The sequence below is a fragment of the Sitodiplosis mosellana genome, unplaced genomic scaffold (assembly GCF_009176505.1).
Source record: "Sitodiplosis mosellana isolate CC-2019 unplaced genomic scaffold, AAFC_SMos_1.0 Smas_scaffold_6150, whole genome shotgun sequence".
In the NCBI taxonomy this organism is placed as follows: Eukaryota; Metazoa; Arthropoda; class Insecta; order Diptera; family Cecidomyiidae; genus Sitodiplosis; species Sitodiplosis mosellana.
The window spans coordinates 3782003-3854091 of record NW_022601391.1 but is presented as its reverse complement, the minus strand read 5'-3'; the positions used below and the strand labels follow the sequence as shown (position 1 = coordinate 3854091).

Sequence of the window (72089 nt, the reverse complement as noted above, 5' to 3'; positions counted from 1 at the left end):
TACGTGAGTACGATCCATTATAATTAGAAGCACGGGAAAAGACGAATTTTTTTTCTTCTTCTTTTCTTTTCAAGCAAAAACTTGGGGAAAATGAATGCTTTTTTGGTTTGATTAACCCAAATCGTCCCCGTGTTACAGATATGTAATGAACATGTATCGATCGGTAACGAATATTCCAGAATGTTGATAACAGACAAAAACATCAAAACACCCACGATATGTAACAATTTTTGTTCCATTGTATCCAGCTCCTATATGTGACGTATATGTTTCGACCCGGATTCTTTCGACATATTTTTGTTCAAGAGCCCTGACTTACGTTTGGTGGTAGAAAAATAAATGAAAAAAGGTGTGGGGCAAATTGGGTTAAAAACGAATATCTTACGCATACCGGAATCAACTCAATTGGATCCATATTTAATGAGTGTGGATGAGAGCCAAAAAAAATCAAAATTCGGCGAGAATGAGAATGAGAATGGGAACAAACATGAAGTAATAATGAAGAAAAAAAAATAAAAAAGCAATATGTTAAAATTTCAAATCAATCACATGAATCATCGTCGCCTATCGAACCGTAAATTTTCGTGATTCCGAACACTATGAATTATTTAGTATAGATCGGAAAGATGTAGTGAGCCATGTATTGAGCATTTATTATTTCGTGGACAACGGCAGTTGAAATACATCTTTTATTGAGAAAAAAAACCTCTTAATTTCGTTGGATTTTCCCTGAAGTGACAAATTCACATACTCGAAAAATTTCACACACTTGGGATTTGAACGGCCAAACTAATTCTCCCATAAATTTATCCAAAAATTAAAGTTATTTCTCTTTCTGACTGCTGATTACAAAGCATTTACTGTGATATTTATCAATCTGAAAAATAGAGAATGAAAAATTTCAACGATGAGAACAACTGGAGAAAAACATTACAATCGATGATTGCATTATCGCTCGCGGAGAAAAAGCAGATAATCCAAAGCATTTACTCCATCTATTACAAAAGTCAATCCTAGAAAAATGCATCAAACCATCCATCAATTGCCGTTGAAATTATATAGTAGATATTGGTTAATTGTGCGATACTCATCGCCGATGGAAATCAAATTGCAAACTAGAATTTGCGATTACACTCAAATGATAGAGATTGATTTGCGTTTGTTCACATTTCGCCGCAGCATTTTTTCTTGCTGCATACTAACTTCATTGTACCGTTGCTATTTTCTTTCCATCGTTTCGGAAAACTTATATTGTTGTGATTTTTTTTCTTCAATCAAGCAAAATGCACAAAAAAATGCAACAAGAGCGAAAATCCAGAGAAAAATTGTAATTGTTCTCATCGATTGTGGGTGAGTGAGTATACGATTTACAATTGACTGGAATCGACTGATTCAGTTCAAACGAAGAATGCTGCTGATGTGGTTTATCTGTTTATTCACCTTTTTGGGGCCATTCCGCAATGTCTCTGAGTTCTGAACGCGACGAATTAATGAAGTTCAGCTCATACACACGAACAAATCATAACAATGATGGAAACAAAGTAACAGCAACGGCAAATAACAAAAAAAAAACAGATATTTAAAAGAATTCCGATCGTGCTTTTGAAGACGAATGGAGAAACAACAACAAAAAAAAAACGTCATGAAGTGAAACAAAAAAGTGTACGAAGCCGAAATTGCCCCAAAGTCAGAAACAGAACAAAGCAAGACAGAAAGGGAGAGAGAGAACAACTCACACTAATAATGATAACAACGGAATAAATCTGATCAGAATTAGCGATTCCACTTCACTAATATTTTAATTCATTCCTTCAATCGCTGATATCGTCACTGACGGCGTGTTTTGTGATGTGATGCGCATTTATAAGAAGTGAGAGCACACCTAATTCGGTTACTTATTGTTATAGACGATATTTTTTCGTGCTTTCATTTTTCATCTCATTCCTTTCACGTTCTCTCTCGCCACTCCACCGATTTCTCTTCAGCTATATTGCATCTCCGGCGCTGCGAACAGCGAACGTGTATGTTTGTGATACGGAGCACGGTGTTATTGCATTTTCGCAGTTATTATATTTTCATTATTACATATTATTATTTTGGATTGGATTTATGTGTGTATCGCTTATATTTTCTCGTTGTTTTTTCTCTTCTGTTGCTTAATGCTATTACGTTATCTGTGAGAATTGGTGCTTTATCCCGCTGTTCTGTACATCACCGCGAGATCACGTTGTTTTTAGTGCGAACAGGCTATTTGGTGCAAACAGAAAAACGCCAACGACGGAAAGGTGAAAGAAAAGGAACTCGAAACACACACACATACACATACAAACTCGGTTTTATCCTCTCTCTTTCCCGTGCGCACCAGCGCTAGCGCTTTGTACAACAATTGATCGCACACAATGCTCGTGGGTTGTGTTCGGTGTCTTGCCATTTCTTAATTTACTCGTGCAAAGAAAAGAGCCGCAGTGATGCGATGCCAGCAAATATTATCATCGAACAACAGTTTTTTTTTCTCCTTCGTTCTGTTTGTTTTTTCCGAATGATAAAATTTCAATTAAAATGCGATGAATTTTTGTCGTTGCACCTCAAAGTTTTTCCTTTTTCCTATGTGCCATATATGACAGCTGATGCACAAATAATTAAAATGCATTCTATAAGAATTTATGCTTGGGAAAAGAGCGGACAGCAAGTCGTCTCGTAAATCGATAGTGGGGAAAAATCACGGCGGAAGATTGAAAAGACTCAAGGCGACTAGAATGAAAAAAAAGAAACAAAAATTTAATTCATCAAATCATAATTGGTTGCCGTAAGCAGCATACATTTTTGTCTATAGATATAACATATATGCATGCTGTAAGATGTTCCCGCCCGTATTTTCTTTTGTTCTAGTCTCTTATGGATTATCATGAAAGACGAGGATATTTATGACGAATTAATTTCACTTTTCGGCATGTACAAGCGTTAAATCATAATAAAAAAAAATCGAAGCATTTTATTTTTGCTTCCAAAACGAAAAAAAAACATGAATGTGGTCGAAAAAAGTTTTTATTTCCTTGTTTCGATGGGAGACCAATTAAAGTGCAATATTTTTAGAAGATTATACAATCTACATCGAAATGTATAACAAATGGTTTACAATACTGAATGTGTAATTATATCGTATCGCTGAGTAAAATCTCACGAGCATGTGCGCGAATCAAGCACAAAATTATAGCAATCGAAACAAATAAATGCCATCGGACGAATGATGAATTAAAAATCATAGTATCATTTTTTTATATGCAGAAATGCTGCCTCGTCTTCTCTCTCGTTTTTCCATTTTTTTTTTTGGTTATATTTTCGATGGTGGATGTCAGCACTGCATTTTAAACAGCTATGTGTCACGAAGCATTACAGAAAAAAAGTGCTTTGTTACGTAGAAATATGATAAAAATATAATTAAAAGGCAGACAAGTGGAAGATGACGCTAGCATACCGAGAAAAGCGTAGAAGGTAGGGCGAGCGAACGAATGCCAGAACCTTGTTCAAATTATACCCGATATATATATATATATATAATTTTATGCTTTGTGAAGTGCTTTTAAGCATTAACTATCCTAATTTCACGTTATGTGCTCTTTCATCTACTGCCATCCATCTGCATATTTAACATATTTAAATGGTGTACTACGGTATATTGGATAGCTATGGATTGTGTCCATCTTTTTAAATTAAAATCATCGATTTTGTGGAAAATCTGTTAGTCTACTAATTTTTCGCTCAATCAAAAATTTCGATGTTGAAATCAATAATCGACCTTAATTTAATTAAAGGCTTCTAAATGTCAGCTTCAGCATTCTCGGCAGAACGTATGAAACCAAAGAAGTATATGTACATATGTATTTTTTTTCTTCAATCCAGCTTGTCTGTGATGGTCGTTTCACATGCATTTTTGGTTGCAAAATTATAATTTACGCTTTCAATTCCGATTCCACCAACGTTCATTGGCCCTTCGATCATAAACGTATTACGCAGCTTTACTGTGTGAGTAAATTTGTTTTGTGTTCTTTTTTGTTCATCATTGGTTGTCGATTTCATTCGGTTGCGCTCAATATTACGAGCTATCCATCTTTTGGGTGAGCAAATTTCCATATATCTCCTCATATTTGCAGCAATTTAATATTGTTCACGGACCAAAGCACTAGATATTTTGCACGATGTATACGATGGCGACTTCGTTGAGCGCGCGCGAACAGCACAAGGATATGACTATAATTTGCGAAGGCGGCTACATTGCCTCAAGTTATTTATTAATGACCAGACAATTTACATACCAATCTTCGAACGCGGCCAACAAAAAAAAATAGCAGCAACTGTGAAAGCACCCCGATGAAAAAAGAAATTAAAAGTTTAAAAGAGAGGAAAAAATGAGAAAAATATCCGCAATCATAGCGATGGATGGCGAAAGAGAGAGGCAAGCACAACATTGGGAGCAGCATTCGTAAGAACTGTAAAAACTTACAAGTCAACCAAACATCACAAAGCCGAACAATCGCGAATTTTCTCTCGTACTCTGCAAGTAGACAGAGCTAAGCTATATAAATTCAGTGAGACACATTCCGATGTGTAAATGGAGACGATAAAATCTAGAGCCATTGTGCGAATAACACACACACACACACACACAGATATACAAAAACACTTCGCGGATAAGCCAATGCCAATATGGAACTGATCGAAGCAAGAGGCGAACTATGGCGAAGAAATTAAAGCGATGATATTAAATCAACGACCAAAGCTGTCAGTGCAGTTGCGAACGTTGAAGCAAAACAAAAATCTTTTCAAATATAGAGAGAGCGCTCACACTGAAATATATATATATGTATATATATGAAGAAAAAGGAAGAAAAAGGCCAGCTAAAAATTTATATTTATATCATATATTCTCGCTTTAATAGCAAGTCGTCTTAATATGATCAGCAGTCTATCGTACGACCCAAATGCACGTTGAATTATCAACGTATAACATTGGAAGAGATGCATTTGCTATGAAGCAAAAAAAGGTTATTGATTAGTGTGTAGAGACGTGACTATCCACCAACTAGTTCGGCTATTTTCGAGTGCTTGTTCAGACTTTATCGAAATTGTTCTTTAAGTCGTGCTTTATAGAGTTCTCCGTTTGTATATGGGCTGGAATTCAATTTCGATTCAATATATGTACATTCTAATTGATATTCAATCACATAGGTGATAAATATCTCATCAAAAATTATTTCATTTCCTTGAACGAATTGATTGGTATTAGATTGACGATTTTCGGACTGGCACATAGTATGTACGTCATTTGTTCAAGTGTTTTCCAAAAAAAAAAAAACGAGCCGAGGTTGGCCGAAAAGAATTTAATAAGTAATAATCAAATCTAAATGTTCGAAGCGATTTTACTAAATTTTTTTATATATTGGACACTACTGACGAAAAAAATATCACATTTTAGTTAAATGACCGAGATCTATTAACCGCATAAAAAGTACTATTCTAATTGACGGTCTTTGTAGTTGGAGACGGTTGTACACACATATTTGCGTTGTGTTTATTTGAGTTACAAAGTCAATAACAATGATTGTGCGACAAACACGAATGACGTTGACAATAAACCGCATCAACCTGAAGATAAACGCTCAAGAATGACGGAAACTAGAGAGAGACGAAATGAATGCGACCACGTTTGAATTATTTTGATTTCAAGGCGTACACTAAATGTGTGATATTTTCGATTTTCTTTTCTTCATATATACTTATTAATATGTGAATTTAAATGTACCGAGCGTAATTAATGTAGGGAATGATATGGCTGAGTGATTTTGTGTGTTTGGTAAATAAATTCACATTCGTACACCGATACGCACACGAACTCGTCATGTTTGTTCTCCTTTTTTTCCATTCATTCGCGGTCTCTGTCATTCTTTAATGAGAGCATGTAAAATACGAATTGAATGGTTGAACTGAAATGACAATTAACTGTGGAATTTTGTTTTTTCGGGTAATAACTATATCGTAAGTGGTTCACAAGCAATTCGTGTCGAGATCGGGGAGTAGAGGAGAGAAAAAAAACCGCTAGCGGTTGAGGAAACAATGACAATGAATAATTTTTGCCGTTAGAAGTCATCATTATACACTCCCATCGGGAGTACGTTATATTATTTCTTTTTCTGCTTCGCCTCGACAAGTACATGAGCTACTTCTTTCATTATACAATTAGTATTAATTATCAAATTAGTGATATGAAATCCAGAGTAAAAGAGAGAATTCGAAATTGACTTGAACTACTTCATTGCCAATGAACAAAAATATTTTAGCATGATATTTTTCATCGCCACAACAATTTCTACTCATTTTGTCAATCATTTGAAAGCACTGAGACATTTTTGGTACTGGTAAATGTTGGCTGTAAATTAGTTATACAAAGAAATAAATCTTTGAACAATGGACCAGCCGATATGTGACTCAGTTCACTCCGACAATACATCTCACGACTAATGGCCACCGACACAAATCGCAGAATCGGTTTTTATAGACGATGTTTTAATGACAAAATGGACTAAAAACTTTCATGTGGCTAAGCAAAATTCGATTTGACAATGTCTTACGATGGATTTTATTTTCAACAAGACTCGCTAGCATCAAACTATTGAATGCGTTCAATATATTCGTAAGGACTCATTACACTGTTTGCACGCAGTTTTCTATCATTCTATAGGTAATTTTTCAAGACACTTTCTGTCACTCCAACAACTCGAAGATAATCGGATCCAATTGATACGATAACGCGAAAAGTCGAAAAGAGCAAAGTACAAAGCATATCGATGAAAAATCAAATTGACTTTTACACAAGAATCTTCCCTTCTTTAGTGCAACGGAAAAAACACACACAAAAATGAAGAAGGAAATTGTTGTGCAGTTCAGAAAATTGGATTGAAGGAGATGGGCACAGCCTGAAAAAACAGGAAGGGGAATTTAATCTCAAGCGAACAAGAACAATATACTAGCAAACGCACAAAAATCACAAATACAGCCGAAGGAGTCACATGAAAGTAAATAATACAAAAGGTCCCGAAAATAGTAACAGACAGAGAGCGTAGAACCAGAGAAAGAGAGAGAGAGAGAGAGAATCAACAACAGAAGCAGCAGCAGTAACATGAATGAATGACACGAGTCGTAAAAAAAGAGGAATCGAAAGAGAAAAACAAAACAACGGAAAAATTTAGCGAAAGGTCCTGAAAAATGCCACACATTAACAACAGCTAGGTGGTTCCGCAGCCATCGACTCATTTTTGGTGTTTTTCTCAGTGTTTCTTTTCAATCAGTTGATGTGCTTGTGCACCCTTCTGTACGATTCGTTGCTATATTTTGCGTTTTGTCGTCGGAGTGTCTTTTCTCGCTTTCACTGCAACGAGAGATCGATTGAGTGTGTGTATCTGCTACGGGTGAATGAGTCGTTTGTGAAGGCGATTGTAGGTAACGTTTTATCCTCAGTGCGTCTCTCTCTCTCTCTCTCTCTCTCTCTATCTATCTATCTTGTTGCCGCTTGTTTTCTTTCTGTTTCGGCATTATTCTTTGCGTTGGCCGTAACGTTGTGTTTGGTCAAAGCCAGAAAAGAATATTCCCATTCGAGGAGACCGTCTCGTGTATCACCCTGCACAATTTGTTCAATGTTTCCTCTCTCTCTCTTCCTTTGCTATTTTGCTTTTTTGTCATTTACCATTTACTTTGTACCTGCGGTTTGTCTTTATCTCCGTCATACGGTTCAGTAAATACAATTACACAGTGGATGACATAAAATTTTCAGAGTGAGTATTTTGTCTCCTCGCAGCGGTTTTTTATTTTTTATTTTTTGAGTTCGTCATTCGTTCGGTTTGGTTACTTGTGCAAGCAACAGCCCTTGGATGCATGTTCTGAGTCCACGTCTATTTTGCGTGTAAGTGTATTGTTTGTATTATTTTAATCGCGGTTTTTTTCCTACGCACTCAAAGTGTCTGAATGAATGAAACGTATTCTACCGATGCGAGATCCACTTATTTTATGGTCAATTATTCAGTTCTGACATTTTGTTTTTTTTATAGATATTTTCTTTTGTACCTACAAAGTCGATTTTTCTGCACAAATCACAGTTTCATTCACTTTTGCCAGACAATATTGGCGATAAATACACCGGGTGATGAGTAAATAAGTAAACAGGCCGATGATCAATGTTTATTGCGATAAAATTGGGATGAATTTCTTTATGAAAGGCATTTTTTCTACTTCTTCCGTTGACACAACGATTTAAATGTTTTTCCCGCTCGACGCTGTTCAAATCTCTGAAAAACAATTGCCGGAAGATCAATTAGTTGAGGCAAGAAATAATAATAACAACGAGAAAGAGAAAAAAAAGGCAATTATAAGCATTGAAATGACAATTTTCGACCATAACCATTTTTTATGAAGATCAAGTAAAACCCTCGTTGAAATCATTATATATAATTAATTCGAAGCGAATGTTAATTCGAAAATGTTGACACAAGCACTAAATGGAAATTGAAAATATAAAACAAAACTATTCACAGTGTGCAGACGTAGAACCGGACCGCAGTTATTCATAATCATTGAATGTGCTCATGGACTCAGTCACATGATCTGATGATGTTTTGTGTATCTGCTTTTGCTGTGCACAAAACATACAGCCCGTTTGTTTAATACCGATTCTCTATCGTTGAATTATTGTTGCCGGTTTCTATTTGGTTAAAATGGTACATACGGTTTGCGAAGCAGAGATCAAAAAACGAAGTATTTCGTGTCATAGGATTAATATTTTGCATTTGTTCTATTCGCTTGAGACTGTTCATTGTCTTTGCCAAGTATAAAGAAACAACAGCACCCAAGTCTCAGCCAACAACAACAACAACAACAAAAAATGAAGCCGAGAATGAAAACATAAGAAAACTGATTGTATGTTTTTACAATAAGCGCGCACTCGCCGAATTTAACGAAATGTGGAATGAAAGAAAAATCAGATTTAGTTTTTTTTCCTGCTTCTTATTGTTTTGAAAATTCTGTTTGTTTTCTTCCATACGTTTTAAATCTCTCTCTTTGTCTCTCTCGCTCATGCATGCAGCATCATACGCTAACTGAGATAGCGAATGGAAGCCCAAAACAAAGAATAAATGAACAAAATATAAATAGAACGAGATGGAACGAATGAGAACTTAAGCCCTGCCACAAATAAATATATGAAGAGAGAAAAAAACGTAAAGCGATAGAAAAAAGAGGAAAAAAATATATATTTGAAATTAGTAATTATTCCGGGTGTATTATTTGTATTGCTTTTCATATTCGATCCGTTCCATTGTTGTTACTTGACAAAAAACGAAACAGAATAAAATTTTGGGATTCAAAGAGAAATCACAGAGAGGTGAAAAGACATGCACAGAGAGGTGAAAAGACAAAAAGCCGACAAAATTTCATAGTCATTTACATACGGACAGAAAAAAAACCGCGAGCCAAACGAGCAGGAGACAACAAAAAGAAAGAAAAATCTGAAATCAGCCCGTGAAACAATGAACGAAATTGTTCATCTAAATTTCGATCAAACAGTCAAAGCGTCTGGATGTTTGTCAAAATTATGCACAATGGCAATCTTTCAGTGGGAACAGGCCAAAACTACGATGATCATGTTATGTATATAGGTGTGTGTGTGTGTGTGTAATTTTGTTGTTCTGATGCACATTGTTTCAGATGTGTGAAAAAAAAATACCGGCGTAAAACCGAAAATCAATGCATTCAGGCTAACTCTTGCATTCACAACACATTAACAGAAACGACAAAGATGATTCGAACAAAAGACACAAACATAACAAATGAAAAATTACCAAAACTGTGAAAGTGAGTGAAATAGAAAAATATGTACAATTCAATCGAAACAAAAAAATTAATAAATGAATTTCAGATGGAATACCTCGAAGCTCGAACAGAAGAGAAACATGACATAAAAAAAAGAATAAAATCAAATAAAAAGAATTGAAGAAGATTTTTTTTTCCTTCAATTTTTTCCTTTTGTTTTGTGTTCAACATAGAAAATTCCGATTCGGCATGCTAAACTTATCGATATTCCACTCTGTTCAATTATTTGGAATGAGTGTGCGTGTGTCTGTGTGTATGTGAGAAACAATTGCCGTAGTATATGGTGGATTTAAATTCAATTTTCACGGTGATGAAGCAAAAGATTTAATCGTTTGGTACTTCCTTATTAAAAAGGCATACTGATTTTCCCATTATGTGCACATACAAATAATTAAATGAGTTTCATTTTATCAATGTGCTAACAGAAAATTCTGTGATTGATTTATAGTTATATGAGAATCGTTCTGTTCTTGCCCACCACTTTAGACTAATGAGAGGGATCGAGAGATAGATAGAGAGAAAAAAAGCTTTCTTCAGTACATCTTATCATTCGTCTCTGGATTACTCTTCACTTATGTGTGTGTGTATGTTCAAATATTCTTGTTTTGTTGTCTCTTCTATTCTCTTCTCATTATTCTCTGCTATAAATCAAATGAATCGATATGAAATAATTTTCTGTATTGAATGAAAACAACATTGAACCATTTCTTCTTAAATGAGTGGCCGAAACATAAAACAAAGTTCGATTCGAACCAGACGATGTTCGACTATTTGTGCTGCTTCACAAGCATTGTGTACCATTTTCATTCAGCCATTTCTAGTCAAACTGCACCATATATTCAATTGCAAAACAAGAAAAATTCGATCGAAGAAAGAAGACTGTAAACTACATCGAAAATTCAATAGAAATTATATTTCAATGTTCCTTTTTTCCTGCCTCTTCGAAATGCAAGTTCTGATGAAGTTGCGGACGCGAAAGATTCCCTTCAATGCGAATTCATTATTTGAACCTGAAAGTACTGTTGTTTTCTTTGGCTATTGGTATTAATTTTGTCTTGATACGTTCTTTGCCGTAACAATGACGTGAAATATTTTCACTAACCAACATTCGGAGCATGAATGTTATGCATCAAAAAGGGGAGTCAAATCAAAAGAAATGAACTAAACCAATCAAAATACTCACTCACTACCAATGATATCAAATACGAAATAAATAAGTAGAAATAATTGTTCAAGCTATGTCTAATTATTCAACATATGAATTTTGCATTTAAAAAATATGAAAAAAAAATCTTCCTCTACCACCCCCCTCTCTCTCTCCCTCTCTCTCTCTCTCTCTCTCTCTCTCTCTCTCTCTCTGTCTGTCTCTCTATGAGTCAGTTCATGGAATCAATGTAGACTTTGTGTTGTAAATGAATTAATACGACCGAATGAGATGGTGCTAGTGCCCATTACTGACATTATGAATATGGTTATTATTATCATTGTTATTATTATAACATATTTATGTCATTATTTCATTATTTTTGTTTGGATTTAGTTGGGCTTTATTGAGAATATCCGGTATATTTCGTAATTAATACCATTCATACCGAATGGTTTCATATCGCTGTCTTTCTATCTGTCTCACAGTGTGTCACACACTGTCTTTGAATGAATTGTTCGCTCTCTCTCTCTCCCTCCCTCTCCCTTTTTCATGTGTATTAAAGTACAAAAATAATGAGCTCAATATGAGTATTCTTTGGTTGGCTCTTTTGCCAATTGTCACAGCGTTTTGGTTGTTCGTGCTGATACTGATGCTGGTGCTATTGCTATGAACGCTTATATACCTATATGATCGTATAAATTTCAATGCAGCCTGCCTATTCCCCCCTCCATAGGTCGACTGCTCACTCAATTGCTCACATTTGTAGTTCATAGTCGGGTTTCATTTTGCATTCAACGTATTTAGTATCTCATCATTAAAATAAATGGTGTGGTGCTGTCCAAAATTGTGTTATTTTTGTTGTTGCCACTGCGTTTCGATTCGTGACCACGCGTATGAATCCACACGATTTGATTTCGACACATATCGTCTCAAAACATCGAAAATCCAATTACATTTTACTTTAAGATAATATCCACCGTTCAATAGCTCCTAGTATCTGTTGGTAATTTGTGTGACAACATGATCATGCTCATGCCTGATGACGAGGTAGAAAGTCACACAAACAAAACATTCATTTAAATACGCAGTAATCCATTTGTTGACGCGCGGTTAATTCTTCTCAATTAACTAGATTGTTTGTGGCTGTGTGACGACGTTGTCGACGACGACGACAATGATGATGACTCTTTAGAAATCTCACTTTCCTCTTTACATGCATATAGCTGTGTGCTCCGATTCGTCTTTATTTTCTCGTTAATTTCTATTCAAAGTGAACCCATCGCACAAAATCAACCAATGCCAATGCGCATAGCCATACTTTATGCCAAGTGCCGGCCTGTTTAATGCTTGTTTATTTGTGTTTAAAGGTCCACTCACAATCTACTCCATATCTAATTAAATGCAGAGTGATTCTGTAGCTCGGCTACTGATTTCAATATTGAAAAGAAGTAGAGATAAGAACAAGCCACGCTCTTTTCTTGCTACGCCAAACCACTATATCCGATTACCATTTTCGGTTCGTCGTCCATATCTAAATAAATCAATGCCTAATTCAATTATTTTAATTTAATTGTAATTTAAATTGACCCACAAGATGCTTGCCTTTGTGCACACACCAAAATCACCTAAATGATTTTATTGAATGCGAAACAAACTGTGCTCGGTCGACGGTCGTGGCATGCACGAAAGCGAACACACACACACACACAGAGAGAGAGAGATAAAGAGAGAGAGAGAGAGAGAGAGAGAGAGAGAGAGAGAGAGAGAGAGAGAGCAAAAAACTAGCCGTACTGATTGAAATGAATTCAAACTGTTTTAAATGGAATTTGGTAAAGTTGAAAATGATGCAGGAAAAGTTTCAAATTAAGGTGCCGTCAAGTCATTTTTCAAGTACCGTCGAAATGTGACTCGACGGCTGAACGTGTGTCAGCAAACATTTTTCAATTCAATTTCATTTTAGATGAAATTGTGAACAAAAATAATGCGAAATAAAGAAATAAGAGCCGGAGAGTTGTTCGAAATCTCCGATGAATTTACGCCAGACGCCCAATATGAGCCATCGTCGAGCTAGATCCATGTTGAAAACTTGCAATATGTGATGGCAAAGAACGATATATAAATAAATGGTTATAATGATACATGTAATAAATTAATGTACTGCTCGTAATTGGAACTATTGGTTCGCGAGCAATTCCAAGCGGCAACGGCAACGTCATCCCAACTGAACTAAGTCGCACGAAAGAGACAGAAACTGTTAAGGTTCTCAACGACATGTTATCACATTATGAGATGATTCCAGTTTTCTTCCCATATTTACCCACGTATTTGTGGCTGTATATGTGTGAATATATATCAGAAGAGATTTTATTTAATTATGATTTGTTCATTATTTTGCTGCCTGGCTGTGTCAGGCTTGTGCTCGTGTTATTTACTGTTCGAAAATCGCACATACACGCATACACACGATCGAAACGAATACCGAATATTTACTCTGTAGCGGACGAGTCTAATTAAGCACAATAAATGTCATACAAAAGATTACTAAATTAGTTGAATCGTCTGTGGATTTTTGTAGATTTTCATTGATATATTTATTGTAATAGTTTGTGACATTCTGTCTGTGCCGACGAATCTGTGGTATGCATGCACACACAATGGGTGGAGCCTATTTGTGTACGTTCTCTCTCTCACTCTATCTCTGTCTCTCTAACTCTCTCACTCTCTCTTGAGCCAAGCTGCAGCAGCAGCAGCAGTATTTCGCAGCAGCGAAAGAGTGGCGAAACAAACAGCACATGGAACGATTAACCATTTATATTGAGCGAGTGAGCGAGTAAGTGAGCGTGTGTGTGTATATGTGTATGTGTGTTGGAACGGGACAGAACGTATGCTGGAGTATAGACAGACAGAGCGGGTGAAATAGACAAGTATACATCGCATAAATGAAAATGGGATAGAATGACAATCAACAAAAATAAGCATGGATGTGTACATGGATATACTAGTGTACTGTATGTATGTCACTCTATAATAGGTGCACATACACGTTTCGTTTCGTTTTGTGCAAGCACACATTTAAATGGTGTTAGTAAACACACAAATGAATGCGACGCGGTATCCCTAAAAAATATCAACTCTCACTGTCCAAGGACTCATACATTGCATTTCAATCAGTGTGCAAACACGAACGATATGTTCGCTCTTTCGTTCGTTCGATCATTTTTCAACACTATCGTTCATTGCGCGCGCGATAATTCCATTCACAGAACAATTACATGGCATAGATAATAAACTGAAAAATATATATTCACACATAGGCTGCTTTTCAACAAAATTTTTTTTTCTTCTCTCTTCTATTTGACAAAATCACTGGGCGAAACGTTATAATCATCTGTAAAATTGAGAGTGCACACCCAAGACTTCATTTATACATTTCATATGAATAATAATAGGGACCGAGTAAATGATCAAGTACATGAGAATCTGACAAACGAAATAGTAGTAGATAGATACACATGCATGCCAATTACTTATCATTTGTTTCGTTGTAGAAATTACAACGCATTTATCAGGTGGAAATTGCTATTGTCGTTACAATCATATTTTTTTCTGGTTGTGAAATTATAATTAAACGAAATATTCGTTATTCTTTTATTTAGTTTTCATTAAAAAAATTTCATTCTCTTTCAGATTGTGGATCCGGCGAAGCAAATACCCGTCAAATGTTCTTGGCATCAGCAAAGGGATCGGTGACTGGTGCAATGTCAACGAACATTTACAAATGCAATCACTGCGATTATCTCACCGAAAATAAATTCGATATTGCACAACATCTGTCGTCGATGCACCCACAGAGCAACGATACCGATTTTCAGACCATTTCGCCGAATACCAATTTGCGCTGGGGTTCGGATGAAGTGAATTTGCTGTCGAGTGTTGGCAGAACCGCTGACATTTCAACACCAACACTAACGGAGAAAGAAGATGACATCAAATCGGAACGCATGGATGCGGAGAACTCCGAAGAAGACTTCAATATGGGTGCGAATGACTTGGAAGCCGCCGAAAATGTGGATGGTACAAGCGATTTCACCGTTTTATGTCCATTGTGTCAAGATCCATTCGTCGATAAAAAATCACTGGAGAAACATGTGATGACCATTCACAGTGTGAATAGCGACGGTTTGGCAAGACTGCTTAATTTAGTCGATACTAGTCATTGGTTGAACAGTAATAACGGCAGCAGTGGCTCGTCGATCAGTGGAAATGCATCGATGATGTCAGCCACCAATAAAATTGGCAAGAGTCCTGGCAGCAGTGCAAGCAGTTGCGCAGACAGCTCGGATATCGAGTGTGTCACCTGTGGCACATCGTTGAAATCGATGTCTGAGCTCTATATGCATTCAAACGAATCGCAACACTTCCAATTGACGGGCAGTAACAATGAATGCATGTGCATACTGCGTGTGTGCCAGCAACAGTTTGCTTCAATTAGCGGAATGTTGAACCATTTCAAAGATTGTCATATGAATGCGGTGATCTCGGAGCGTCATGTTTACAAATACCGCTGCAAATTGTGTTCGTTAGCATTCAAAACGCAGGAAAAGCTCAACGTTCATTCTCTATATCACACGATGCGTGAGGCGACCAAGTGTCACCTGTGTTCACGTAACTTCCGGAGTTTGGCTTCGTTGCAAAAGCACATGGATCAATTCCATCAAGGCAACAATGCCGGTATTATATCGACTAACAGCCCAATCACATCGCCCAATTTAGACAAATGCAATGAGTATGATGACTACCCGATTGCAGGAAGTCCTGCATCGAGCACCAAGCAAGACGACAATGAAATGATGGAAATGCAACGCAGTAGCAGCGTTGCGGCCGATGATCAATCATCGATTTCCACGGAAGTCATCAGTGAAACGACTGATCTCGACGAATATTTGAATTCGCAAACAATGGCTGAGGAAGGCTACAACGATCCAATGCGTAAATTCAAATGCACCAAATGCAAAATGGGATTCACGCATCAAACATACTTGCAGCAGCACTACAAATCCAATTTGCATCGTCGCAATGCCGACAAGACATCAAACTATCCACTCGAAAAGTATTTAGATCCGAATCGTCCATTCAAATGTGAAACATGCCGCGAAAGTTTCACACAGAAGAACATTTTGCTCGTGCACTACAACAGCGTTTCACATTTGCATAAGAAGAAGCAGAGCGAAAGCATCACACCATCGACCAGTCCCACGATCGCCGCCACAAATGCGTCGTCGTCTGGCGTTGAGTTTGATCGCCGAAGTATTGAATTCGACCGGAAATCGGTTGATTTCGATCGAAAATCAGTGGAATTTAATGAGCTCGAAAGCGAACTGCAGAAGAGAAAATGCAGCCCCGACAATGATTATGACAGTCCGAAAAAGCGGTTCAAGTGTGACATTTGTAAAGTAGCCTACGTGCAGGGTAGTACACTGGATATTCATATGCGCAGTGTGTTGCATCAAACGCGAGCTTGCCGTTTACAAGAACAACAACAATTGCAACAACAACTGCAGCAACAGCAACAAATTTCGCCAAACAATTCACAGTTCAGCAGCGTGAGTCCAACACCGTCGAATTTGAGCGGTACTGGAAATATTGACCTCAATGAATCGACCGTCAACGCACTGAAAGCAACTAACTCGCCCAAATTCAACAATCCAATTTACAAAATGCTATTGGAGAACTACGGCTCAGACTTGGTCAAGCAATTTAATGAAGTGAATAAGAACCCAAGCGGAGAAGCTGCCCAACGACTGGCCGCAAATCCAGCTCTTGCCAACTTTCTGCTAAACGAAGCCGCAATGAGTACAAACGCTAATTTAGCCCAATCGCTCACTGCTGGTTTGACTACACCCAACTCAGGAAACGCAGAGAAGTACTTCTGTCGCCACTGCAAGAAAACATTCTCGAGTGTGTTCGTGCTAAAATCGCATTGCGAAGAAGTACACAATGAAAAAGTTCCATTGGAATTTTTGGAGAAGTTTGCAGAGAAATTCAAAGATTATTACATGGAGGGCGGAAACACGGCAATGCCGAATGTTGATGGGCCGGATAATGAAATTCTTGATTTCTCAGCAAAGAAACCGCCATCAGACGTACCGAAAGTTAAGGCTGAAAGTAATTTGACACAGCCATTGGCTGCTGCATCACCTGTATTGGGAAAGCTATCTGAGCAGTCGCAGCAAGCATTACAGCTGGAGCATTTGTCGCAACAACTGAACATCGATCCAGCAACACTCGCACAAAAGATTATGGAACAAAACTTGGCCGCTGCTGCTAATTTTCCTCAAGCATTTGGCATACCTGGAGGCTTACAAGGCCTTCAAGGCCTTCAAAATTTGCAAAATTTACAGGGATTACCAGGTATATGACAAAAATAAATCAGTATACACCTCGTTGATTGCTCAAATTAACAAATTTCCCTTTATCTTTGACGCAGCATTAGGACTTCAAGGATTGCAGAATTTGCAAAATTTGCAAAACCTACCAAATTTGACCGGGAATCCGCAGCTTAACACACTTGATATGTTGAATCTCATGCAATTCCAACATTTGATCTCGTTGAACTTTATGAATTTGGCCCCACCATTGATTTTTAGTGCAGCAGCAGCAGCACAACAAGCCAACACAAACAATGATGCCAGTCTCAATATTCCGCCAAATCTTGGCCGTTCAACGGCTAGCATGAGTTCCGTATCGAGTAATGCTTCCGATATTGCAGTAAATGCGAATCCATTGGCAGCCGCTCAGAAGGTTCAATTGCTACAGCAACAAGCTGCAGCAGCGCAGCAGGTATGTCCCCCCTCGAATTGTTCCGTTTTCTTTTATGACAGTCTACGTTTGTGTGTACACGGTTTTTATGAATTTTTTTAATTTTGATTACTTTCCATTTTCAATGGAAACATTTTTAGCAAGCGACAAGTAATCAAAAACGTGCACGCACACGAATCACCGATGAACAGTTGAAAATTTTACGTGCCCATTTCGACATCAACAATTCCCCTAGTGAAGAGAGCATTATGGAAATGTCGAAGAAAGCCAATCTCCCGATGAAAGTAAGTGGTATTTCCCTTTATTTCGAAAACAGAGACAAAAAATTTAACTGCGTGAATAAATGTCTATCGGCCCATTTCGTGCTTTATCGAAAGAAAAAACGATAAAAGTAATAAATCGACCATTAAAAATTAACAGCCCATAAATGACGGCTAATCACAGTTTCAGATCGAGCGTTTATGTTAGGCTGTGTCTGCTTTAAGCACAAAACGCTTTCGACCGTACTCGAGTTCGAATTACCGTGAACGGCATTTATAATTCCAGATTTTTTTTTCTTTCTTATTAAAAATGTGGTGTCTTTGTTCTGTAGGTGGTCAAACATTGGTTCCGAAATACATTGTTTAAGGAGCGACAGCGCAACAAAGATTCACCTTACAATTTCAACAATCCACCATCAACAACGCTCAATCTGGAAGAGTATGAGCGAACGGGCCAAACAAAAGTGACTGCTTTGGGCAATGAATTGAATAATTCGTTGCAACAGCAGCAAGTTGGAAAAGGATTTCAACAGAATCACAACGCGCAGTCCAGCCAAAATGACAGTCGTCCACACTCTCAACCATCAAGTATCGCTTCGACTGATCGATCAGACTATGCGCAAGCGATAAAAACCGAGCCAAACGACCTTGATGGTAAGCTCAAAAACCAGATTTTTTGTTTTGGATTTTCAACATTGTTCGAATCATTTCATGTCAAACCGAAAATTTCATTTGTATGAATCCGTACAGAATCACCATTTCACCATCATAACTTAGCATTGGCAGCAGCAGCTGCTGTTGCCGCTCAACAGCGTCACCTCCAACAGCAGCAGCAACAACAACAACAACAGCAACAACAACAACAGCAACAACAACAACAACAGCAACAACAGAAACAGTCACATCAAAAAAACTCCGTTGACCACCACCACCAAAATCTAATGGATCAGGATGGCAATAATATGCACATGTATTTTGAAACGAAATCGGAAAGCGGCTCAGAAATATTGTCGCGGCCACCAACACCAAACAGCACTTCCTATAGCATCAATGACATGATTAACCAGCAAATCGAGAGTATTCCAATTAACAACATTGCGAATATCGGTGGTGGTGGTGGTTCACAAAACGAGAGTAGTAACAGAGGTAAATGAAAAATTGACAAACCATACATTGAAGAGCAAACATTGAAAAGCAATGTTTTATTTGTGTGTACTTTAGAAATGGGTCCCCCGAAAAAATTCCAGCTCAACAAAATGTTTGAAAAGAGCTTCGATGCCAATTCAAATTCGTCAAATTCGTCTACATCGAGTGGCAAACGTGCCAATCGCACTCGATTCACTGACTACCAAATCAAAGTCTTGCAAGAATTTTTCGAAAACAATTCATATCCAAAAGACAGTGATTTGGAATATTTGAGCAAATTACTTTTGCTTTCACCACGTGTAATTGTCGTTTGGTTCCAGGTATGTTCACATCTTGCAGTCATTCCACATATATATATTTCACACATCACTTTTCCAATCCGTTTAGAATGCGCGTCAAAAGCAGCGTAAAATTTATGAGAATCAACCAAACAATTCATACTATGAATCAGAAGAGAAAAAGTCCAATATCAATTACACATGCAAAAAGTGTAATTTAGTATTTCAACGATACTACGAATTGATACGCCATCAGAAGAACCATTGTTTCAAGGAGGAAAATAATAAGAAATCGGCCAAAGCGCAGATTGCTGCTGCCCAAATATCATTGGAACAACAGCAACAGTTACAACAGCAAGTAAGGAACAAACTATTGATTGACATACCATTGTGCAATTGAGCGAATGATAGATTTCAATGGTTTTTCAATTGTTATCCGCAGAATATGAGCAGTGAAGATTCAAGCTCAAGCATGGATGTAAATAACAGTGTCAGCAGCAGCAATGTTCAGCAACATTCCGATCAACAGAATACACTTGGAGGTACGTTATTTGGTGGTGTTGGTGGTGGTTTTGGTAATTCACAGGTAAATATTCCTCAAACAAAAAACACGAGCTCAGAGTATTCGTGGGAAAGTGTGTTTTCATCAGTGCGCATTATGCAAAGTGAATGGAAATACAAATACATATAAAATGCACAAAAATCCACGTTTGCATACTGCGTGCTCATGGAAATCTTCTCATCGAGCTATTCGCACTGTACTTATTGTCTTGCTCTCGAGCTCACCGTTGTGGCGGTGGCCGACGAGCTAATCTGTATCCTATCACAACTGATGCACCAATTTTCCCGATTCATTTGCAGCAACACAATGATAACCCTAGCAATGCAACAAGTCCCAATTTAAGTTTGTACAAAAGCACCTTATCACCACAATCGTCATCGGCACAACAGCAACAATCATTTCTACCGCAAAGCGGTGGATCAACTACTCCGTCGTCCAATGCACGACACGATCAGCACCAACTAATCAATTTAATCAATCCAAATTTGTTATTCAATCAGCAATTGCTCGGCCAGGGATTCAGTGAAACGGCTCCATTCAATTTGCTGCAGAATATGGCGGCCGTTGGAGGTGGAGGCGCACTACTTGATACTCACAATTCGGTGGATTTGTCGCAGAAAAAGCGCAAACTCTCCGAATCTAGCGACAATGAGCTCAGCGATTTCAAATCAATGAACAAAAAATACAAAGGCGATCAATTCGAATTCTTGTACAACTATTTCATGCAAAACGAACAGAACGAGGAGCTTAAGAAGCAAGATAAAAACAGCATGGACTTCGATGTTCTGTTCCAGTACTATCAAATGAGCGAATTGAAGAAAAAAGGTGGCAACTTTGACTATTTGTACCAATACTATGTGCAAAATGAGAAGAATCAGAAACAGTTGGGATCGCCAACATTGCACAACTCCAAATCCCCCGGATTGGATGCGTTCGGTGGTGAAAAGCCAACTTTCGATTATCTATTGCAGTATTATCAAGTCAACGAATCAAAGAAGTTTTTGCAAGATAGTGTCAGCCAAATTCAAGAGCCAAAGGCCAACATAAACCAGACCACCGCCATTATGAAGCAAATGTTGAGCTTAATTCAAAAGCAACAACGTTCGGCTGCTGCTTTGCAAACCAATCCACATTTTAAGCAACAAGCAAACGAGCAACAACCACGTCCGACATCTGGCTCATTGGCCTCCACCGCTTCCATGGAGTCGCTGAATGAACAAAACACTGAGGTCTTCAATACAAGTGCAGCAGGTATATCGAGCAGTCGTAGTCCAGACCGCAGTGCAACAGGTACAGCAGCTTCCACCGAAAAACAGAGCAACAAACGCCTGCGAACTACGATCTTGCCCGAACAATTGAATTTCCTGTACGAATGTTACCAGAATGAGTCGAATCCAAGCCGCAAAATGCTGGAAGAAATTTCCAAGAAGGTCAATTTGAAAAAACGCGTCGTTCAGGTAGGATAATCGGCTAAATTCTGATTATTTTGGAGACAAACAGTTTGATTTGGGTGGCTAACTATATTCCATTTCTTTCATTCATTTGATCGAACAGGTTTGGTTCCAAAATGCACGTGCCAAAGACAAAAAGAGTCGCAACAGTCGATGCTATACCGATGACGACAGTTTGCATCAGTCATCGTCGGTTGCATCGCCTGACCTCCAATTGGATGACTGTAAAATTTGCGGAATTCAAAAAGTGAATCTACAAGAGCACGTTTATTCGCGGGAGCACTTGGCACAAGTGAAAACTCTACTTGAAAATGGCGGCATTAACTGTCTCACCGATCAGATGTCAGCTTCATTTGATAAATCACCGCCGGTCACGCCGACACCGCAACAACAACAACAGGTACAGATACAGAATGCAAGATAAAACACTCACAAGAACACAAAAGCCATATGAAATGTAATTTGTTTTTATATGCAACCTAGATGAATTATTCGCATTCATCCACCGAACCCGATTTTTAACCATTCTCTCGTTCTCTTCAGCTTCAGCAAGCCAATCCATCGTTTATAACCGGCCTCTACAATCAATACATTCTACAGCAAAACAATTCACAACAACAATTGAACAACGCTGCGAACACATCGAACGGCGGTTCGGCTTTGTTTTCGGACAAAACTGACGAAAGTGTTGATCAAAAATCGGATGATCTGCATACCAATCAGCCGTCTTCATTGCCAATGGAAAACAATTTAATGCTTCAAATCAATGCCGACAAACAATCATCAACACCAACCACAACAAACAATGAAATCCTACAACAACTTTATAGCTATAGCCAAATGAGTGGTGAGTTAATCAAATAGAATCGTCGATCAAATCAATAATTGATAAATGAATTAATTTTCGATGGCAAGAAATATTTCGATCCGGAGGATGAAAAATGCTATTCCTGACGTCGTCATAAATACATTCTCCAAATAACTGTTTAGAAATGAGGAGAAAAATTGCTCAATTGTAATTTAAAAAAAAAGGAAAAGAAAACAAAAACTGTCATTTTCGATTTATATTTTAGTTATTATTTTGTCATTAATAATATTATTACTATTATCATTATTATTATTATTATTATTTTATTCATAGCATTTGTTATTGCCAACACTTGGGATACTTTTTTTTGTCTAAAAGATCCACACAATTTTATGTATAACAAGTCAAAACCGTTTCGCGTAAAAACTGAACGAATTTTTTACAAATAAAAAAAAATATCCCAAGAATTATTTTATTTATAAACAAGTATTTATGTTTCATAAGATATATTTGTGTAAATGTGAAATTCTTGGAGCAAAAAATTAGAAACAATTGAAGATACAAAAAAAAACGGACGAATGGTTCTAATTAAATGGCAGGAAATAAATGATTTGAAAATTAAAGACGATTCAAACGTTTGAGAAAAAAAATCAAAAACAGTAAATCTCATCCTCTCAATCGGCTGAATTTAAAAAAAAATTGAGAGTATAACAAAATGAAAGAAAAAAAAAACAGAATAATGTCACTATCGATGCAAAATAATACAACAAAATGTATATATAGCTCTGTTGTGGATAGATTCAGAAGAATGAAAAAAAAAACTGCCGTTAAATCAATACAAATCGATTAGCTAAAAATACAGAAGCATACATCAGTTTGCTTCTGAAATTGAAAAAAATCGAAACGTTTGACGCAACACAAAAATCCAATAATCAACATCACATTCCAAATATCGAATAGACTAGACTAGAACATACTATATTTTAAAATAAAAAGAAAAACAAAAATTCAAATACTTTTTTGACATGCAAACCAATTTTAATCGATTCATATTTGATTAAATGATATTTAGTGATAAGGTGATTTTACGCGAATTCGAAGTGATGAGCAGCTGCAGCAAGCGCATGCCCTCGATCGATTATTTCATGTGAGAAAAATAAATGAAATACCCCGAAATGATGATCAATGAGCTCGAAATACAGAGAATACTCAGTTTGTTCACGAATGTAAACCGAATATTTGTACCATTTTTTGAGTCGTATCAATTGGATTGAAATTCATTGTTAATGACATATATTAAACTATAAATGATATGGTATCACGCATAAAATCATCAAAAACCATACATATATATATTCCAATTACCATGTAAATGGCATTTAAATGAATTGGATGGAAATATGAACGTAGACTGTCACTTGTTCCCAAAATGATAATGATAATTTTAATTCTATTAGATTTAAATAATATTGCCAAAAAAGCACAATGATTGCACATTTTAAAAGACTAGATGAACAGAAGAAAAAATATTTCTCTTTTGCTGAAGACGTTTGCTCTCGATCGATTTGATTCGAAATTTGTGTGTGTGTGTGTGTATTTCATTCGAAATGGCACACACACACACACACACGCATTACAATGGGCACTGAAAACTGATCGAATTTGAAAACAGATATTGCATATTCTGTGAAATTTTATCGATTTAGACACAATTAATTATGCGCTAATGTCCGAGTGGACAATTTGTGAGAGAATGAGAAAATGATTGAGCACCTTGAACCCCATCTTGAATGAAAGAAATGAAACAACACACGATATGATTGATATGAAAGTAAATGACACATGAAACGAGATAAATGCAAGCATTGAGTTGCTTTGCACTGCATTACATTTTTTTATGCAAACATTCCAAACGAAATAAACGGAACAGGAATTCCATTCCATCTATATTTTATGTGAGAAGATTGAACCAGATATTAGATTGTGTATGCTGATATTTAAAAACGAAAAAAAGTAACTGATATTTAAAACTTTAGTCGGAAGAGTGCGTTCATATTTAAATATAATAAATTTAAAACTATATCAGCGAAAACAGAAAAAAAACAGAGGGAAGAATCAGTAACCAACTGGTGAAGAAAACACTATTATATAGAAGTGAAGAGATACAATGATTATAGAAATTATATAACTGGAGGAAATGCACTAGTAATAAAATTAACGAAAATATAATTTGATGATGAGAATTACAACTATTTGAATGGAAAATGTCATTCATCACTGAATTAACATGAATTTCCCATGTTCTGTCTCACGCTGGAGCTAAAGAGACATAAAGCAATATACGAAACAAAACAAACAAAAAAACATCAAAGTAAAATAATGAAGAAAAAAAAATACGTCAAATTCAGTACACACTTTACTGATTTGATAAGAGATTGAGAGAAAAAGAAGAAGAAAAAAACAAAAAATATGTACGATATTGGTATTGTTCCTATATAAACTAATTAATTAAAGAAAAAAAAACAGTAGGTTATACATGAAATAAATACACGGGCAAAAAAAGGTACACACGAAAATTGGTGGTGCGGAACGAGAGGAACGGGATGTGCGATGTGTGAGCAGAGAATTTTTAGTCAAATCAATTTGAATGAAGAGAAATGCGCATTCACTAACATTGAATTTTCCGTTGGAAATGGCGAAAATCAGTTTCGCACACAGACACACACATACATACATACAAATCAAAATGCATGCGTTAAAACATATTTTAAAAGCCAATTTCAAATGGGATACTAAATGGATATGATTTTTAGTAATTTTTACAAAATTATTCATTAAGAATGTGTTTTAATCCGTTTATCTGACCGACTGACCGACCGACCGACCGACCAACCAAACCACCAACCGGCCTTTCTACTTTGGATGGTTTAATTTGATTGTCTCAAAATCGCCTGAACGAGGGATACAAATTAATTGAAAAAAAAAATTAAAAACAAATGAGAGAAGATCGATACACCAGAAGAACTCCATGAACAAGAATAATAAGTTGATTTAAATTTTACGAACAGTAGCCGATAGCGTCAATATAGTTATGTTTTATCATTTTCATTATTATTTCACATTTTTGAATAGATTGATATGATTAGCTATGTTATTTGGGAGTAAATACATAAATTGAAACATGCAACCGCATGGACATGTATACAAAGAAATGTGCGTACTGTTTTATGTTGCCATTGAATTGCCAACACCTCGAAATATTTATTGCAAGAGAAAGAAAAAAAAAGAACTTTGCACCTGTTATTGTAATTTTTGTTCAAATTTAATCGAAAGAACTCTGGCTTGTAAATGAAATCACACTGAAGTACGGCCACACTCACGCTCCGGCAACGTGTTCAAAACAGTTTTAAAACTAAATCGAAGCATTGATTTTGCAGAAGCTGAAATGATTTTTTTTCGCCATTTTTGCTTTTCTTCACGTTGGTGCTCATTCCTCTATCCAATACACACATGCAGTGCGCACATTTCACACGGTTTTTTATGAAAAAAAACATCTGTAGTTGTCTCGGTATTATTTCAAAGTGAAGCTAAACCCTATGGTGAAATTAAACTATACAACTTGATGGCCAAGATTTGCGATTTTTCAGCCCCATTTGAATCCTATTGTTGCAAATTACATTTCATTTTAGAATACAAAGAAAAAAACCTATATGTTTGGCATTTCATTGGAATGGGGTTGTAAGATATGTTTGGTCGAAGCCAAAAGCCGTTGTCTCTATTTGTAAACAAATAAATTGCAAAACTTTGACAAAATATTTTTTTTCGTTTGTTTTATTTTATCATTTCCCATTTCTGTTTGATTTGTTATACTTGTGTTTTTACTTATCTGCGTTGGTTTTTGTTATTTTATTTTATTTCAGTTCTGCATTCATCTTTTGATTTTGGAGATGTAAAGTTGTTGGGTTATTTGGTTTGCTTTTTGATTTTCTTCTTGGTTTTTCATTTGAATAACAAAAAAATGGTTATAAAAACGTGGATTTAATTATGATGACGCGATTGAGATTTAAAGAAAAAACTTTTCAAACATTACATAGTTCCTGTAAACAATTTAAGAGATGAAAAAAAATAAGCGACAAAAATGATAGTTGATAAATGTAATTATTAAAAAAGTAAATCACGAATTAATGTCGGCATTGAGTGTTCTCTTCTTTTGGATTATCAATCAAAAATTTACAAACAAATGTTCAACATTTGCAAAATATCGAATCTTTTGCTTCTGTTCGTTTCCAACTCCGATCCCTCGTCAGCCCTGTTTTTTTTTGTCTCTTCTTCGGTTGTTTGTCCAACTTTTGGCCACTGGCTTTTTCGTAATGATTTAATGAATTTCGCATGCGTGCAATTTTTTTCATGGAAATAAACACTGAGTCGTTTTACTTCCGATTGAACATTGATTTTGGACATTTATTTGGATTAGCTCTTAGTTATTGAGATACATATTACATTTAACGTATAAGGAAATTGTGTAGGGAAAAATATGCATGGACATTGAATGCTTGTAAGAGAGAAATTCAGGCTAATAGATGATACCGTACGAAAAGAAATGAATGTGAAAAGTAAAGGAAACCGTATCCATACAGTTTCAGTGTATGCACTTTTTAAGTTGCATTGCAATTTGTAATGCGTAATTATTTTAGCTAAAATTTAATGGATGCGCCGATAAGACTTCAAATCTAGCTGAAACGATGAAATAAATCATGGAAAAAGAATTCCCACGTATACGTGCACACATTTGATTAAAGGAATCAGATTTAAAATCAGTCAAGAAAACTAAGCGAAATTCTTTCGTAGTATACACCGAGATCCTGGAATGGGCAAGCAGAATTTGGATCAAATGCCAACTGTGCAAAGGTGATGATGAGTTGTATGAAGAGATGAGAAAAATAGAAATTAGGTGGGGTTTTTAACCGATTTCGAGGGCACTTTAAACGAAATTGGTTCATCCTCCTAGTTTTAATTTTCAAGCTCACTACACACAACAAAGTAATTCCGAAAATACTATGTGATTGCGATAATATATAGATTTCATAAAACTTTTACCGCAATCACATAGGAACTTCGGCATTACTTTTGTGTATGTGTGTGGATTGCTCCTTTAGAAACAAATAGAGACTGGATAATTGTGCATGGAAAGTAAACAAAAAAAAGAAGAAGAGAAAATACGATCGAAAAGACGCAAAACGTCCACGATCATACTCTTTGAAGTGTCTTTTTCACTTCATTGTGAACTAGAACATCAGATGCATCGGATAAATGTGATCCGAATGCGTCAATTTCTGTAACTTGATTATCTCGATGAATATACAAGAAATGGTGAGAAACTAAGTTAAAACACGACAACAATTATTTCGAAGGTAATGAACAGAGAACATATTCCTCGCATTTGAGAATTAAAAAAAAAGTATCAAAATCAAAAGCAACCAAAAAGACACGACATAAGCAAAACATAAAAGAAACCAGTTCCAATATATATACATCAATCTATATATATATATAAAGCAAATGCAAATGCAAATCTGAGCAAAATAAAAAAAAAGATATTAGAGAAAACATAGCAAATTAGATTATCTAATCGAAGAAAAAATGGCAAGAGGATCATAAATAATAATAAACGGCCAAAATCACGTAACGATCACACTTAATCTAGATCAATCAACATTGAATACAAATACACGAAAATGAAGACACGTGCTAATTTGGTCAAATCCAACTGTTCGACTGACTAAATGCCACAATGCAAGAAAACAGCAAAAAACAATGACAGAATAACAACAATCACAAAAATGAATGATCCAAAAGTGAAGCAAAAAAAGCAAAAGATGATGATGATGCAGCAGCAGCAGCAGCAGAAGAAAACGAAGGAGAACACTAAAAGTAAATATATATTTAGTTCTAATGAAAATGTTCCTACTATGTATTAATTGAAACAACAGAAAAAAAAATTGAAAAAAGAAAAAAGTATTTAGTTTGTAAGTAGCTTACTTATTGGCCGTATGTGTCGGAGCCGACGGACACGTTACAAAGATTCAATGTTCCAGTGCACAGAATCGAATAAAGAATGCGAAAACGACAGATACATCGTTTGCAAGGCCATCGCTCATGATGGCATCGGTCGGACCGGATGTTGAAACGTTTTCGCAGTTCTGTTACATACCGACAAACTGATAAGTGCGCGCAGTAAAAAATTTACCATTAAAAAAAAAATCTATAAATATTATATTTGTGTAGCTATGTAGGCGTATACATAGAAAATATATATGCATTCTCTCTCCTCGATGCCGATCACTTTGCACGGCCATCCTGGGCACAGACACACACACACTCTCACACACACAAACTGGAAACACTCATTGATTTCTTTTAATGAACTTTTCCATATTTTCTTCTTCTTTCATTTCGTTATTTTTAACATTTTCTTTGATCGGGTGTAAATTATTCAATTGAAATTATCATAATCTTCATACAAATACTGCCAATATTTGCCCAAAAAAAGATACGTAGATATCCACAGACATCATAGTTCATCTTACAACGAAAATAATGAACATTTCTATCTCCTCTGTGGCCAAAAAAAACCGTTTTACAGTGCAATCCTAACCAGCCGAGAAATGAGTGTTTCATTAGCCTCATTGAACACTTTACATACATGTATTTCCGTTTGATGCACCACTATTCTTTTTGTCATTTCGCAATTTTTACGTTTTGTTCAAGTGTGAGAAATTCATACCGAACTGCATTCAATCAATTTTGTTTACAATTCATTTTGCGTGGAAATTCTCATTTTAAAACTGCTATGTTAGTTGAATTTTATTTGTTTGCTTACGTACGCAAGCGTTTCATTTCTAAGTGATTAAACATTATGCATATATAACAAAATAAACTAAAAAAAACTAATACATACGTATTGTCAATATTGCCAAATAATGTAGTGAACTAAAAATGAATGACAACAAAAATGAAAATCGGAACCACGGAAAATTGACTAAGGCGGCGATTAAACATAAAATAAAATAAAATAACATAACAAACACACTCACACAAATACATCCAATGGAGAAATATGAATGACATACATGCATCAAATACACACGAAAAAACACATTTTCGAAACTATGTGCAATCATTAAAAGAATAAATACATTTTTCGTTTTTTTTGTGCGACTATGTTACCTACATTGTAATCTGTAATTTTAAAATGCGAGCTTTTCAAACACAATCGACTGGCTCTCGGAAAAAAATGAAAATAACAAAAAAAAACTCATAAAACTGATCATTTAATATTCTTTTCTTTTACGAGTGATAACCATATACAGAGAACAAATAAAAGAGAGAAACAATGGGAGAGCAAACAGAGAGATTAAGTTTTTTTTTAATCGAAATGCATTCAATTGCTATCAAGATGCAACAAAAATATCCCATCACATCTTATTATTTGGAAAGTGTAAAGAAAAATCCATAATTCAAATCCACAATTTTATTCATCTTCAGAAATACTCAGTATGGATCAATTAAAGTTTTTTTTTCTTTCAAGTAATCGAGAGTTTTCATTTCGATTTACCATGCATTTGTTTTCATTTAATTAAATGGATTTTTAAATAAGCTCTTACCCACACCCAGGCACAGTAGCACAGAAAAGAAAATGAAGAGGAAAAAAATAAAACAAAATACACAGGAAAAAGAACTTACGGTAACAATTCAATGTTCACTCACAACATGCAAACTATTCCGTAGAATTGTAATTATTTTCAAAGTCACACAAGGAAAAAAAAAGAATACGAAAAGAACTACAACAATATACATATAAATATAAATACGTATGGTAAATGATATTAAAATACTTACCAATTACTAAAATTATTAGGAATAATTTAAAACAAAATGCATACCAATTAATTTAACATACAAAAACAAGTATTTTCCAAGGGTTTCGTGTATTGAAGAAGTTCCACGAGTGCATACCAAATTGTTTTCTTCTTTATTTGTTGTTGTTGTTCATTTGTCCATTTGAACGCACATCAATTGCGCTCATTCGTAGGATAGATTTATTATTCATTTTGCGCTTTGAGATGAATTGATAATGATATAACGATTGGTTCGATGTCCAACAGCGACACACAAATATTCGGTATCATTGATTAAAATAAATTCCAAATGGCCAACAATCAATGATACGTATAACATGAATATCGTACACAACCACCATATTACCGCATCGAACAGTATTAATTGTACTATATATGTATTCAACTCATTCACAAGCATAATTTCGATTGTTTTTTTTTTCTTTTTATAAGCCAAAATAATATTCAACGCTCCATTTCATAGTGCATTTCGTCTTTTGTTTTTATAAGATATTCATTTCGCATACCAAAACGAATCCATCAAAACCGAACTCAATCTCATACATCGAACATTCTTGGAAAAGAAATATAGTTCCTATTTCTTATCAAAAAATAACTTGAGAGAAAACAAAAATTTTGAGAAAAAAAAAACCAAACACAAAAATATTATATATTATGAAGTATAATTAAGTTAAAATGAAGAATAAAAAAAAAGACGAGAAAAGAAACCATTGAAATCAAGAAAACATGAAAATGGATGAAAGTACTACTAATACAAAAATATTAAACATTATTGAAAACATTTATATTTTACCGTAATTTTAAAAGGTACTATTACTAATGAACTATGTTTAATAATAATAAAATTAATATATAAAAACAAACTTTGAATGGCATTTTCAATCAAATTTTCTCAATTTTCAGCATAACCACACGTTCTATGTGGGCAAGGTTTTTTTTTTATTTCAGTGAACTAATCCTGCAGCATATTTTGTTCAATTGACACAAGTTCAATTGAGTTCTACTTATGTGTCTTTTATTAAAATTTATGAAAAACCATTTCAATTTTGATGCCATATTTTATTTTTCAATAAAATTTTTCTCCATTCAATTTTCTCCGTTCAATTTTTGTTGTAATTAAATAAGATTTTCCGTTATGATTTCGTCCTGAAATCTAATTTCATGTGTCGTTGTGTACACTACTTTACGTTGCGTCTTTCTCAATAAGAAAATATAGTCGTAAACTCGTAAACTTCAGAATTTGAAAATAGCCCGTCTAGACTATGTCTTGCATATGCCAATACGAACATTTTTTCAGGACCTATCAAAATTTGTGTTACAAAATTGAAGATGCCCAGCGCAAATTTGTGACGAATCAACGTTTTAAGTGTAAATTCGCTCTTCACATAAAATTCTGCAGTACTTTTCGAGTAATGATATTAAAATGAAATGATAAATCGCGATTCCGGTTCATATCATCCGATTTTTCTTTGGTATAGTGAAAAATCGACAGTGGCGCAGCTATTATTCCTATAAGGGCATCTGCGCCTTTTCATCATAATTTTCTCTTAAATGAATCGTCAATAAATTCATCTTTTTTCAGCCCGTGTGTTGTTTAGTATTAATGAAAGCGAACTTAAATAAATGATTCAAGTATTTTTCGCACTCTGATCTCATACCTACATCGCTATCGTTGCACTCACTCTACGCGTATTCGTAGTATTATCTCGTGTTATTCATAGCGCCAGAATGTTCGAAATTATTTTCATTTTCGTTGTGTTTGTATTTAAGAATCCGTTGCATACACACACGAACGCGTGTGACTACATTAGAACAAGGTTTACTAGCGATGACAGTAAAACCTTTTCGATTCTATTTTAAAATTCTTCGTTTTATAAAAACGTGAAATAGTGTAAACTGTGAGGTTCGAAATGTGATCACTGTAATAATAAGCAGACGATTCAAATAAAGTTGATCGGAATACGAGATGTTCGATGCGTAAGAGAAAGTGATTGAGATGGGACGAAAGTAAAAGTGGGATAGCGAGAAGATCTGGTGTGAAAAAAAAATCATATAGATCTCTTTTTTGCGCTCGTTCAATCTCCTCCACTTTCCTCCACACATACACCGCATTGTTTATGGTGCACATGATGTAAAAATAAGACAAATGGCTGAACAAAAATACACACGCCTGTCGCTTATGGCATTTTTTTTTCGTTCGCCTGTGAAAAGTATCTAACTCTGGTGCCGCCACTCGGCCGAATGCCTATTCGTATCAATTAATCGAAAGAAGTAAGGGGCAATACGGACTTGTCTTTCTTGCCGCGAATACACATATAAATTATCGTGGTTCACAATATTAAAACTAATCATAAGTTTTGATACGATTCCTCAATTTTACTTGTGAGTGTTTTTCAATTTTCAAAACCGAATTTCTTTTTCTTGCATTTTTGCCGTTGTTTTGCTCCTTTTTTCCTCTCTCTCTAATCGAGCAAATAAGTGTATTGATGTTGTTTTTCCACCATTCGTGCGGATCTGAGATTCTCAATCATTTTGAGATCGTTTTCGATTCAGTTGTGTAGTGTGCGCACGTTGAACGTTCTATAAATCTGTATAGATTGAGTAGAAGAAATCTGTGCGTTTTATTATTTTCATTCTCTCTCTTGAAACAGTTTTTTTTGGGTGAAGATTTGTGGCACGAAAGAATTATTACATAATTTCCTCTTTTATTTGAACCGAACGAAAATAAAAAGAACCGAAAAACCAATTTATTTAGTGCTACTGATTGGCTTAAGCAAATTCAAGTTTAAAAGAAAAGAAAAACTAGAAAAGCGTTTGGCGTGAAAAAAAGGGAACAACCATTGCAAGCCGTAGAGTAAAAATTAAAGTAGTTCGAGTTGGGCGTAGTGCGTTAGTAGGGAAAGCATAGCAAACCCACCAAATAAACGTCCAGTTCAATCTAATTAAATCGTTATCGATTTTACATATTTCAATAGGAACACGAGAGTTAGCAGTTCGATTTAAAGCAACAAATTGTGACATTTTTTTGAAAACCGAAAAACGAACATTTCTTTGAGATGGAGGTATCTGAAACAGCAACTGGACAAAATGTTCAAAAATCCTCATCGAGCCAATCGGAATCTGTAAACGAGGTTAGTTTGGAATTTTTCTTCTTCCGAATTTGTATTTGAATCGAACACATTTTGATGAGTTTTAAATTTAACCGCAACTGTGACATGGTTTGATGGAAGTTTGAATCAAATGCCGCATTAATAAAAACAGACAAAAAATTAACTCGAGTTTGCTGGAATATAAATGCTTCTTAACTAAACATTCGATACAATTTCGCTAAATGGAATATGAAATAAAGATTGATTTTTGAATGTGATTTTGATGAAATTGCTGCTCTAGTTATTTATGTGCTTTTTTCAATGTAAAAAAGATAACTCTTTGTGCTTCCACAACCGAAATATATTTATTACTTCCATTTCGAGAAATTTTTCGCAAATATTGACATAATTGTAATATATATGCGTGGGCTAAAACTTATTAGGATGCGCTGTGCGCGTACATACTGCATACTATTTTCATGCGATTCAATACTATATGATAATTGCGAAAAGAGCATCGACACATTCGATCCAATTTTCGATCACTGCACTTGCATAACACGCTAGATGCATTTTGCCGATTGCAAAAACCAATCTCATCTCGTCTCGTATCGTCTTAAAGAGTCTGATTGATATTGGAATAGAGGACACCGAAAGATCACACACAAATTCAACACAAAATTCAACACGCTACATATCGTTAATCCAACCTAAATCCGCTCACACACGACTGAACATTGTGTACGATGGTCAACGATGATATCAACAGATTGCGGGGTTTTCACAAACAACCGATAAAATTCTGGTCCTGCTCTACTCTCATCAAACATAAATTATATAATTCTGAATCGACAAACATTTAATGTGCACCGAGTCTTTTTTTGTGTGTGCCATTCTTCTTCTTCTTTGTCGCCGAATAAATCATTCAATGGTGTTAATAATGCCATTTTGACATTCCATTTTACATCAAATGAATAAGAAGCCACATAAACACGCCGCAACCGTCGCAGCAGCCAGCCGCTTTTCCGCCTTAATTGTACAGAAATTTTATGAACATGCTTGCTAATTGCCAATCGCCACATGTACATATGTCTCCAAATCATTGTTTTGAAGTCAGTGCTTGAGTGTTTGTTTTGGTTAGAAATTACCGTGACGAATCAAACATCGCACATTTTTTTCTTTTAAATAAATAAAGGCAATTTTTCTGTCAATTAATTACAAATTCATACCATTCATTTAATTAAAAGATCAGTTGTCGTGGCGAATGATGGCAATACGAATGCTTGCAAGGAGCAAGCGTTCACTTTATCAGAAATTTTTTTCTATTAAAATCGTGAACTAAAGTGCCAAAGTAATTATTTGTGTGTGGTGGCGTATTGCCGTGCTACTATCGCCTGATGCCATGCTTTGTTGATGTTATTTCAATTGATCGATGTGTGTTGTGATCCATTTAGAAAGAAAGAAAGAAAGGAGTTTAATAGTGCTGAAAAAGTGATATCATCTCAGAGTGAGACAAACAAGTAAAAAATCGGCCTCGAGATGATGTCATTCTCTTTTGAAATGCGACTTTCGATTTTCTGAAAACATTTGTTTTGACATTCATTTTTATTAATAACAAAATCCAAAACAGTGGCGTAACTAGCAAAAGTCTTGGGGGGGAGCGTTCTTCCATTTTTATTTTGTCTGAGTATCAAAATTCAAGGAGACCTGTTGAAGATACTCGAAATGATCATATTTGAGTTCTGTAAACAACCAAAAGAAAAGTCTTCAAATTTGATGTTCAGCCGTCTTCGAAGAAAGTGATTACGTCCTCTCCTCCTAGTTACGCCACTGAGCCAAATCATCCATGAATGTACATAAATAAAGCGGTCCTATTGAAACGAGGTTCTTTCTCACCTCGAAGGATGCAGTCAATTGCAATTGCTGTTTAAATGGCTTTATCAATGTAACCAGTTGATTCCGAAATGGATGTTGTTTTTGTTGTGTTGTTGTCGGCATGTTCATTTTCATTATCGTACAACAAACACTTGAACTATGCAATTCAAACTCAACTGAAATTGAAATAGAGAGAAACCGAAGCATTTCTAGAGCGGTGATCTCTTTGACATGTGGACATTAATTTTTCTTGTAAATATGATATAATTTTATTTATTTTTTTCCGGAATGGGTTCAATGTTCTGCATGTTCCATACGCGAGAACTATGTGCTACCGTGCCTATGTACACAATTTTAGATGTTTGCAATGTGTTCCCTTCTCCCCAGGCTGAAAAAAAACTTTTTGTTGTAAATGCATCATCTCCTCATTATGGCGAACGTATATGATTCCTCAGTTTATGGTTGCTTATGTGCAATGCGTATATACACTTGAAGCGCATTAACATCGATCTGTTTCGTATCAAATTTGATTCCTATAGATTTTCAATTGATTTTTTTCTCTCTCCCTTTCCTCCTCTCTCTCTCTCTCTCTCTCTCTTTCTCTCTCTTTTCTTTCTTTCTATCATTTCATGTGTCCCATCATGTCGAATGGGTACAATTTAGCAAAGTTTTGAAAAGTTGGCTCATGGCACGGTTGCAAGTAAATTGCAAATGCAAAAAAGTTCCGCACAAAGCGTTGAACAATCGGCCAATTCATCAAAATTTCAGTCGATGGACGTTGCAAAATCACTGCAAACAACGGAATCGGTATCGACAAATGTGGTAAGCACATCACAACGCACCGTCAAAACGTCATCATCCGTCATGCAGAGCGTGAAAATCGGCGTTTCAAGCACGGAAATTACCGAATTTGAATTTGAATGAACATGTCACAATATTGTGCGCCACACGATAAGCCGCCTAGATCTAATTGGCCGTTCATTTTCGTTGCGCTAGCAAAACGATTTGCGATCACAAATTTACACAAACGATGTTAGTATGTATCGAAATGTTTTTTTTCGTTTTTTTTGGGTCCATAACGCAATTTGAAAACCAAACACAAAATTTGATTTAGGGTTTAGCAAATCATATTGAGGCACGTGTGCGATAACTTTTTCATTTTTCAATAAAGGTCATTTTGATGAGTGAAAGCAAGGCTATTTTTTGTTTGTCTTTTTCTAGCCGCTAATTTATAGGCAAATTCACACAGAATAAAGAACAGTTTCAGCGGTTGCCGGAAGTGGTATGAATTTGAAGAGAAAGAAAGAATAAAGAAAAAGTGTGTACATCTGTAGATCAAATATTCGCGAGTTGGATTCCACAACAACTGAATTGAAAGACTTTATTATGTTTTCACCGACGAGGCGAACTGAGTCTTACGAAATATAGCATTTAGTGAGTTCGAGGAGAAATGATAAAATGTTTTATAAATAAATAGAACTAGAAGCCGTTGACACAAATAATAATTGATCACGAATGTCGGGTGGGCCCGGGCATAAAATAAACAACGGTGCTGAGTGGTCGTTGTTGTCGTCCGCGAGAAAAATGAAAGAATGAAAATCAACACATGAAGCCAAGTATTGTTCTAAGAAGTTTTCATTCGTTTTTGAATACACACTTGGACAAAATGCTGGGTTTTATGTGCTATCACAGTTGAAATTTTATTATTTCGTTATTGATAGTTTGTTTTTGGCGGTCTGGTTGCCAGTTAGAAAATCTGGTGGGGATAAATTATTTGAAGACTGTGTGTGCACATTTTTCGCACCAACGACGCGCCACTAGTACACGCTTTCTATCAACGATATAGTCGCCAAACACATTTTTCGTGTAGGATTTGCAAAACATTTTACTAAGCAAAACCACATAGTAAATCCATATGATTTGTTTGGGTGTATTCTCGTTGAGAGATCGAAATTCATTTACAAAATGGGAAGAAAAAAACAAATCAATAAAGCAATCATCATAATAACAACTTTCGTCGGTATTCAGTGTCTGGTGTGGTTACTAGCAAGCAGAATGTTGAAATTCAACGGAAAACGTCTTCTCCGAACAAAAATGGTCCATTTCCATATTAAACGGAATATGCAGCTGTTCAGCTAAAACGAATGGACTTCATACGGAAGCTGAATGAAGCGGCAAAGGCGTAGAAAATAGTGGCAAAATGATCGTTTACATGTCATTTACACGGTCGGCGATTGTCATTTTCTTCTCACTCACAAATAATAATCCATATTTTATTTTATTTTTTATTAATTACAGAATTATTTATTTCAACCGATATGTTATTCATTTAGTTTGCGTGCTCTTTTCATCAGCTCTCATATTGTTCAATAAGCTCATATGAATTTATTTCGAATTCAATGCTCTGTGACTCATTAAAAAGAATAATTTTAGCATTTGGATGACGCTTAGCACGTTCAAGACAATAAAAATTGAAACACTTAAAATCACCACCGAATGTACATTTTTCAAGCTTGCGATCTTCTTTTTTTTCATGGAGCAATTTTGCTCTCTTTGCTATTTTCTCACTCTCTTTTACGCGCGCGATAAGGACAGCGCTTGCAACTTAACCAAATAATAGTATGACAAAATCAGGACAAGTGTGTAATAAAGAGAGCTATAACGTGGCATCTGTTTGCTGTTGTATCTTTGATAAGCTATAAAAAAAACCAGAGAAGTCTGAATAAAACTGAACCGAAATAATTATGCGACCATTTTTCTCGTTAATTTAATACATCTAGACGGTTGTAAAGACTGAAGAAAAGCCTGTTGCCAATGGTGATAGTGTAGAAACTGTTTCAGTTTCGGCAACTATATCCCTTGCACCAGCCGAAAATGAAACAGACAAAAAAGATGATGAAACAGTCGAGGAAATTGTTGAAGTGATCGAAGTAACGGACGATGAAAGCGGAGAGGAAGTTACCGAAGAAGTGGTGACCACGTCAACCACAACAAAAGTTGTGGCAAAGGCATCATCCGTTGATGCGTCAAATGAAAAGGTTGAAGAGGTAAAAGCTGTTGAGAAGCAAGCTACGATCGAAAAGCAGGCCACGATCGAAAAGCAGGCCACAATTGAAAAGCAAGCTACTATTGAAAAGCAAGCAACCGTTGAGAAGCAGGCCACAGTCGAAGCTGAAGAATCGGCGTCTGAAGAAGAGGTCGAAGAAGAAGAAGAGGAAGAGGAGGAAGTGACTGAAACTAAAACCACCAAGCGTGATAGTGTTGCCTCTGTCACTACTAAACCAGAATCTTCTGCTAAGCCCAAAGACGAAATCAACCAAGAAGAAGTGACCAAGGAAGTTACAGAGTCATTGGGAGAATTGAAAATTACCGAAAGTGCGGCAAAGACGAGTGAAACTGATATTAATGAACCTCAGCCAGCGAGATTTCCATCAGCTGCTGAAATTCAAGCGGTCAGACGTGCTTCAGCTGTTGCAGAGGGCGCTCAACGTCCGATTCAACAAGCTGTGTCAATTCCACAAACAGCTCCTATTCAACAAACCGCTCCAATTCAGCAAACAGCCATGATTCAACAGACCATTTCATCTACCCAATCATCGGCTCCAACGACTTACATCCAACCACAGCCAACGCCAACCGCATATGCTCAACCTGCACCAGCTTCATACCAGCAACAAGCTCCAACCCAAATTCCACAGGAAAATATTCGCAATCAATTGCAAGAAATCGTGTCGGATATCGATCGTGCGGTCGAAGAACACAAATTGTTCAGTCAAGCGCCCCAGCCAACTGTGCGCTCATCAGTCACAACACAGAATTATACTACTGAAACATGGAAGGAAACATCGAGCGGTGGAATTCTACAGAAACCAAGCTACTTTTATCAGGTATGTTGAGTGATCGCTGTGAGCTTTTGATCAACGGTTTTGTTCGCTTGGGGAAGTTTTGAACCAAACTCTATTGAATGCAACTTGACAAAGACAATCAGGGCCAACAAACAATATTCCAACTACACAAAAACGGTAAAGGTAAATCCATCGTGATGTTCGTCTGAACCATCAACAAGTTGTCGTGTTTTTAAAGTTTCACGTAGAACAGTTTAATCAAACATCCCCTGAACCGATGTTTGCCGAAAAGAAAAACAAATCGAATCTTTGAAAATAGTCCGCTTATTTTGTCAGCAACTTGTTTTGCTACATTTTCTCCTCTTTCAATTCATCCGTAGCGTCTATTCGATAGCTATTTATTTATCTACATCTCGCTTTATGTTAACATTTGTTGAAAAGATCGAAAATTCAACGGTGGATGGGTCGTTTTATAATCAGAATATTTATTTATAAATCGCAGCGCCAATGGACATGAGCAAGCAAATTTGAAAGGCAAACGAAAAAAAAGCAAATGAACTGTTTGCAAACTCGATCGAATTCGGAATAAATGAATGATTGATTAGTGGTTTTCCTCAAGTTCATATTCTTCTTTTCATAAAATTGGCAGCAACAGTTGAATGCCAACTACAAACATTAAATTCAAATGCTAGACAAATCATACATATAGCTGCTCAAATGCAAAGACAATCAATAAATAAACCGCTGAATATAATTATCAAATATTTTAAATCCGATTTGAACATTCTACTCAAATGGAACGTCAAAGCCAATACGGCGATCTAGTAATTTGTTTATTCGTTTTGACACAGAGGTTGCAAATAATTAACGAAAAATTTAAGAAATTTTTTCGCAATGAATGTTACTTATTCGACGCACTGAATTTGGCCGCGTTTTTTTTTAAATCGCAGAGTCGACAAGAAAAGGCACACTCATCTATTCTTGAGAAGAAATCCAAATTCATTTTTTTCATAGTTTTCGGTATATATACAATTTTTAGAAAAACCAAGAAACGGCCGACAGCAGCCGAATGAGAAAGAGAGAGAGAGAGATTTTGTGTGAAAAAAGAACTGCATTCGCGCTCATGCCCAAAGAACCTGCGTGTGTGTTTCTCGCTTGTTACTCTCGTTAACGACACGTTCTACTTACAGCCTTTGCATACTTTTCTCGGTTTAATTTTAGAACGGAATGTACGACGCATCAATGTGTTTGTTTCGCTGAACATAAAGCGCGTTGTATTTCAGTATTCCACTGAATAATATATACAAAATATCCAAACACATGTATGGGCTTTGCTCGGCCTGCATATGCATATCGCGCTTCACATTTGCCAAAACTATACAGCGATATTCTTCTCTTTCATTTTTTTCGCCGCAGATTGAAGCGCTCGAGAAATCAACAAAAATAAATAGAAAATGGTCAGCGAACAGGAATAACGAAAGCAAGCCCAGCGAACAAATTAAGAGAAAAAAATCACTTTCGAAAGAGAAAAAAAACACGCACACATTGGATGCCCGTCGAAATGAAAATTAAATGAGCTGAATTTTGATCGAATCCTCATTCAAACGTACAACACATGCCACATGACCAACGTTAAAATGAAGAGAAAAAAATGAGATACAAACCGTATGCTGTGAAAAGCATACGAGACCACGTAAAATTCGAAAATCTGTGAAATATAGTCTAGAATGAAGAAAATATAAACGAGCACAAAATATGCAGAGAAACGAATGAATGCGAAGAAATTCGGCCGAAATAACCATCATAATTTCGCCGTTGTTCTGCGCGGGATTTTCCGTTTTCTTCTTCTTCATTTTGATTCTATAGTTGTTGTTTCTCTCACTTTTCGGTGAATACCTTTAGCACGTATTTTTCTCAAGCATCGTGTTTTGTAGCATGTTAGCCGCCCGTTCGCTCTCAATATTTGTATAGCTATCGCTATTCCACGTCCAAACGGTGTCGAAAAATTAACGTTCGACGAATTGCCATTCGTGTTGATCCCATAAAGTGTTAATGGTTTAGCGAGCACATCGACTGTTGTTGTTATCACTGAAGCTATTTTTCCCGAGGAATTATCGTCTTTGGCATTACACTATTCCCATTGTTTTACTTCGTTTTTCATCCGTTTGATTCGTTTGTGTATACCAAGAAGAAGAGAAAAATTATTATTTGTGTTTCGCCACAATTCGGTTCCATTAGTGTTTTTGTGCGTTTCTCGGGCAAACCAAATAGAAAAAAAAACTCCGCATTGTGTTAGGAGGAACGAAAGAAAAAAACATTCTCACAAATGACAAGACTGCGAAAAAACAAAAGTTATTTGTGCTGTAAAAAAGTGACATCGGAAATCAAATTACAGTTTTTATGGCTGACAATTTGAACAAACGAACGCGACAAGCATTCTTTTAATTACAAATTCCCATTTTGTCGTAGAACAGATAACGAAAATAGCCTCGCATTTGTGCGCACATAAAAAAATATCCGCTGTTTTGTGCAAGCAACAGAGAAGTGAAGGAAGAAAAAAAAATTGAAAAAGCCATTTGCTGTGGCGGAGGGATAAACGATAATTACTCGTCGGAAGATGTAAATTCAATGTGCTGATGTGCCATTTGTCTTGTTTATTTTTAATGCGAAAGCCTCAAGTTTAATTTCTTGTAAAAAGTATAGAAAAAACGAGATTATTTTCACTACGCCATCGTCCTTTGGAAATTATTTTTCCCCATTGTATGCTCACCCCAGCCAAAACATTGTTCTTGGCATCGCAAACAATACTCTAGTTTTTTGTTTCCATTCTCTGTACGCACTAAGCAATTGAGGTAATTATTCAAAATGCAACGTTCGCTCAGTACACCCTCGCACAATCCGAACCGTCTATCCAATCGAAATGTAAACCAAACGCCAGTATTTCAACGTCGTCGCTCGTACAGCACCAGTGGTAACTGTATTATCGAAAAGAAACGTGGCTTCAAGCCATCGGATCGATTTGATCCGGTGAAAAGGGAATTTTTGGTGCAATTGGGACGGAAATTTTGGTGCAGACCGGTAAGAATCTCCACAAATTCCACCTTGAATTTTGCTTCACCATGCTTTCTCAATGCTCTGGCTCTCCGATGGAGTTATGGCATGAGAGAGTGACCTATTTATAGCCACGACATCATAATGCTCGACAACGAAAGAAATCAAAAACAATTCTCATCGACTGATGTTGAATATAATAAGTCTTTGAATATGCAACAAAAGGGAAAACAAATGTTATGTGTGAAAAAATGCAATGAATTTTTTGTGCGGTAATTTACTAAATTGAAAATACGAGCAATGTTACACAAAAAAATGTAAGCATGCCAGTGGGGGCGAGCTTGAATGAAATTTCGCTACATTTATCACTGATTAATGATTGCCAGCTTCACAATAAGTCAAAATTCATTGAAACACGATTTATTTCAATTTTCTTTTTCATCTACTTCGGCGACCTTCTCGAGGATCCTTATTAAAAAGTTGAAAATAAATGTTTCTCCAAATTTCTATCGTTATAAACACACACACACACACACACGTACACTTACACATCCATGCACAATTAAATGGTTGCGTATCAAGGGTATTCTCTTTTCATGCTTCGAAGCGAACGATTCAAGGATAACCAAACTATTGTTTTGAATACGATTAAACTGTTGTCAAGTTGAGCATTTCGCATGGAAAATATTTTTACTTAAATTTTATTCTCTCTAGATTTTCAATCAAAAGCGAATCGGATTCATACTTCCAAGATCAAAGACAAGAAACTTTTGCATTTCAAAAGCAAGCCCAATGTCCAGATCGGATGGAAAGCGATCAAACGATTAATGCCTGTTATACAATGTATTTTGTGGAATACATGTTCTGCTAAATATAAATATCAAATAGAGTCGAATAGAGAACATACGAACACACACGCACAAGCACACTCTTACTCTCGCTACTTAAATAGCTGTCAGAAAAAAGATTAGTTAACGCTGTTTAACGTAAACGCGGTTGAAACAGAAAAAAAGCGCGGTTGAAAACATTCAAAATGAAAATATATTGACATAAGGAAATCCAAAATACGAAAATTTCAAATCGGGAACAGAAAACGAAATGTATATGGGAAATTGGTTCAAACCACAATCAAATCGGAAATTATCTAAAGATAATTGTTGCACAATATTGAAAACAAATCATTTACAATGCGGTTTGCATCAAACGTTTTGTAGGAAGATAATACATCGTCCGCAACATCTTCCTCAAAACCAATCGATTTACAAAAAATCTTTACACCGGCCAGTGATGCAGAAGTCATTTTACCAAATAAAAACCGTAAGTAATTTTGATGTGTTTTGTTTACTTATTCGATCTTCAGTAGTTTGCGTTGCTTTGGTCTTCTTCTGTTTTTTTTTTTTGGTTTGGATTTGATCTATATGGGCACAAGGGCTCATTGCAGAGTGTTCATTTTTTTCGTTGTCATAATTAACCGAATCATTTACTGCCATATTTCGAAATTGAACGTAAGTTCAAGGTTATGCAATAAAAAAAATGCACATTCATCATTAAACTAAATCAATTTAGTTAAACAAATCAACACACAAGGTCGAATTAATTTTCCAGAAATATTTCGCACATGTTTTTCCTCATTTCAATTTTTATTAAATGATTCCCTTAGAAAAATTAGACGTAGAATATATTTTGAAATGATTAATGACGATATGGATATTCCCGATTGATTAATGTGCTCTTCATTCATCAATTTCTTTTGTAGTTTATTTATGTTTATTCTTTAAACTGATTTATGAACACTTCAATTAAACGATTTCTTTGTCGATGTTTGTCTCTCTTCACACCCATGTTGAAAATATGCCAACGAAAAATCGTTTCGGGTGCGATTTTCATGGTGAAACCGATAAACTGTAACCAAAAAAAAAACAACAAAAAAACAAACAATCAAATCAAATTAAACCCAATCACAATCATCGACATGTAGGAAAGTTATATGCATCATCGGCATTCTTTACGCCCGGACTGCATCCAACTGTGGAAGATCAAGTGGAACTGGCACGTCGCATCTCATCATCGCTCAGTGACGCCAACAATAAGCTATCCAAGGGACAAACAATGTACGTCAACAGAAAGAAGCGATCCGTAAAATGGGTACACGAAGGAGAAGGTATTTGTTTCACATTTGCTATGCACATAATCCAACATTTCAATTTGACTTTTTGCCCACTCATTCCGAGTGGGGCGTATGATTTAGCAACTAAAAGGTAAACCAAACGAAATGAACTGTTTATTCTCCTGAAGAAACCGACAAATTTTCTAGAGAATGCAAGGAAGAATCTTGAAAAAAATCCGAGTTTAAATCATTACAAATTAAGACTGTGTTAAAATATGAACTAAACCAGGATTTTGGTTCATGAAAATCAATTTAAGAAACATCCATCAAAATGTGAGAAAAGCGTTATTTCTGCGAAAATTTCATTCACTTCGATTTCTTGTTTTTACTTTCATCATTTCATTGGCTTTAAATGATCAAATACAAAATAACAAGACTTCAACCATTTCAATTGGAGCAAAAAAAAAACGGATTATCTTTTTCTGCGTCTGCTTTTATCCATACACAATTAAAACACAATTCAGTTGGCTCTGGGCCAACAAGATTATTTTCGTTGCTTGCTTTCGAGATGATTACTAAAGTTTAATAGCGAAAAAAAGACAACATCATTTAAGTAACGAATATGAGCAATGCTTGGTCAGTAAACAAAAACATAACAATGAGTTCTCATAAAATTGCTTGAGCAATCGATTTTTCTTTAAAAAAAAAATGGCTTGCGTGACGTGAATCTGCGCTTGGTGTTGAATGAGCCCACGCACAATAAAAACACAACAACGTTCAAGCAATCATTTATATCAATTTCCATTTTATATATTATCATCAATCGACGCAAATCAAACAAAGGCAAAAACGAAAATGTTAACTTGAATGGATTTGGCGACTATCAAAAGCCGTCATCCCAATACAGCGAAGAGAAATCGTATTCGACTCAACGATACGAATCGAAAATACCATTGAAATTGGTAATGGATCCGCGAGGCGTTGTGCAAGATGTTCATAGCCAGGGCATCACATATGACCATAGCGGTGGAATGCTATCCCCCGATAAATGTGCTGAACTGGTTAGTGCTTTGCACACAGATACACCAAAAGGAAAAGGTTTTTATCTGGAATTCAATGGAATTCAGAAGCAGCATTTGGCATAATACAATTCGAATATGATTTGATTTTGTTCCGTAGGTGCTGAACTCTTTGCAAAGAGACGCAAGCGATCCGAAAAATGGATTGTTGACGAAACTACTCGATCGGCAAACAATCCAGCCGCCACTTCGTACTCAGCTGGACCGACACAAATCTACGACACCAATCAATTTGAACAAAGTAGCTACCAGCAATCGGTTGATAATCAGGTAACTGAATTAGATGTGAATAAATAATATTCGGTGGTATTTATTGGAAAAGCCAACGCTTGTGACTTGCAGGCCAATTATCAACAACAACATGCATGGGAAGCGCAACAACGAAAAGATGATTATTATAATGATAACATTTATTCTTCGTCACCGAGCGGCTACAGGCCAACGTACCAACCACCGACTCCAGCAACGGCACCAGCATCGTTGCCAAGTCAATCATACAAATTGCCCCAAGTGAGTACACACAATTCAGCTCAAGCGTATATCCATCAGCATAAATAACCACCATTTTCATTTCATCAAAGCAGCAGCCGTTGCAGCCGATTAAGCGAACTCCAAACAATCTACGCGACTTGGCATACAAGCCAAGCATACCACAAGGATGGAATGCACCACCCACGAAACTACCAAACGGTAATTTTATCCATTCAAAATTGATCAAAAAATGCATTTTGATAAGGCTAGGAAATTGGTAGTTACTTTTTTTAAAAAGATAAAAAAAAACAAAAATTTAAATGCACGTGTGGCTTATTGAAGAAAAATTGCAATTGCAGTAATTTATATAATTTTCTGCTTGCCAACAATATTTGGTTAATTTGATATACTTCTTTGATTTGAACACATTTCCACATGTTTGAAAAAAAACCATAAAAAACTGCAACCATTTCAAACAGTTTTGAGCAATCAAAATGACACAAAGTTAGAAACAGATGAACTAGCATCAGACTTGCTATCCGCCATTAAGGAGTTCGAAGAGACCACTGCGAAAATAACATTAACACACCAAAACCACGAGACCCAGCAAAATACTTTGGACGAAACACAAACATCGTGTAGAACGGAAGAGAAAGGTCCAATTGATTATTTTAATCGCACAAAGGAGTCGTTGCGGCATGTACCACAGATGGAGCAGGATACACATAATCATGACCAAAAGATACAGTCTACAAATGAAGTGGATGAGAGTGAATTGGGTGACGCATATGTGAAAATACCAGTGCAGCAATTGATTAACACATTTGAGCAGCAAATGCGTTCAATCATTAAACAGAAGGTGAATGAAAATATTCAATTGAATATGGACGGTGGTACAACCACAACCAGCAACAAAATATCGACAACATACATGAACAAGGAGCATCGCTACGGTTTTACTGGAAAGGAAAATGAGATGCGAGCAAGTAAACAATATTCAACGAACACAACGAGAATGAGCAATGATGTTGAGGCGATCCAGCAACAGCAAGCGTTCGATAGAGTCGAATGTCAAATATCAAACTCGATAGATGAACAATATCAATGGTTAACACAGTCGCAGAGTACAACCAGCAGCACTGTTCAACAATCGTACGAAGAAAAGAGTATCGAATCGGCGAGCAGTCGATTCAATTCCAATGAAAAGCAATCGGATGAAAATATCGATGGAGGCAAGACCTAGCAAATATAATTTCTTACCCGTTTGCATCTGTTGTTTCTCGTTGATGACTATTTTACATATTTTTAACGACTTACTTTTACTGCTATGACTCAATGGTGTCATAATTAATGAAATCATATTAATAACGTTATTAGCATAAAACGAATACTGCAACAAAAAACAAACAAACAATATTCCCTCCCGAAGAGCCGATCGTCCACACAACAACAACTGAAAAACTCTGTCCATAACACTTTTTCACCCGGTGTTTGATCTAAAAACAAATTGCACTCTGTAGTATGGATGTTCTTCAAATTGGTCCTTGTTCAAAATAATACACCAAATACTCTCGTACATAACCGTGTATCTGTTGATAGGAAAATGTTATTGCATGGAAAAGACTCGTACAAATGAGCATTAGATGTGTTTTTGTACTAATCTGTTAAAATTACATTCAATATTTTGTTCCCCTTTTTTTCCACAACAGAAATGTTTACACCACCAGAAATCCCGTTGAGTGGCTACACTCCACCACGAACAGATGCTTATTTACCAAAAACCGCATCGCCATCATATCCTCATCAATATGAGAATACATTTGCTCCTCCACCGCAAACCGATTTGTACCATTCGCCAAGTGGAGCAGCACCACCAAGCTTCAGGAAAATCGATCCATCGCAAGTGTATGGCACGCAATTCCCTGTGCAAAATTTTACGCCAAAACCGTTCACCCCATCACCGATTGCACTGGAAAAATTGGCCATCTTTGAACAACAGCCGACATTGCGGCAGCCTGTTATTCGTCGTCCATTGACCGTACCGAATCAACGCGTGAAAAATGTATCACCAACTCCATTCGGCGGCAGCAGCACACAATTCAACTCATATCCAAGTGCTCCATGGTAAGTCATGGCATTTTTCACATCGAAATTTTCATATCAAGGCATTCATCACATTTTATATTTTATTTTGTTCAGGTCTGGTGCTTCTGCTAATCCTCCTCCTCCATCAAATCGTTTGTCTGGCTGCTCATTCTCTTCATCGCCGTCGAGTTACAATCCGAGTGCCGGTAGTGTACCGTTTTCATCTCAACACAGCACTCGCATTTCATCGTACGCATCGTCATCGCACCAGGATAACTATAATCGGGCAGCACGTGGATGGGGACAACCGAATGATTTCTATAAACCAATCGCCTTCACTAAACCACAGGCTGTTAATCTTTCTTACACCGATTTCTAAATCAAATGCTTACCGAGGTTTGATGCGAACACACACACACACACCATCAGAGAAAGCAGGCGCTTGTAAAATGTTTTATTTGTTTCTTTAAGTCAAACAAACTTTATTTTTACTTGATTTTCCATTTCTTTGTTTTTATCAAATAAAAAAAATGTATAAATAATATTTTATGTTCGATATATACTCGATACAGTGGTGGTCTGCCTGCAATTATATCTCACATAAGAACATACCATTTTTAACCGCGCTTTGAATAAATCGAGAGACAAAAAACTATGAAAACGAACAAAAAAAAATATTTTCGAGAGTGTAAAATTGGGTTTATAGCTGGCTTTTGCATCTTCTCTGTTCGATTTGACGAAGATGTGTGTATTTATTGTTAATTGTTTCTCGGTTAAATAGATACTTAAAATGATGTTTGAATAAAATTTAATAAAGAGATTACGTTTTTGATGCGATTTCTCTTTCTGATTTGTTCGGTGTTTTCTCTTTTCCCGAAAAAAATTACGGATCTTTTACGAAATAAAATTAATAATAACTTTAATTAAACTTAGGAAATATTACTACTTTTTTACAGGGTTTAGATATTTCAGCAAACACACCGATTCTTTCTTAAATGTTGACATACTTCAAATTCTGTTACTCGTCACAATATATATTGTTTGGCGAGCGCACGTAGAAACTTGATTTGTCGAGTTGTGGCAGCTTCTCTTTTCACCTCATCGTTATTGTTAGCGTTCAGCTCTAATTGTCCTAACGCTGCAATCTGCGGTGGAAAGTACCCAAAATGGAGATTAATGAACAGTTCTTCACAAAAAAGGAAAAAAAAATCCAATATCATACCGCCAACTGTTTCCGTGCATGTTCTCCACGTTTGGCTAGGAAATTGACGATAAACTCCAATAAAGTTGCATCCCAAATACAGTTATAATAAGAGTCCATTGCATCGGAGAAAACAAACGATTTGACTGAAATGCTACTGAATGTTGCCCGATCCGAAAGTGTTTTGAATGCCAAACTGTAGTCAATTTCCTCTAGGAACTGTGGAATAATGCAAATGGATCATCAACCAACCATTATTTATTAATTATTATCAATGATGATTTAGTTAGCTAAAGAAATAACGTTACTTGACAGAGTACATAAGCAGCCATATAGCAACCCAAATTAGAACAACATTTAATCATTCTCCGTATGATATAATCATCAATGTTTTGTTCCAAATTCACCGTATAATACTCAGATCCAGTTAAAATCGCATTCACATACGAAGACATTGCGGCTTCATAATTTTCATTGCCTATTGTAGAAACAGAAACGGAAGCGTTGTTTCATGAAAAAAATATGATTCAAGTGAATAGGTGTGTGACATACGAAATTCAAGATCGCCTTCAATTCGAATCCATGGAACATGCTGTGGATGCCACTGCAGCGCTTGTTTCAATGTTATATTCAGAATCTCAATCACTATGTCTATATTGTAGCTCATCGGACTGAAATAGAGAAATCATTCAAATTTCAATGTGTTTTTTTTTCATTTCAAAATTCTAAAATTCTTTTTTTGTAACATACTTTGTGACAATCGTCGGCCATAGATTCATGTATTCGCCATTGATTTCACGATTTAAATTATCGTCCAAAATATTGTGTAATCTTGCAAACAATGTCATCATTATGGTGATGGCTAAGAAGAAAAGCAAACGATGCGGTTTGAAATGATGCAAATATGTACAGGAATTCATTTTACTTACGCAATGGATCGCGAAGTTTCTGAATGAATGGCAGTAAATTTGTATTCACAATGACCGCAGGAGAATCTCGAATGCCGTAGCCACTATTATCATTGTTAAAATGGTTTCGATTCCGGTTTGAAAATGGATTGATTCGGTCACGTTCATTGTTATGGCTGTCATTACCGCGATCCACATCATCAACATCCATGTTCCTTGAACCATTCCCATTGCTGTTGGTATTATCATCTTGTGTTCCAGCCGCATTCTGATCATCATATTGCATATTAACATCTTGATTTGTTGTATCGTCATTTTCCCTTCGATCCGATCCATCAGCCGCATCATTGGAGTCATCGACTAAAGGAATACACGCAGCCACAATAAATCAATCGGAATATATTAGGTAGCAAATAGCTGTCAAAGTTGTACGTACCTGTATCGATATTATGCTGTGGCGTTGATCGGCCACGTCGATTGATGCCCGACGACGAATGGCCGCCATTTGCAAACATTGGTGCAATCATATCCCAAGCATCGCGGAACACCTTTTTTGACGCAGTCGCCTTGTGCTGTTCAAGCTCGATCATTATTGTTGCAATCGCCGAAAACAATTCGGATGAGGGGAAGCGACGATCGATTCGAACCAGTTCGTTGGCTTCATTCGAATTGATTAGAACTGCTGCACATGAAGGTAAAATTTCGATTCGTGGCGGCACATTTTCGCCATTAGCACTTTTCAGGGCTTGTTTACACTTTGTAATGATTGCATCGTGGTCAACTGGCTTCTTTGGCCACTCCTGCAGATGTTGCGTTGCTTGTGTTAGTAAAACTTCATTGTCGATTAATTTATTGAGCCGAGTTGTGCTCGTATTCGCATCGTGACGTTGAACTTCCAATTTGGCGGCATTCAATAAGTTCAAAGCCACTTTGAACTCCTGCAAAAACGAAATATATATGTTTTTTTTTTGCTTCTGTAAGTCGCATTTTTTCCGAAAGCATCAAACTCACCTGTTTCGATGCGAAATCTTTTGCTTTTGCAATACAGATGTACGAGTAATCCTGTAGGAAGCCTCGTGGCATCGACATTAATACCGACTTTATACTGATTGGCATAATCCAACTCGGATTTATGTGCCATGGTTCCATTGACAGGGACGGATTGCTGGACATTATGAGATTTGTGCATTTAACAAGGAGGACACGTACAGCAGTTGATGTCGTACAATTGATCAGTTGTCGTTTCAATGCTCCCAACTCCAGAGATGTAACTGAATGGAAATGGCGAAACGACGTTAAGAAAAAAATCCGCAGTACATTGAGATTTGAAAATTGGATTTATTGTCTTACCTTTAACATCACTTAGTTTCCAGTCAGTCATTGTGCATATTGGCGAGAAAGAAATGTTTTCGATGGGTGAATTGGTGCAATACAGCTGCTTCAAGCGTTTAATATTGTCCAAATCTTGGTGACTGAGCAATGATGAATTTTCAACGAGCTCAAAATCAGCCGGTTTCACATAGTTGGCATTAGTTGTTAATAATATATTGTAAATGTTTTCTTTCACTTTTTTGTGATGTTCAGTTTGTTCTGATTGTCTAAGGAATGTGGCTGCAGTTTCAAGCAGAATAGTCAATCCATTTTGTTTTTGATATTTTACGAGGAAATCATGGTGTGAGAAGAGATCATTCGTGTCAACCATGGATCGGATAGCGTTCAACGCAGCTATTCGTATGAGAGCATCTCTTGTTATCTTCTGCGGTTCATTTGTGTGTATGCCTTCCATGTCAAGTTCTAGAATATGACGATTAACCAATGGGATTTCCAATCTGATGTTATCCAATTCGAAAATGGTGTTAATGTCTTTGTATTTGTTCATTATCGAACCATTCATTCGATACAGTAAACCGGCGCTTTCACTTTCGAACAGTCCACAGGCCATTAAACGACCGTGCAGTTCTTCATCGGTAAATGTACAAAACAAGAATTGACCACCATCATCTTTATTGCATTCGATATCCTTTTCAGCGTATTCGTTTTTCAAAGCCGTTAAATTGTCACGACATTCAATCGCTTTTTGTTTGGCCAAATCGTATTTCTTGTCATATAAATAAAATTCACATAAATCATACGCAATTTGTGCTCTGAGTTCGGCCTTCGAAATGACAATGGAATTGTCAAAATCCTGTTCCAAACGATCCGACACCGAATTCGGACTGAGCGCAACAAATGAACCATATGTCAAATGTATGAATGGCTCATCATCCAGACAGATTTGATTTAGAAAATCGATACTAGTTTGCGTAAATGGTTCGAGTGAGGATAGAAACATTTCGTCGCGGAAGGAGTTTGCTTGTTCTTGATTTGTCATCAATCTATTTTCAAATGAATATACAAATGTCAGATAATAAAATCGAAGATAAAATCCCGTATTCAACTTACACATGATTGAATCCTTGTCGAAAAACTCTTGGTGGAATTTCTTTGAGTACTTGCGCACGTAAAATCCATCGATGGTATAGAGTCAAGGCAAAATTGAACGCCTTTTTCGATCCTTCCGGTCCCAGTTGACATTCGTGCACCAAGGACAATGGCAAATTTACCATTTTATCCGATGTCACCGAACATAAATCACTCAACAATTGAACTTGTTTCTGCAGCGACAGATTTCGTTCCAACACTTGCAAATTCCACTTAAGATACGATGCAACTTTGAGGCCAAGAATTTTCAGTGCCAATTGTTTACGGCCAATTTTCAAACCTTCGGTGCGATTCATTGCCGACTCTATGTCAGGTGTTGTAGCTGTCGTTGTGTTACTTTGACTTTCCGGTGCCATTGACAGAAACTTTGAAATGAGCTCAATCGGCGTTGGACCTAAAAGAATCAAAATGTTTATCAGAAAGGTCAATAAAATGTTAACTGGATTTGGAAACGAACTACGTACAAGCATTTTCTTTCTGTAGATGCGTCGTCAGTAACGATGGATTTAATAAAAATTCAAACCACAATATGGTTTCGGCTTCCAATGGTACCGAAGTTGGCTTTAAGGGATCATCCATTTTTGAAACGTCCGTTCGATGCAATAACAATTACATTTGTTAACTAATAATAGTCCTTTTCGATTGAGTTCGCTCTATAATAGAATAGGTGTCGGATTAAAACATCTTCTTCTCGATATAGAACCGAGTGTAAATATGCTTGCGTTGACGTTTATGCTACCAAAATGCACTCGAAATGAAGTGTCAAAGTGTCGTTTCAATGCCGGCAGCCATGTGACGTATAGTTCAAATGGCCATTAATGGACGGAAATTTTCAATGGCAAATGGAAGTGTCATGAAATAAATGGGACTTTTGGTGAAACAAAATTTATGATTGTTAAATTAATTTAATGTCTCCACCAGATGAAGTAATTGAATAGTAATTTTGATGAGAAAACATTGATGTGTATTATTTCGAGAGTTTTGTCAAAGATGGCGCTGCATCTAAAGCAGCATTTAATTGGTATCACTTATTTTCGACAAATGATTGTAAAAACTGAATGGATGACAAAGGCATGGTATAATAGAGCTCCCATTCATATTCAAAACATCAGAGATTATCATAGTAATTCATTGACTATACGCATCATGTTTAAAGTCTGATCAAAATTGTATTTGTTAGCCGTCTCTGATCAAATCAACTCAAAACGAATAGTCCATTAGTTCATACAAATTGAATTTCTCTGTTTGAAAGAGGTACGTATATTTAACCAATAATTTGTTTAAATTTGATTCATTTATGCGTTTTGTGTCGATTTGATCGCAGTCGGCATGGAAATCAGTGCGCCTCGCACCGCATTCAATGTGTGCTCAACTGTCAGTCTTATTCACATACAAACACACATTATCACTGTCATTCAAAGTTCAGTGTGTAAAGCATGTCAAAATCGGCTGTCACACGCACGCACACCACCTCAATTGCCTTCCTGACGACCGAACTCAATTTCGATTCAATGTTCACGAAATCATCGAGAGTACATACTCTCCTATAATTGGGACCATTGTATTCATTGGTGTTGTTACCATTAGAGTAGTATGTATGTGTATGTGTGTGCGATCTATCTCGTGGTTTTCATGCTGTAGAAGTTCATTTTTCAGGCAAAGAAATACACATAAATGTATTTCGTCTTTTTTTCCTCTGTTGTTTTTTGATTTGATAAAGAAGAGAACACGGGAGACTGTAGGAATATTTTCGATGTGTGTGAGCAAAAACCTCGTGTTTTAGACATAATATATGTGTATAATTCAAAAAAAAAATTCGTAGAAAGAATAGAAAAACATAAATAAATTCTAACTACAATTTTTTCTGTAGATTTTCCTATAAATTGTTAATTTTGTAAGTTTGCGACGAAATAATTGCGATTTTAACCATCGTTGCACAGGGAATGAAAAAAAAGAATAATTGATTTCATCATTTGAACTGGTACTTACAATCCCACTATCTGTCGGCTTAATTTCAAATTCGTTCGACTGTGTGAACATTGTTCGGTCAAGATAGATCTTTGTGATTTTCATATAGTTTAGTATTTTATTTTATTCGTACCAATAAGAGAAATCAAAATCGAAGCAAAGCGAATACTTTGCGTTTGCGGTCTACACCTAATTTGATAGAGTGCGAAAAGAAAGAGTTTTTCGGGGTGCATTAAATTGGAACACTGTTCCTTCTTTTTCATCTAGATTTGGTACACGCACACACACACACACGATACGAACCGAGGCAAGTGCTTGAGTTGATTGACTGGGAAAACTCATTAAGTTAACCGGAATCGACTGACCGAGTCCTAATCGAACCCTATATATTCCGACGACGAATTAACTGCTAATAAACAAACATAGTCAAATTAATCATGGGATCAGACACACCATCAAATTCGACGGCTACCGAAAATCATGTATCAAGCAATGGAAATGTGGATAAAAATCAAGGTATGTACCGTATTGTGTCAATTGACAATGAAAGTGAATAACCCAGTGTCCAGTTGTGTAGTGTGTAGCCGCATGTTGGTTTCGATAGTACATTGAATCGACTGTGGATCATCTAATTCGAAATTATTTCCATAATTCGATTTTGTTTGATTAAAATGTGATGCGGCGTTTCTTTGCGTATCGATGGCGAACACCGAATAAAAAAGAACACAGGAGTGAGAAAAGGAAAATCGTCGATAGCAAAACTCCAATGGTTCCAGTATGTACATATTCAATATACTGAATGCGATTCATTTTGAAATGCCAACTTTGACCGTCAGGCTATTGAACAGAGGCGATAAGGAATATTGCTACACCGTATGACAATTGAGTCAAATTGAATGTGTCAGTGCGCGGTTTAAGAATGAGAACAATTCCTCCCATGCATCTGTTCGGTTTCAGTGTGCCTCATCCACTTCAAACAAATAAATCAAATCGTGTGCAATTGCACGAATTTTGTGTGCCATCATTTTCACCTCGATTTCGTATTTTCAATTGTATTCCGTCAGAGATCTATCGGTTAGCATTTTGGCTATGGTTGCATTCATATAATCGTATTATGTAACAGTCCAATCTCATATTGAGAATAGTTTTTCAATGTACTGTCGCTACTGCCGTTGCCGCTGCCACTGCTGCTGCTGCTGCTGCTGCTGCTGTTGCTGTTGCTGCTGTTTTCTTCTATATGTCTTTTTCGGTTTTTTACGTATCATACGCGCGTCACAAACATTATTCGCAATATAAGTGTTTAGCGCACCGCTACATATATTTTGCTTGACACACAATGACGATAAGTGAGAAAAGCGACAGGAAAAAAAAACAAATCACACACACAATTTGTTCCGAATAGGAAAATAAAATGATTGAATACGAAAATCGGGAGAAGAGAAGAAATAAACAAAATGAGAGTGTGAGAGAAGAAGAAGAAGAAGAAGAAGAAGAAGAAGAAGAAAAAAACCTTATATGACTAAAATTGCTTCAACGTTACCTAAATTAATTGAGCGTACATAGTAAAATCGACTGATGGTATGCAACAGATCAAATGATTTAGAATCGAATACTGACACTGCTACCATTTTATTGTCTTGCCACATACAATGTCCAAAAGAGCTATGCATAGCTCTGTTTCATGGAATGGTTACATTGAAAGTGACAAATATAAATGAATCGTTTAGAATAAGTGTTGAACTTTAGCAAACTATTTACAATTACCATTTTAAAATGCACCTCATACATAAACATACTGTCGAATATGTGAATATTTTCAATGCACGCACCATCGACGACACTATATATTCGTTTTCACACATTTTTTTTCTGTTCACATCCAATCGAACTGCAACGAGTAAGAATTGCTTTCAAAAATTTCAAAATGTTTCGTTTTGTGGAACACACCCAAATAGCAGCGCTTTTCATGCTTATAGCCTGTCGCAATTTTATCCAACGGACAACAAACATCTCGTATAAATAGACACAGAACTGGCTTTGATCGTTATGTAAATTGCCGGTATCGGTTGATCGATACAGGTTCAAGCTTAATGTGTTTCCTGCAGAGCAAATATGCAATTTATATTTTTAAAAAATGAAGCGATTCAAGAACAAAAGTGGAATATCTGGATTGCTGATTGAGGACGAAAATACGAATTAATTATATTAAATACGTGATATCAATTATATAGTCATAATACAACCAACTTTTAGTACTGTTGTTCATATTACATTTATCCCGTTTTTTCATTGTTCCCAACACAGAAACGCACACCCTTACAAATGGAGAACAGGCTGAAGCCGCAAACGGAGCTGAAGTAGAGAAAACGGAGAATGGCACGGCAGATGATGCCGAATCAGGAATATACGATGACACCAATTTTAATATCAAAGTCGTGTTGCCAGGTATATCGGAGCCGCTGGAAATCCCCGTATCAGCCATGGAAATGGTCCAGGAAATTCATCAAATGCTCATGGATCGCGAAGATTCATGTCATCGCACATGCTTTTCATTGCAATTGGACGGTGTCACTTTGGATAATTTTGCTGAATTGAAGAGCATCGAAAATTTAAAAGATGGATCAATCTTGAAAGTGGTCGAAGAGCCATACACAGTTCGTGAGGCTCGTATACACTTGCGCCATGTTCGTGATTTGCTAAAAAGCTTAGATCCAACCGATGCGTACAATGGCATGGAAAATGCATCTCTATCATTCTTGAATGTGTAAGTAATTTTATGAAATTCGCACAACTAAAACCAAATAAATACAATATTCAAATGGCCACCGACAATTGACATTTTTACTTCACCAGAATCACACAAGATGAAATCAACGATTCGAAAAAGTTGCGTGAAAAGTTCGATTGCACACCTCCCGATTATATATTGCCCGGCGCCAAAGAACGAAATTTGATACCGCTATTGCCTGGCGTGAAGAACGTTAAAGGGCCACAAGCATTGAAAGTGTTGACCACATCGTCGTGGAACCCACCACCTGGTCCACGCAAACTGCATGGTGATTTGATGTATCTGTACGTTATCACGATGGAAGACAAACGATTCCACATAACTGCGTGTCCACGTGGCTTCTATATCAATCAATCCACGGAAGAATCATTTAATCCGAAACCAGATGTGCCTAATCATTTGTGCCATTCGCTGATCGATTTATTGTCATATATTTCACCAATGTTCAAACGAAATTTCGCAATCAATTTAAAGCGTCGCTCATTGCGTCATCCATTCGAACGTTTGGCTACTTCATACCAAGTGTACTCATGGTGTGCACCAGTCTTAGAGCATACCATTGATGCCATTCGGGCTGAAGATACATTTTCAGCAAAATTGGGTTATGAAGAGCATATACCCGGCCAAACGCGTGACTGGAACGAAGAACTACAAACAACAAGGGAATTGCCACGCAAAACACTACAAGAACGTTTGATGCGTGAACGTGCCATATTCAAAGTACACAGTGATTTCGTTGGAGCCGCCACACGTGGTGCGATGGCTGTCATCGATGGTAATGTTATGGCCATTAATCCCGGTGAAGATGCCAAAATGCAGATGTTCATTTGGAACAATATCTTCTTTTCACTTGGATTTGATGTGCGAGAGCATTACAAGCACCTTGGAGGCGATGCAGCCGCATTTGTTGCACCTCGAAATGGTAAACGGCCAACAACGCATCCATATCATTTTACTGAATTGATGTATTGATAATAATAAAACGTTTTGTTTGTTAAACATTCATTAGATTTGCATGGCGTTCGGGTGTACAATGCCGTTGACGTGGAAGGACTTTACACATTGGGCACAGTCGTTGTTGATTATCGTGGTTACCGTGTTACAGCCCAATCGATTATTCCCGGCATTCTGGAGCGTGAACAAGAGCAATCAGTGGTTTACGGATCAATTGATTTCGGTAAAACGGTCCTAACTAATGACAAGTACTTAGAAATGTTGAACAAAGCAGCTACACATTTGAAAATTTTGCCACATCATGTGCTAAATGAAAAGGGCGAAGCGGTTGAATTGTGCTCATCGGTCGAATGCAAAGGAATTATCGGAAATGATAAGCGTTACTATATCCTCGATCTGTTGAGAACATTCCCACCCGATGTGAACTTCTTGAAACACCCAGATATTGAATTGAGCAAACGGGTCCAAGAGATGGGTTTTCCAATCGAACACAAGCACAAATTGAACTGTTTGCGTCAAGAATTGTTGGATTCATTTGTTGAAGATCGTTACATTCGTTTTATTCGAAATGCTGCATACAATTTACAGAAGATATGCACAACTAAAAAGCAAACCGAGACTGAAAACGAATCGAAGGACGAAACCACTGGAACCACCGAAACCACAGCCCAAGCAATTGAAGACAAACCAAGCGAAGACAATAAGGATCGGGCAAATGGTTCAGGCGAGAATAACAATAAACCGATGGTGAATGCTGAACTTGCTAAAAAAGTAATGGAATCATTCACTGACGATATTTCAAGCAATGCAAAACAAGCGGCTGATTCGAAGCGAATTGTGCGCGAAGCATGCGCTAATGTTGGTTCACTGAAGGAGTCTGAGTTTGACATTCGCTTCAATCCAGATGTCTTTTCGCCAGTCCGTCACACGGGAACAATCGATACGGAACCACCGACTGACAAAGAGCAAGCCGCTAAATTGGCTGCCCTAGCAACGCCATTCAATTCATTGAAACAACAAAGAAAATTGGTAATTGAAGCTGCCGAGTTCTTGGTGACCGTTCAAATTCCGAGCTTCGTTAATGAATGTCTTAATCATGCATCGGCACCAATGGAGGGAACTACATTGGCTGAGGCAATGCACAGTCGCGGTATAAACATGCGTTATTTGGGAAAAGTGGCAAATCTTTTCGAAAAGATTCCACAGCTCGAATACTTGCACAGAATATCGGTGCAAGAGCTGATTTTACGATCAACCAAGCACATCTTCCAAGTTTATATGCAAAACACGGACTTGATCAACATGGCATCGTCAATTAGTCATTTTCTCAACTGTCTACTCACATCACCGAGTCATCCATTGAATCCAACACTTGGACAAGATGAATTGTGCAAGCAAAGCAAACGTGGTGGCAAAAATAAACGCACCACGGCCACAAAGTCAGCTAGCAATGGTCGTGTTGGTGTGTTCGGTGGTGATCAAACCTATGAATGGATATCATTGACACAAAAATCTCTGTGGCAACAAATAAAACGTGAATTGAAAGCATACTTCGACTTTGATCTCGGCGTTGAAGCATCCATTGAGGCTGTTATTGAAACGTACAAACTCCACAAATTGACCGTGTTGCGAGCGTTTTGTTTGAAAGTCGGCATTCAAATCTTGTTGCGTGAATACAACTTTGAATCGAAGAATAAGCCAACATTCAATGAAGATGATATTGTGAACATGTTCCCAATTGTTAAGCATATTAATCCACGCGCAACAGATGCATACAATTTCTACACCACCGGCCAATCAAAGATTCAACAGGGTAATTTCAAAGAGGGCTATGAACTGATTAGCGAATCATTGAATTTGCTCAATAACGTTTATGGAGCAATGCATTCGGAGAACTCACAATGTCTGCGCATGTTGGCTCGCTTGTGTTACATAATGGGTGATTTACAGGAAGCCGTCAACATCCAGCAACGCGCCGTCCTGATGAGCGAACGTGTCAATGGCATTGATCATCCATACACAATCTCGGAATATGTATGTCATTTTGTGTGGTTATTTCCATCCAAATTTCTGGATTATTTCTAATTTTTCTTTGGTTCGATTTCTCAGGCACACATGGCCCTCTATAGCTTCGCAAACGGACAAATAATCCCAGCTTTACGACTTCTTTATCGCGCTCGTTACCTAGCTGTATTGATCTATGGTGACGACCATCCTGATATGGCTCAATTGGATGTAAGTGTCGACATTACCACAAAAATATAAGGAATTACGAGGAAAAAAGTGAAATTAATATTTTTGTTTTTTGCAAACAACATTCCAAAGTTGTTGATTGGATTACAAAAACAAAACTTTTTAATCGAAATAATATTAACGCATTTGTTGACAACTATTTTGCAGAGTAATATTGCCCTCTTCTTACATGCGACCGGTGAATTCCGACATTCCGTTCGTTTCCTTGAGCATGCACTCGCATTGAACATTAAGTATCATGGTGAGAAATCCTTGAAAGTGGCCGTGAGCTACCACTTGGTTGCACGCACACAAAGTTGCATGGGTGATTTCCGTTCAGCACTTTGTAGCGAAAAAGAGACATATGCCATTTACAAACAATTGGTAAGTAGCGGATAATATTCAATCATCAATTGTGCGTATAATTTACTCACGACTGCTTTTCTGTGGCTTCTCGGCGTTTTTTTTTTTCATCCGTAAAATTCAAGTTGGGTGAAAATCATGAGAAAACAAAGGAATCATCGGAATGCTTGCGTCATTTGACTCAACAAGCCGTGGTGCTACAAAAGAAAATGAATGACATTTGCACAACTGGAAAAATCACTGTTGACTTACCACCAATCCACATTCAACCGCCATCAATGGATTCCGTTTTGGATATGTTGAATGCCATTAACGGCATCATTTTCGTACACATAAGGTAAAAGATAAAAACAAAATGCAATAGTTTGATGATTGACTCATCTCTCCTTGTCTGAAATGAAACTGATTCCGAATAATGTGTTTGTATTAAATATTTCAGTCAAAAGGATATTGCAAATATGAAAAGCGAAATTGAAAAACGTCAAAGAGAAGATGACAATAATGCAAAAGCAAACCAAAGTAGTCAACAATCATTAGAGGCAGCACAAAATGGTACCGATGATGAAACCACTGAAGCTGGCGAACCAGCAATTGCGAACGGCGTAGATAGCGCACCAGCCAAATTGGTTGCATGTTAGATCCATTCTTTTTTACTTCGAATATACAAACATACATTACACACACATGCATAAAAAGTATAAGTCAAATGAATTGTTTGACGTTTTCCGCCAAAATAAAAACCAAAACCAAAAAAATTAAGAAACAGGTCAAAAAAATCTAGATAGATACCCGGTCATTTGCAATGGTGCATTTGACTAAGTACAGCATATCTGTATAGTAAACGAATAGATAACAGAAAATAACAATACCGCAATAAGTTTTCATTGGAAAGAAGACGTAAAAAAAGAAATTCGAATCAAATCACAACGTTCATAATGATAGTAGCTTCTCAAAAGATAAAAAAATATTCTGCAGGAAAACGTCGATTTATTCGTTATGTTGCACATAATGAAACAAACAGAAAAAAAATAAAGAAAACAAATCATTGGGGCTATTTACTTTTTGTTGAACAAATTAGAACAAACATATACGGAGCAGATAAGCGTGATTTTCTATGATTCTAATTTATGGTTTCAAAGAGCATATACTTCAAGCTGAATTAATTGAGAAGCGATCGCAGTTATAACGTAACGCAGCCACACTAGAAAATCATTGCCATAATAAAAATCGAATTTATTTTCACCTTCAAATATGGTTTTTCAGATGTTATGTATCTGCGTTTGTTTCCCTTTCAGTTGTAGCAATATTTTTTGTGATCGATTTCCTTTGTTGAACATTTTGTTCTTAAATCTGTTTTTCTTTTTGCAACCTGTGAACGCGTCAATGCGAAGCTTCCTTTGTAGAATATTAGTTGGTTTACACCAATCAATTAGGAATGAATCCGCCGAAACTGTCCATCACATACATTTTAGTCACACACATTTTCAAACTACGAAACCATTGACATAAATATTAGAGCATCAACCTATTGTTACCCTTATTCTGTAGCGATATGCTCACGAAATATACTATACCAAAACCATAATGGATAAGAAAACAAACAAGAAACAAACAAAAACATAGTAGATTAAACTAGTGTACAACTTTGATCCCAACAAATTGGACTGAGAGAATACTTACTGTAGAGTATCATCATCAAATTAGTTCAACAAAGCCTTCATCATAAATCAACAAACTGAAAATCATTGATGATTCCATTTCGATGCAATGTTTTTTATGTTATTATTGTTACCGAGTTCAAATTGAATTAACTGCATGATGTACTTGACTCTCATGTCAATTGAAATGCGACTACCATAAATCTCATTTCGATCAAAGCAACTTTATCTACTACTCATCAAATTGTGGAAAAAAGAAGCGGGATACGTTAATTGATTTGCCTTTTTTTAGTTTCTATCTCTTTGTAACCTTGTGAACTACCTGTTATTTTCAAAAAAGATTGTCAGAATTGCGATGTATTTTTTATTTTTCAAATTTTGAATGAAAAATTGAATCGAATCGAATTGACAAGCAACGAAATCGTGCACATTAATACAAAAGCAAATGCATTAGCACAAAATCATCGGATCAATTTCGATTAGACAAGGAACAAAAAAAATGTTGTTTAGGTACGGAAAACTGAACAGAATATTAGAAATCGATCGAAATCAAAATGAAAACCAATAATTAGAATTTTTTGGTAACATTTGTAGTCTCGCGGTAGTAGAAATTTCCGTTGTAGTTTAGTTGTTAAAATGAAAAATAATAAAAAGAAATATTACGAAATGAAACAATTTTTGAATTTGTATTTGTATGCAATTCCAATTCATTCGAAGCAATAGAATATTGTCTATTGCGATTGATACCAACAACAATAAACAAACCGTGTTCAATGACACTTACCTACCTCCGCAAAAAAAATCATTCTGGGACAAAAAAAAGTAAATGTGGTTAGCCCCCCATGTTGGAAAAATGAAGGACCGACACCAGATTCATAAAATTTGGAAAATTTTGGCAACTAAAATGTATACGAGGTAGTTGCGATTTCCGAAAAGTTGCATTTTCTGGAATATTTGAAAAAAATCATTTCTGAGTGATTTGGGTATCTTTAATTCCAGAAATTTGAGACCAAAAAAAGAATAATTACTCAACCAATGATCCTCCTAGCCTCTGTGCAATTTGTATCGGTGATTGACTTACGAACAACAATATACCATTTTCATTATATTTTGGTCTCAAATCGAATTTTGCATTGAGAAATTCACTCAAAACTCGTCTTCTACACAAAACCTGAATTGAAGCTGAAGTGATAGAAAAATAAAAAGAATTACATTGGTAATCCCGAACTTTTCCGTACCGTTGGCCTGCGTTGTTCGTTGGTACTTTTGGTTATTTTTTGTGAATTTTCTTGAAATAAAGGCAGTGAAAATATAATAATGAAAATAAAGTGAAAAATCGGTCACTTTAACTAAAACTTCGACAATTTTGTATGAGAAGTACCCGTAAACCGATTCCTATTGGCTTCAAACTTTCTGAGGTTTCATTTTTTGGGGAAAAAATAAGATTCTGAAAGTTTCATGTTGATCGCATTTGCAGAAGTTTGATTTTTTGTCCTCAATTTTTGTCGAAATTTTCAGAATCTTATTTTTTCTCCAAAAATTGAAACCTCAGAAAGTTTGACGCCAATCAGAATCGATTAACGGGTACCTCCCATACAAAATTGTCCAAAAATCGGTAATTTTAGTCAAAATTTCAAAAATTTTGTATGGGAGGTACCTGTAAATCGATTCCGATTGGTTTCAAACTTTCAGAATCTTATTTTTCTCTCAAAAAATGAAATCCCAGAAAGTTTGAAGCCAATCGGAGTCGATTTACAGGTACCTCCCATACAAAAGTGTCAATTTTTTTAGGTCTTTCTTAGGGCAAGTACCCCAGGATCAAATCGAAAATGGCCCATCTTCGGACTTAAACTAAGTTTTTCGAATACAAAACTTTTGGCGTTTCCAGATTTTAATTATCTCAATTATTTTTTGAGTTATCGTGTTAACAAACACCAACGACGACGACAGCGACGACGACAACGACGACAACAACGACGACGACAACGACAACGACGGCACACGAACGGAAAAGTGTCTCAAAAAGTGGTTTTCTACGCGTTTCATGAGTTTTTATGATGATCTAAACCAATTTTGCGAAAAAAGTTTTCGGGACCAATTCCTATACTTTCCCTTGACACGTTGTGTACGGAAAAGTAATAAATATTTGATTGTTCATTACTCTAAAAAATAGGGGCCTCTCATAAAAACACAGGAAGAGCATATTTTGGGTAGAAAATGCGATTTTCTGTATGACATATTGCGAGTTGAAAACATCTACTGAAATAGTGGCATTTTCCGACCTTTTACACCAATTAGATAAGCAGTGTTGTACAAAGATAAAATTTAGATAGATAAGATAAGATAATATCTCATCTTCATCTAAATTATTTTTATTATTTTTCACAAATATCTTATCTTTATCTAACGGTCAATTTATGTTGTTCGGGATAAATTTAAGAGGATTTTCGTCAGAAGACCAAATTTGTCGATAAAATTTATACCTATCACATGGGAAATTGATGCTAAACTCCATTCCGGCTATTAATAATGTTAAAAGTATTTCAAATATTTTTTCACACCAAGATATTTGAAAAAAAAATTATCCCGAGGGGTAAAAATCCGAGAGGTAACAAAAAATGTATGACCCAAAAATAAAATATTTGCACGGAAACTTTAATTTTTTGCTTAAATTCTCCGCTTTTTCGTCATAAATTTTGATAATAATGACATTTCGAATCAGTTTTCGATTAAAATAATTTTTACATATTTTTACCCCTTGGATTTTTACCAAGAGCTCGTGGTAAATTTTACAACAAGGTGGTGAAGCGTGATTTTTATTTTAATCAAAAATTGATTCAAAATGTTTTTAATATCAAAATTTATGATGAAAAAGCAGCGAATTTAAGCAACAAATCGAAGTTTCGGTGCAAATATTGTATTTTTTGGGCATGGGTGTTGAATGTCATTCAACGCCTCTAAGCTGTAGACTTCTCTCTCCGGCTATACGGCAAACAACAGAACCAACACTGAAAATGAAAATGACATGTTCAATTGTGTTTGTTTCGTTAGTTTCAACTGTGCCGCTACGAGAGGTCACTTTTGTCGTTTCTTGTTGTTATTTTATATGTAAAATCAATGGTATTAGACGAGGATGTTTTTGGGTCATACATTTTTTGTTACCTCTCGGATTTTTACCCCTCGGGATAATTTTTTTTTTCAAATATCTTGGTGTGAAAGAATATTTGAAATACTTTTAACATTATTAATAGCCGGAATGGAGTTTAGCATCAATTTCCTAATGTGATAGGTATAAATTTTATCGAAAAATTTGGTCTTCTGACGAAAATCCGTTTTACCCCTCGGATTAAATTTATCCCGAACAACATAAATTGGCCGTAAATAAATTTCAAGTCCTTTTGTACAACACTGTAGACAGGATCGAGCGAACTCTAAATCGATTACTCGTCAAAAATCATGTGTAGTTTTCTATGCCATAAATGTGATTTTGTATGTAGATTGCGGCCATTCGCTTGGTTTATGAAGAAATGTGGATTTCAGACAAAATTTTTCAGAAAATGTGTGTTTTGTCGTTCAAGGACTCCAATTATTTTTGAAAAATAATAATAGTTTGCCTGTACCAAATTCCTGAAAAGTGGTTATTTTGAGTACTTCCCATACAATAGTACCACATTTGACAAAAAATCAAATTTCATTGAGTTTGTGCTCGAGCCCAGCTCGAGTACAAACTCTGAGACCTTGCACACGGTCAGCACAAACTCGAAATTAAACGAAAATGACCCCAGAACATCAACATTCGGCCACTGAGATGGAGCCGCCATACAAAATTTGACAAAAATCGAACTTTGCTGAGTTTGTGCTTGCCACCAGTTGTAGCACAAACTCTAGGATTTTGCATGGCGTCAGCAAAAACTCCAAATTTCATGAATCTGGTGTCGGTTCTTCATTTTTCCAACCACATTTACCTGACAAAAAAGGGAAAAATAAAGGTATGACAACGATTTTGATTCTACGACCTCTGCGAAATACAACATTTTCATGTCAATGAGTAATTTGTGAGTCCGGGTAGAATATGAGTGAAAAATGCTGATTCTTCAATGATAATTATTTATTTATTTGCTCGCTTCGTCACAGAGTCACAAAATCAGAATGTATAGTCTAGAGCTATTTTGCATTGATAATTGTATCAACACATCGTTATTGAATCAATTAAAACGGAGACTTCCACTTTGTATACAATGCATCCTAAAATCGTGCATTTGCTTATCTTGTTTCCATCGTATCATTTACAAAAATAACGAACCTCGAATCGCATCACAAAAAATGACAACTTCAACATGTCGCATTCAACAACGGTTATCAGCACTACTATGGCATATGTATATTTTTGAGTAAATTTAAAAAAAATTACTCTTTTTCGTATTCATTGAATTAGTTCAATAATTTTTTTTTCAATAATATAGAATTGTATGTTTGTTTGCAGGGAAAATATTGCCATGAAATGAAGGGGAAAAAATGATTAGTGTTAGCAAAAAACTTGGCAAAACTCAAATTGGGCTAGAAAAAAGCATAAGGATCTGGCATGTACTTGAGTATTGAATGTATGAGTTGTTGATAACTCAACTTTCGCTTCGACGACCGAACTCCTCGAATCAGTTATCAAGTCGCCTCATGAATTTCAAAAGCCACAAGATCATTAGGTTAAAATTTTGTAACGATAATTGATTGTGTGGATTCATCATTAAATTGCGTTTAAAAAATGATGTTTGTTGGAACTTTTCCAGTTCGTGTGTGTTGTTGATACGATCTATGGTGTGCGCACTGCGCAAACAGATATGGAGTGCAGTCATTACTTTTTCTGTTGAATTGACAAAATTCATAAAGCCACAAACGAGCAGACATCGATATTATTATTGTTAATACATGTACAGAGATACATCTATGATGTGCTGTTGTTTGCCATTTCAATAAAGGATGACAATAATATTTATTTCTTCCGATCATGGACTTTGGTAATTGAACAATAATATCACAATGTCTGGCTAAATATATATCATTTGAGCATCCATTTGAGTGAAATGCCATAAACGTAACATTTAAGGGAGAAAAAAATGGTTTTTATTGCCTGCGTTTTTGCCATCTGGCACTTTGCACGTATTTCAAAACATTCGGTGCGGCTGAAATTTTTATAAAAAAGAAGCGAGTAAATCTACATATACAGCGATTTTCATCGAAATCTCTTAAATAATAAAAGAGCGTACGTAAGCGCAAACGCTCATCGTTTGAACCGATGGCGGAGAGCCTAGCGCGTATCTTGCAAAATGACAATCATAAGCACACGGAGCGAACATAGCGGTGGCGGTGACCGAGGCACTTATGTGTATGCGCGCATGTGTATTCGTGCGCGTATGCGACTTATAAAATCATATGATCAGTCAGTATGTCCAAACAGTCAGTGAGCAAGTGTCATTAGTACGAAGTGGATTCGCCTTTTGTTTAGATTTTCCCCCAAGTCGTTCGTTAAGAATATTCGTGTTCAATTACACTCTTCAACCAAAGAGAATCTCGACTTATTGTCGGTTGAAATACTAACAAAGTGATTGCCCATTGTATAGGATAGACATAGTGAAGCGGAAAAATTCGCGGCGCTTGACTTTGATTCGAGAATTCGTCGAAAAAGTGTTTTCCTTTGAAGCGACTGCGAACAGAGGGTAGGTCAATAATGAAAGAATTGTCAGTAGTGGCAAACTATTCAACGATACGCGATAGTCGTGGCCCGTAATTTACTTTCGTATTTCATCGAGAGAGAAATCACAAGTGCAAGTGAAAGAACGAAACCTTGAAAAACTCCCACGAATATTTGTGAGGACTCCGAAACTGAATAAAAGCGTTGTTTCTGAACTCTTTTTTAAAGCTGTTGCTAGAGAAAATTTGGACATTTTTTTGCTGTCGATTTATCCCGATTTTCCTATTTTACGTGAACAATTGAAGTAATGCCAAATAAGTGTAGCAAAGATTGTTTGGGTATTCGGTACCGTACGAATGGTTTGCATCAAACGTGGAAGTGGCTGCATCAAACGATCGAATTGCACGAATACTTGATTTCGATGTCATCGTCTGACAGAGACATCGTTCGCGTACCTGCTGTTGTTATGCATTGAATTAATTCACCATACCTCATTTTCGATTCAATTCCACGGTGTGCTATAACAAAGTGTCTTAAGAACTTACACAAAGCAATAAAAAGAAACAACAAAGGAAAAAAGAAGAACAAAGGACATTTTATTGAATACGATCGGTGTTTGCATACTTCTCTCTAGTCGATAACAAAATTACTCATTTTTCCTTAAGACTTTTGACTGATTCAACCGAAGATTTTTGAAAAAAATTTCGATTTCTAATTTTGATTAAAAAAAGACATTGAACATTAGCATTAAAAGTAAATTTTGAAAAGCAACTCAACTTAGTGAAAACATTGAATCCAAAGTGAGAGTAATTAAATTGGGTGTGTGATAAAGAATTTGAACTGTTATAACTGTAACTGTTACTGTGAATTTAGATTGCGTAACGGTATAAAAAAGAATCAAATCACGTTTTGGTAATATTATAATTCGCAGTTCGTGTGTGTTAAATGAAATTATCAATTCAACAACGCATCAACACGCGCCGATTTCATACAACAGAAAACTAACACCTATCGTTGGCGAAAACAGGAGCTATTCGTATTCGACGGGATCGAAGTACACAATTGAGTTAAAACAGAGAGAAACAAAAATAAACGACTCAACACACACAATTTTCGCTTAGCGCTTCCGCATTACGTTTTTACTCCAGTTTTTGCGTTGTTTTCGCAGCTGCGTACATAAAGATAACTATTACATACCATCAACGCACAGCAGAGCGCTATCGCATTTCTAAGCTACCACAGAAAATAAAGAATCGCAGAGTACACAGCTGAAGCTTGAAAATAGACATAGAAAATGGCTTCGACATTGTTCATGAACTGTGGTACCAAAGTCCGCTCCGTTATTGGTCACCTATCGCCGCTTTCACAACAAATAAATGTCTCAGTAAAATTCCACCCGAATTATCAGAGCATCCAGAAAGCGGTCGTTGCTCACAATTATTCGACGACGACGACGACGACAACGACATTGTCGGACGGGAAAAACAATGCGATTAGCAATGAACAAGTGAATGCAACACCGACCGCCAAATCTACATACAAATCCCGGGCCATCAAAGCCGTTCCGGATAACGAGATTAGGAAATCGGTTTTCATCTCCCAATCGAATGACATCTTTACAAATTTGGCACTTGAAGACTGGTTCTATCGCAATTTCGATTTCACAAATCATCATGTACTGATGCTATGGGCCAATGATCCGTGTGTTGTGATCGGCCGTCATCAGAATCCATTCGACGAAACAAATGTGTCGAATTTACAGAAGGCTGACATTGCATTAGCACGGCGTAACAGCGGCGGCGGAACGGTTTACCATGATCGCGGCAACTTGAACATGACTTTTTTTACACCGCGCGAACGATACAACCGCACATACAATCTCAATATTGTGACGCGTGCATTGTTCCGCGAATGGGGCATCAAAGCCGATATTTCAGCACGCGACGATATTGTGATCAATGATAAAAAGGTAATTACGCATTTCTTTGCATCTAAGAACGTTCTGATCATTTGAGCTCAGCATGATATTCAGCTACTGTGTGCTGCGCGACACGTTTCATATTGCCGTTTTCTCGCACTGACCGCATACGTGCATTCTTGGCAACTTCCCTCTAAATTTGTGTCGACCATCTTTTTTTCACTCTTCTATTTTTGTGCGCCTTCATTGTTGACTCGAAGGAGAGTTTGAGACGTGGTGTTGTGTGTGGCTTAGAAAAAAATGAATGCGTGGCATCAAGGCATGAACACACGCAAATAACCGTCAGCACAGCCATTTTCATTTATTTGCTTTGTGCTTTCTGTTTCGTTCTCCAAGGCGCAAACGCTATTTATAAATTCGTTATATTTGGAAATCACTTACGATTATCACCGCATTTCTCGATCGTGCTGAGCTTAGCGATCGTGCGACACACTCAATCAGATAGCAATATCATGCCATGGAATTTTATAGGAGCGACAAAAATGAAGTAAAATAATTGAACGCAAGAGCTCACTCCCACTCCAATAATGGCAAGAACGGGACACATGCTTACCATTTGATTGATGACGCGCTAGATGCATGATAATGAATTGAATCTCGTGCAATATTGACGCTTTTCTTTTATATTACCAGTAATTACACTTGCATTGTCATGGAAAAAATGTCAATGCCCATAAGATGATTTGAAAAATGAACGAAAGTGATTTTAAACGTACTCATCAATTTCCATCTGAATTTACTTTAGATTTCCGGAACAGCTGCTAAATTGGGGCAACCAAATGCTTATCATCATTGTACACTGCTCGTCGACACCAATAAAAACAACATTAGAGAAGCTTTAGTTAAAGATGAGGTAAAAAAAACCGTGCAAATATTTGATTTATTTTTTACCGTCTTAATTGCCATCGAATTTTTCTAGGCTGAAATTGTCACTAAAGCAACACAATCAGTACGGTCACCAGTAAAAAATTTAGTCGATGTCAATCGTCACGTCAACTTTGCGCAGCTTCTTAGTGCTGTGGGGTAAGATAAATACATGCATTGATCTCTAGTGAAGATTTTTCAAGAAAATGTATCTTTTTTGTTGTTGTTAATAGATATGAGTTTCTGCGAACATCGGCGACTGAGTTACATGATGGTGGTCGTCATTTGATGATGAAACAACGTGGATTCCAACTGATCAATCCAACGGAAAAATGGTTCCCCGGTTTGATGGAAATTCGTGACAATCTTAACACTTGGGATTGGTGCTACGGAAAAACACCCAAATTCACCGTCCAAAAGGAGATACAGCTAAAATCCGAGGAAAAAGATCACAACGTTCAATTGAACATTTCTGTTAATGCGGTTAGTTTCAAATTATGCAGACAAAAGCAGTTTATATACGAATCCGACGAATCATTTTATTAAATCAAATTCAAATTTTATATCAACAGGGACTCATCGAAGGGATCACATTGATTGTCCCGAACTACGATGCCATACCGGTTGTTTCAACGCTCAGAGGCACACCATACACCGAAGAACATCTCAACAACATCATTATGGCACTGAAGGGCGTCAGCGGTGATAATGTCAAACACGCCATGAATCACTCATTTTAAAGCTTGTTTTTAATTGTTTTACTTTTAATTTTTTCATTTACTAAAATAGCTTGTAATAAACGATTTTGATTTTTGTATTTTGTATTTTGACCTGTTAACATTGAATTAATTCAATCAATAAATGTTCTTTTCCTCTTTTTTTGGATGAGCAAATTTATATCTCTGTGGCTAAGAATAAAAGGGATTTTTTCTCTTTGTATTTTTAGAAAGTGAAACATACACATTTAGATTTATTGAAAGCACATCGTAAAAAATATAATATTTTCACTTAAATAAATTGCCAGATTTGCCAAGTCAAAGTCGAGGCTGGTCCGAGCCGAATTCGACCAAAATGACTTGGTTAACATGGAGTGGTTTCACT

General features: G+C 36.3%; 5 protein-coding genes across 38 annotated transcripts in view; 4 read left to right on the top strand and 1 right to left on the bottom strand.

The window, feature by feature from the left end:
* Positions 1-29276, top strand: part of LOC129574213 (zinc finger protein 2) — a 130014-nt gene extending 100738 nt beyond the window's left edge. For 4 of the 6 annotated variants that reach the window (XM_055455859.1, XM_055455863.1, XM_055455858.1 and 1 more), the window contains 11 exons: positions 14750-17473; positions 17550-17902; positions 18022-18165; positions 18474-18795; positions 18892-19287; positions 19363-19607; positions 19675-19923; positions 20008-20151; positions 20427-21584; positions 21682-21978; positions 22122-29276. In XM_055455859.1, coding sequence (XP_055311834.1) covers positions 14750-17473; positions 17550-17902; positions 18022-18165; positions 18474-18795; positions 18892-19287; positions 19363-19607; positions 19675-19923; positions 20008-20151; positions 20427-21584; positions 21682-21978; positions 22122-22442 — 6353 coding nt within the window. In that variant the 3' untranslated portion in view covers positions 22443-29276. Of the gene's footprint in view, positions 1-14749; positions 17474-17549; positions 17903-18021; positions 18166-18473; positions 18796-18891; positions 19288-19362; positions 19608-19674; positions 19924-20007; positions 20152-20426; positions 21585-21681; positions 22036-22121 lie in introns of those variants that run through there. The other 2 variants (XM_055455864.1, XM_055455865.1) reach the window with 2 other exon arrangements.
* Positions 29277-32480: 3204 nt separating this feature from the next.
* On the top strand, positions 32481-48757 carry LOC129574211 (immunoglobulin A1 protease autotransporter). 18 transcript variants are annotated; one of them, XM_055455843.1, is made up of 12 exons: positions 32483-32687; positions 33281-33436; positions 38050-39156; positions 43380-43482; positions 44144-44326; positions 45116-45370; positions 45452-45621; positions 45694-45861; positions 45936-46041; positions 46302-47054; positions 47532-47946; positions 48022-48757. In XM_055455843.1, the coding sequence occupies exons 2-12, from the start codon at positions 33362-33364 to the stop codon at positions 48284-48286; spliced, it is 3600 nt and encodes a 1199-aa protein (XP_055311818.1). In that variant the 5' UTR covers positions 32483-32687; positions 33281-33361; the 3' UTR covers positions 48287-48757. The 18 variants fall into 18 exon arrangements, with proteins under 18 accessions (XP_055311827.1, XP_055311818.1, XP_055311812.1 ...); XM_055455837.1 differs by having other exon boundaries at positions 45933-46041; XM_055455842.1 differs by lacking the exon at positions 32483-32687 and adding an exon at positions 32730-32919 and having other exon boundaries at positions 45933-46041.
* Positions 48360-53751, bottom strand: LOC129574212 (integrator complex subunit 8). The gene is made up of 11 exons (XM_055455857.1): positions 52962-53751; positions 52459-52891; positions 51367-52391; positions 51028-51287; positions 50453-50954; positions 50038-50376; positions 49859-49970; positions 49661-49779; positions 49417-49586; positions 49130-49327; positions 48360-49052 (listed from the first exon to the last, which is right to left on the bottom strand). The coding sequence occupies exons 1-11, from the start codon at positions 53074-53076 to the stop codon at positions 48933-48935; spliced, it is 3393 nt and encodes a 1130-aa protein (XP_055311832.1). The 5' UTR covers positions 53077-53751; the 3' UTR covers positions 48360-48932.
* Positions 53541-63132, top strand: LOC129574209 (clustered mitochondria protein homolog). 12 transcript variants are annotated; one of them, XM_055455835.1, is made up of 10 exons: positions 54073-54252; positions 54368-54391; positions 54733-54981; positions 56770-57229; positions 57319-58175; positions 58263-60241; positions 60317-60442; positions 60608-60823; positions 60928-61139; positions 61242-63132. In XM_055455835.1, exons 3-10 carry the CDS (start codon positions 54903-54905, stop codon positions 61438-61440), a joined length of 4128 nt encoding a protein of 1375 aa, XP_055311810.1. In that variant the 5' UTR covers positions 54073-54252; positions 54368-54391; positions 54733-54902; the 3' UTR covers positions 61441-63132. The 12 variants fall into 12 exon arrangements, with proteins under 12 accessions (XP_055311805.1, XP_055311801.1, XP_055311803.1 ...); XM_055455832.1 differs by having other exon boundaries at positions 54368-54478; XM_055455833.1 differs by having other exon boundaries at positions 54368-54573.
* Positions 63133-67163: 4031 nt separating this feature from the next.
* LOC129574206 (lipoyltransferase 1, mitochondrial-like) lies at positions 67164-71881 on the top strand. The gene is made up of 5 exons (XM_055455821.1): positions 67164-70115; positions 70870-70977; positions 71044-71147; positions 71222-71471; positions 71561-71881. Exons 1-5 carry the CDS (start codon positions 69441-69443, stop codon positions 71726-71728), a joined length of 1305 nt encoding a protein of 434 aa, XP_055311796.1. The 5' UTR covers positions 67164-69440; the 3' UTR covers positions 71729-71881.
* Positions 71882-72089: the final 208 nt, after the last annotated feature.

Excerpts from the sequence above, each read along its gene's own strand:
- LOC129574211 (XM_055455837.1), top strand. The coding sequence starts at position 33,362 with ATGGAGGTATCTGAAACAGCAACTGGACAAAATGTTCAAAAATCCTCA. Across the intron at positions 33,437-38,049 it reads AATCGGAATCTGTAAACGAG|ACGGTTGTAAAGACTGAAGA; the intron begins GTTAGTTTGGAA and ends TAATACATCTAG. Across the intron at positions 45,622-45,693 it reads AGCAATCGGTTGATAATCAG|GCCAATTATCAACAACAACA; the intron begins GTAACTGAATTA and ends TGTGACTTGCAG.
- LOC129574212 (XM_055455857.1), bottom strand. The coding sequence starts at position 53,076 with ATGGATGATCCCTTAAAGCCAACTTCGGTACCATTGGAAGCCGAAACC. Across the intron at positions 49,587-49,660 it reads TGAAGGCGATCTTGAATTTC|GCAATGAAAATTATGAAGCC; the intron begins GTATGTCACACA and ends TTTCTACAATAG. Across the intron at positions 49,053-49,129 it reads ATGCACGGAAACAGTTGGCG|ATTGCAGCGTTAGGACAATT; the intron begins GTATGATATTGG and ends TTTCCACCGCAG.
- LOC129574209 (XM_055455830.1), top strand. The coding sequence starts at position 54,903 with ATGGGATCAGACACACCATCAAATTCGACGGCTACCGAAAATCATGTA. Across the intron at positions 54,982-56,769 it reads AAATGTGGATAAAAATCAAG|AAACGCACACCCTTACAAAT; the intron begins GTATGTACCGTA and ends TTCCCAACACAG. Across the intron at positions 61,140-61,241 it reads ATCATTTTCGTACACATAAG|TCAAAAGGATATTGCAAATA; the intron begins GTAAAAGATAAA and ends TAAATATTTCAG.
- LOC129574206 (XM_055455821.1), top strand. The coding sequence starts at position 69,441 with ATGGCTTCGACATTGTTCATGAACTGTGGTACCAAAGTCCGCTCCGTT. Across the intron at positions 70,978-71,043 it reads AAGCTTTAGTTAAAGATGAG|GCTGAAATTGTCACTAAAGC; the intron begins GTAAAAAAAACC and ends GAATTTTTCTAG. Across the intron at positions 71,472-71,560 it reads TGAACATTTCTGTTAATGCG|GGACTCATCGAAGGGATCAC; the intron begins GTTAGTTTCAAA and ends TTATATCAACAG.